The following is a 72,089-nucleotide window of genomic DNA, read 5'->3' on the forward strand; positions in this document are numbered from 1 at the left end:
TTTGAGTTAATCATAACCTTCAAACCAGCTGCAAAGAACAAAAAAGCCGACGCTCTATCTCGAGCCTTTGTGACGTCCTCTGACGTTGAAGAGGTTTCCAACCACTCTATACTAGACCCCAAATGTGTTTCGCTGGCTGCTTCTTCCACTAAGGTGCTACCATTTGGGAAAACCCTCGTGCCTCCTACTCTTAGGAGGAAAATCCTTTCGTGGTTCCACTCTTCTCGTTTTTCTGGACACTCTGGTGAACGCAAGACCTTTGAGATTCTCTCTCGAAGTTACTGGTGGCCTTCTATGAGGAGAGATGTCAAAGAGTTTGTAGCCGCTTGTGAATTGTGTTCCCAGTTCAAGACTCCCCGCAGAACTCCAGCGGGTTTGCTTCAACCACTACCCATTCCGTCCAAGCCATGGACCCATATTAGTATGGACTTTGTTACTGATCTTCCTCCTAGTAAAAACTGCAATACTATTTGGGTAGTGGTGGATAGATTTTCGAAGATGGCGCATTTCGTCCCCTTGTCTGGTTTACCTTCCTCTTCTACCCTGGCTGAGCATTTCATCAAAGAAATCTTTCGTATTCATGGATGTCCGTCTGAGATTCTGTCAGATAGAGGCGTACAATTCGTTTCCAGATTCTGGCGGGCCCTTTGCAAGACCTTGGGTATACGATTAGCACTCTCATCTTCCTACCATCCTCAATCAAACGGACAAACTGAGAGGGTCAATCAAGATCTTGAGACGTTTATAAGAATGTTCTCATCAGCCAATCAAGACAACTGGGTAGAATTGCTTCCTTGGGCTGAATTCGCTCATAACAACATGTACCATGAGTCATCTTCTAAAACTCCATTCTTTGTGGTTTACGGTCACCATCCGTCTTTTCCGGAATTTCCTGCCCTCCCTCCCACCCAAGTTCCTGCTGTAGAGACTGTTTGTCAAACTTTCAAAAATATTTGGTCTCAGGTCAAAACCTGTTTAAAGAAGACATCTGCCAAATATAAGTCTTTTGCAGATAAAAAGAGGCGGGCTATTCCACCACTGAAAATTGGAGATCGTGTTTGGTTATCTACCAAAAATATTCGTTTGAAGGTCCCATCTATGAAATTCGCTCCTCGTTTTATCGGTCAGAATCATTCAAGTGATCAATCCAGTTTGTTTCAAACTTCTACTTCCTAAGAATCTTCGTATTTCCAACGCCTTCCATGTGTCCTTGCTCAAACCTCTCATCATCAACCGTTTCTTGGTCCCTCCTTCAGCACCTCGGCCAGTTCAAATTCATCAGAAGGAAGACTTTGAGATTACTCATAAATTGGATGCAAAAATTTTGCGAGGAGTTCTTCGTTACCTCGTTCATTGGAAGGGCTTTGGTCCTGAGGAGCGTTCATGGATCAAAGCTGAAGATCTCAACGCTCCAACTCTTCTTAAGAAGTTTTATTCTAAATTTCCGGACAAACCCGGTTCCAGGTGTTCTGTGCCCACCTTTAAAAGGGGGGGTACTGTCACTCACCGGACTGTGAGTGCTACTTCTCGTGTGTTTAGGAACCGTGGTCGTCCACCATCCTGAGGGTCTGCGCATGTGCAGCCCTTTCAAACCTTCAGTACATGTTCCTTTTAGTTAATTGGCTGATCAGGCAACACTCCCTATTTAAAGCACCTGAGGTCAATACCTCGTTGCCTGATCTTGGAGTCTCATTCCCCATGAGCCTCTGAAGGTATTCCTGTGTTTCCTCGTGTGTTCAGCTCCTGCTGATTCCTGTTGTTCGTTTGTGGTTTCCAGACCACTTCAACTCTCCTGTGTTTCATCGTGACTGCACCAGCTGATTCCTATCCGCTGCCTCCGTGTGTCTACAGTATCCTGCTCACTTCAACTCTCCCGTGTTTCATCGTGACTGCACCAGCTGATTCCTATCCGCTGCCTCCGTGTATCTACAGTATCCTGCTCACTTCAACTCTCCCGTGTTTCATCGTGACTGCACCAGCTGATTCCTATCCGCTGCCTCCGTGTATCTACAGTATCCTGCTTACTTCAACTCTCCCGTGTTTCATCGTGACTGCACCAACTGATTCCTATCCGCTGCCTCCGTGTATCTACAGTATCCTGCTCACTTCAACTCTCCCGTGTTTCATCGTGACTGCACCAGCTGATTCCTATCCGCTGCCTCCGTGTGTCTACAGTATCCTGCTCACCTCAACTCTCCCGTGTTTCATCGTGACTGCACCAGCTGATTCCTATCCGCTGCCTTCGTGTATCTGCAGTGCCCTGCTCATTGCAACCCTCCAGTACTCCTCATGTCTGCAGCCAGCTGATCCGCTCTTCGTGCTTCTACAGTGTCTCCGCTTGTGTCAACTCGCCTGTCTGCATTGGCTCAACGCTCCGCTGCTTTCATCTCGGCTAGGCCATCTCTACTCTGCAGTGTTCTCCAGGTGTCCAGTTCTATATCCTACTGCTTCCTGAGTATTGTTTCCATCCCTGCTGGTCTACCTACCTGTGCGCTGCACCTACTTGATTACCGCTTCCACCCTCCTGGGACTTCATATCCTGCCGGCCTCCAGACGTTCAGGTATCCCTGCACTTCTGTCTGACAGCCTGCTCTCCTGAACCACGGTATGCATACTTTTCATTGACTGTGCTGGTGTATTGCATATCTTGCTGGACTGAGTTGTTCTCCTCTGGAGTTTCCTATCCGCTGAGACTTTTGCCATCATTTGACTGTGTTACCTTTTAGCCTGGATAGTTCTTGTTACTTTGTAGAATTGTGCAGTGCTGTTCAGGTATTACTATTTTGCGCATATCATCGTGGGATCAAGTTCAGTGTGCCCGTGTATACTCTGCATTGCATTTACCTCCCCATGCTCCTCCTCACATATATATTTCAGTGGTACAACTTGCTAGTGGCAGACCACTGTTCCCTGTTTCCTGAGTCACCAGTTTCCAGTATCCTTTCACATAGCAGTGGTACAACTTGCTAACGCAGACCACTGACTTCCCGGATATCTTCACCTGGATTCCATTCCCTCACCTAGACAGCGGTACCACTTGCTATACGCAGACCGCTGACTCTCATCACCTCCTCGTTGCTTCTGGACATTCCTCCTCACTATAGCAGTGGTACAACTTGCTATCCGCAGACCACTGACTACCCTCACGTTTCTTTGTCCATCCAGTTCCTCGTGTACAATTATCTATATATTACCAGTGCTGCTAGTCATAGACTTTTCACGAGCATTCTCTTACCATCTGCTGTCTCCTGTTCCGTTATCACCCCGCTACCAGAGTACCATATTACCACCTATACTGCTCTGGTAAGTCCATCATCTGGTAATACCTGGGTAAAGACTCCTAGTGCCCGTGACAAGATCCCTAAGAGGAACAACTCTATACATATGGCCTACTTAATCGACAATAAGAATGAGGTTCTACAGATAGGCTAGATAGGTAGGAGGAGAAAAGAGCGAAAATTGAATAAAAGATGGGAAATGTTAAATATGATTTTTTGTTAAGGCCTCATAAGGCCTTAGTTCAGCAATTTATTGTAACTTGCATAGAAATATTATTTGCTAAAAGAGATTATTCATTTTTCTGCCTATTTGCAGTTTTACAAGATGTAAGCCCATGGCCTTGAGGTTAAGCTGACATAGAGAACACCTGAAAAATGTATCAAGATATGAGAACAATAAGTAGCTTCATGTTCAACTCGTAGTGTGGGAGCTGTGCCCTTGTTGTTGGCCATGGCATACAGGAGATGAACCTCCAGCTCCCCTTGAGATAAAAATAATAGGCTCATCTGTCCTTAGAAGCAGGAGAAAGTAAACACCTCAAGAATACGTGAGAAAGTTAATCAGTAGCGCTTCTCATAGACTTAGTATGCTTATGACGTAGGTTTCATTTATTCAGTAGGCTATAAAACCTTGTATCTTTGTATCAATATATCAGAGAATATTCCTTGTATACAGAACTTGGTCTGTGTCAATTCAATTTCTACTCGTTGGTCTTCCTAGTCTTTGTCACCTCATGTATGTCTGAGGCACCTGACACGCGAATTTGTGAGTCTCAAGTATCATCTGATTATTATAATACAGTACTAGCCCAATTTGTTTACTGTAATTGTATTGTTGATTAGATTTTTGAAAGAGGAGTGAATTTTGAGTGCATGGGTTTGTACCTATTGTAGGATGTATAATGGATAAAAGTCACATAAGACCTTGATCAAAGAAGCATGTAATGGAATAGAGGGAATTAGAGAGTTACTGTTTTGAACATTGGGTGAACATTTTAGACACCATCCCCAGAGATATATCGAAGAAGGGAGATTCTGTAATCTGCCCAAAGTGTAGAAGAATTCCAAAAGACCTTCGTCCCAGATACTGTCAAAGAAGCTATTTTGCACGGACATCCAGTTCAAGGAGTCCACAGAACGGGACGTCCACTGCAAGGACGGCCCACAGAAACTATATAAGAATTCCGATTTCTACTCAACAGAATACTGTCAATATGGGAAATATAGATAGTAAACAGATAGATGACAACAGCTCCCTCATAGATATGATGCACAAGGACTTTAGGAAATGGGGGAGTAGAAGTTCTGCAGGGAAGTTTTCAAGAAAGCGGGAATAGCCAAAGAAGGAATTTATATGTGTGGATGGAGAAACAAAGGTGTTGCAAGTGGTAATGTGACAAGAACAAAGGGGTATTGAGATCAAACCCCAGGAGATTGTTTAAGGTGGCACAGAAAAGTTAAGAGATCTGGAAAGTCGCAATATATGTGGATATGCTAAATGCATCAGAAGCTAAATGATATAATGACTAAAATAATGAATCAAGTAGGTTGTGTACTAAAAACGTATGTTTGATGCTGCGCAGCTGACAGAGTGAAATGTGCCCCTCCCTTGTTCTGTGTAAAAGATTTAAATGTGTTGAGATAAGAAGGACTGTATTTCGTTATCTGGCAATGTATGTAACATTGACAAAAAGGTTCTTCAAGTATGCTTATATGTCCGGAGTGCCGTGTGATAATAATGTTGAAGCTAATTTATATTTAGACTAATGCTGGGACTTGTAGTTCCACAGCAGTAGGCTGGAAGTTAACAGTTAATTTTTCTTTTCTCTGTGAGTTTTATCTCCGTCTTACTGCGTCTGAGGGAGATCCATGTTTGTTTGTCTTTACTGTTTTACAAGAGACATGTTTCAAGGTTGAAAAAGTTGTACATTTGTAAATAATGTAGATAATTTTAAGCTTTTGAATAGATGCTAAACAAGTTTTAAAATCTTTGGTCCGTCACTGCACGAATCAGTGGACATACAAGATTGTAAATAATCTAGATCAGGCCTGCCCAACTTGCGGCCCTCCAGGTGTTGTGAAACTACAAGCCCCAGCATTCTTTGCCAGTAGACAACCTGTTGATAGCTGGAAGGGCATGCTGGGACTTGTAGTTTCACAACATCTGGAGGGCCACAGGTTGGACAGGCCTGATCTAGATTGTGTCAGAAGAAAACTGGCTGAGGTACAACATACCGTTTCTGTAGTTGAACAAGATAATTTTGTTTCTGAAGTTGAGAAAAATAGCATTCTCTTTAATGAAGTTGAGAATTGTGGGAGTGAGCATTTACATGCAGATATTACAAGCTGTTTTTATCTGTGTGAAAATGGGGCTGATGAATGTTCTCAGAAATCAGGAGGGTTTGTTATTCAATCCAGATTGAATTTATCCAACTTCCAATTAATAGAAGTTTGAATAAAGGATTTAAATAACGTAGACTCTGCTGAGTAATGATTACCTTGTTTTGGAAAGAGATGTTAGAGTTTATGGGCTATTAGCATAGCAAATGCATGAACTAGGTGGGTTTTCTGTATGTCGTAGAAGGTCAGAAAGTATTTTTTTAAAGAGAAAAGGAGAAATGGACTAACATATTTGAAAAAGAAATAGTGTTTGGTTTGTTTGTTTTTTTTAACCAAATTTTATGTTAGATGGTTTGAAAGAAAGTAATGCAACGTAAGGTCAAATTATGGCAGAAAGCAAAAGGTTTTTATTTGTATCCTCATTATAGTTTTGAGTCAATCAGTGTTGTAAAGACATTCACTGCTCTTATTTACTTATTTGCTCTTATTTACTGTGCTATAATCGTCATATACTGTAAATAATTTTTTGTATCGTAGGTATGGTAATGCATTGATGGGAATTCAATGTTTGTACAGAAATGAAAAAGATTTAAGACTTTAAGAGCTATTATCTGTGATCCTGCATTAGCACTTTTGCATGATAGCAAGTCATTTACACTCTCCTCTGAGCAGAACCAAATCTTTAACCAATTTTAAGCTGAAGTAACTTCAGGACTAGCACTGGCTTTGCCAGATTATGACAAGCTTTTCACATTATTTTGTTATTAAGTCAGTGTACATGTACAAGGGGTACTGACATAAATACATGGTCGCAAGCTAAGGTCACTTGCATACTACTCTGCACAATTAGACCAAGTACTACCAGCAGCACCCACCTGCGTAAAAGCAATAAGCTGCAGCTGCTTTTGTGCTTGAAAAGAGTATAGATATTGTGCTAGGACACCCAGTTACCATAATGGTGCCACATGCAGTAACAGAAATTTTAATCCAAGCACAAACAAAACATTTGTTGCCGGCCAGATTTACTAAATATGAAGATATACAGCACAATGGACATTCCCTTCTGTTGGGAAATAAGTGACATATAACACTTGCCGAGCGCACTGTCTATTTTCTTCCTCCCTTTTCTTTTTTCCTTCCCTAAGAAATCCATAGTTAGAAGACAAAAAGGAAGTACAAGAGGCCCCAGAGCCTCTCATGTTCACGGATATATGTTAAGATCGTCAGACAAGGGGAGTCTGAGTAAAATGTATTTTGAAAGTTTTTTAAAGGTCTAAGGGACACCAGAGAGTGGAGTTCATTGATATTAGCAGGAGGAATATAGATTGCACATTATTTTCCTTTGCTGTAGGCTGTAGATGTTTACTAGTCTAGAAAGGAAAGTTAGGTCTGGAAGAACCAGACTCACGCCAACAGTAATTTAGAGATCATTATACATAATGAGAACATTCTAATATGAAAGTTTAACCCAACCAAATAAAGAAAAGAGCAACCCATGACTGTAGGGGTTTATACCCAATACAAAAATGTATTTGTGAGTATTGTGGCCCAACACATTATTACATTTACACAACACAATAGGTTAATATTGGACTACCTGACAGCTTAGTCTGGAGGGTACTGCCTGACCCTAAATATTTAAATTGAAGCCCAGGGTTGCACCTTTTTAACTAGTGACAGAGAAGATCCAGAGAAAATGTTTGATGAACACTTACAAAAAAATTAAGACATGAAATATAAATTTTTAAAGGAGCACACTGGAGATCCTTATCTAGAGGGATAGCTTATATAAAACTAATAAAACTGATGATGTGGCTTATTAGCAAGTGTATTAATGCTAAGTGTTTCTCTTCCAGAAAAATTAAAGTTACCACATCTGTCTTAACCGCTGTACTGTACACACCTTCTAATGAGTGTGAACCTTGTGGAACTCAGAAACCAAGAACCTTTTCCTTGGATTTCACATACTTCTTAGTGAAGCCTATCCTTATGAAGTAGCACTGCTAACTCCCAGTAACGTTACACTTAAGCAATGCACAATGTTGAATCCTGCTGCCATATTGCAGCAAGTTTCAAAAGATGGGAGAAGTGCCTGTATATATCAGGGTTCCCCTAGGGATTTGGGGGAATTCCATCCCAGCTTGAACAGGAAGAAAAAATGCAAATACAACATTTTTCTGAACATTTTCTGAACATGATTGTATAGAACTAATGAAACAAGAATCTCTGGTTTTATCATTAAAGATAAACCATTATCAGATGCAGCCATTACTCTTTTTGTAGATGGTTCACGCTATTACATAGATGGTGTTGCTTATACAGGGCGTGCTGTAACCACACACACAGAAAAAGTGATTCAACAGACTCTATCGAGTTACATGTCAGCACAAGAAGCTGAACTAAAGGCCCTGACACTTGCATGCATATATACAAAAGGACAAAGAGTAAATATTTACACTGATTCAAGTTATGTATTTGTAATTGCACATGATTATGGCCCTATATAGAAAAGTAGGGACTTTATGGGTTCAGCAAGCAAACCAGTCAATATGCCGAACATAACAGGGCACTGTTCACCGCATTCCAGCTGTCCTCCAAACTCGGTGATGAAGATGAAGACACACAAAGAGACACTGCCCCCAAGCTAAGGGAAATAGACTGGTAGACCAGGCCGCACGAGAAGCCGACATAGCTCCAGTATCCTAAGGGGAGTCTATTTACATGGTGACCCCCTGACCCCAAGTTTGACCGTACCACACTCCAACTTATGCAGAGACAAGCCACAGAGAATGAGGAAAAAAACTTGGGCAAGACATGGAGCATTAGAAGTGCAAGAAGAGTGGTGTAAAGGTAAGTGTTTGTGTCTGCCAAAAGCACTTTATCCCATTATGGTCAATATAGCACACGGTAAAGTGCATCTGGGGAAAGATGCTATGGTTGTACTCACTAGCAGGTTATAGCTAGCACCAGGGTTTGCCTAAGCAGCACAGGCGTTAGTGGCAGGATGCCTTATCTGTGCACAGAATGACCCAGGTAAGTCTGTCCCATGGAAAAGCACACCCCCAGACATAGTATCCCTATAAAAGGATACAGATAGACTTTATACAACCTCCCAAATGCTCGGGCTTTGAGAATGTGCTAGTCTGTGTCAACTTCTTTAATCACTGGCTGGAGGCGTGGCTGTATTGGAAAGCAAATACTAAAAAAGTAGCCAAGAAAATTAAGAGTGAGGTAATCTGCTGATATGGGGTACCAGAGGTCATTGTAAGTGACAGAGGGACACACTTTACAGGGCAAAGATTCCAGGAACTCAGTAAAAGACATGGGAATCATATCCGCCCTTACAGACCACAAAGTTCGGTATGTGGAGTGCCTTGATGGTACTCTGAAATTGAAAATGCAGAAAATAATGGCTGAAACAGGTCTGCCATGGATCTCATGTTTACCTGCACTCAGTAAGAAACACTCTTAGGAAAGACACAGGTTTAACACCAAATAAGATACTGTTTAGCACAGCAAACAGAACAGGCTGTTATTTTCCATAGCAACTACAGCATGTACATGGTGATTTGTTGAACTATGTTGCTTTATTATAGAAACAACTAGCTGAAATACATGGTCAAATGTTCTTTTCCATTCCAGGACCCTAATTTTAATAAAGGGTACCCATAAACTGCAACCTAGGGACTGGGTGGTCTTGAAAAAGCACATCAGGAGAAGTCTTGAACCGTATCAAGTCCTGTTGAAGACTCCCATGGCAGTGAAAGTACAGGAAAGAGACACCTGGATACATGCATCCCACTGCAAAGTCCTCAAATTAGGGGAGTCTTGTTCTGATAAAAAGAAATGACTGTTTTATGGTATTGATATGTCTTGCCACAAAAATTGTGACTGAAGTAGGGATCAAGGCCTCCCTAACCCAGTCTGAAACAGACAGATAAGTGACAAATTGCCTATGCCACTGTGAGAAATATATGGGAAGGAGTGCTCAACAATTTGCACTCACAGTAGAGTAAACTCTGAAAATGCCTTTGTGCAGATGTATAACCTCATTGCAAAAGTTGTCAGAAGAAGAAATTACTGACACTTGACTGTTGTCTCTCCAAAAAGGGAACCACTGAAAATCCTGAACCTCTGATGATCACAGAAATTACAGCTGAAACCAGATCTGACGATGAGCGTCATGAATTATTTGGACAAGCAAAGCCAAAGAACTGCACAGTTTGCAACAAGAAACTGCTAAAGACTGAACGCAGAACATGCAAGGCCTGCAGAACTACTATAGACTCATTAACTACCTACTAAGAAACCATCTTTTCTAGACATGGACATTTGCCAAATTGTATCTCCTCATAAATCAAGTTAGGATAGGGAGGATCACAGGCTTATTATTAGTGGGGGATGAGCTGACAGATCCCTAAGAGGAACAACTCTATACATGTGGCCTACTTAATCGACAATAAGAATGAGGTTCTACAGATAGGCTAGATAGGTAGGAGGAGAAAAGAGCGAAAATTGAATAAAAGATGGGAAATGTTAAATATGATTTTTTGTTAAGGCCTCATAAGGCCTTAGTTCAGCAATTTATTGTAACTTGCATAGAAATATTATTTGCTAAAAGAGATTATTCATTTTTCTGCTGATTTGCAGTTTTACAAGATGTAAGCCCATGGCCTTGAGGTTAAGCTGACATAGAGAACACCTGAAGAATGTATCAAGATATGAGAACAATAAGTAGCTTCATGTTCAACTCGTAGTGTGGGAGCTGTGCCCTTGATGTTGGCCATGGCATATAGGAGATGAAACTCCAGCTCCCCTTGAGATAAAAATAATAGGCTCATCTGTCCTTAGAAGTGGGAGAAAGTAAACACCTCAAGAATACGTGAGAAAGTTAATCAGTAGCGCTTCTCATAGACTTAGTGTGCTTATGACGTAGGATTCATTTATTCAGTAGGCTATAAAAACTTGTATCTTTGTATCAATAAATCAGAGAATATTCCTTGTATACAGAACTTGGTCTGTGTCAATTCTCTCCAGCTGATTGAAGCGCTTCCAGATATACTTGATACCACAGGCAAGCTTGGATCAGAATTTTAGATCCAACACGGGCTTTAGAGAATGTGGAGGCTTCTGAGCGCTTGCCGGCTAATCTACCCATACAAGAACCTGTAAATACCTGTGACTCTGTATAATGTCATCAGGGTACTAGAGGGGGAACAGTCTGTGATGGAACCGACGGGTGCAGATGGCGTTGGGGAGAGCGATGAGGTGTTGGTTGCAGTTCCTGTGATCGGGCCGGAACCTCGTACCCTGTGTCCTTTCCGGCGGAAGCTGGGAGCCCTAATGCTGGTGTACGGAGACCATCGGGAACCGATGCTACCATCCAAGGTTCCACCCCCATGTGTGTTAGGTCACTGTCCGGTCAGCATGCCGGTAAGGTATTGTTTCTTTCAAGTGTCGTTAATTCAGTCACCCAGTCTAGCACAGAGGTTAACTCTGTGAAGCCTAATCAGCCTGTGTCGCCTTCTAATGTGTCACTGTCTGTTTACCCCGACATAAATGTATGTAATACTGCTCCTGTAAACCCAATAATTGTGGATAGTCAGCTTGTGGATGAAGTGTTAACCTCGCTGTGTGCTGGCTCCACAACAGGGTTAAATGTAAGTGAAAGTAGCACTGTTTCTGTGAGTTCAGTGAAAACTGATGGTCAGTGTGCAGGTGCTGTGTTAACCCCTTTGAGTGCTGGCAGCACAGTCCCTTGCTCCACAACAGGGTTAAATGTAAGTGGAAGTAGCACTGTTTCCGTGAGTTCAGTAAAAATTGATGGTCAGTGTGCAGGTGCTGTGTTAACCCCTTTGAGTGCTGGCAGCACAGTCCCTTGCTCCACAACAGGGTTAAATGTAAGTGGAAGTAGCACTGTTTCCGTGAGTTCAGTAAAAATTGATGGTCAGTGTGCAGGTGCTGTGTTAACCCCTTTGAGTGCTGGCAGCACAGTCCCTCGTTCTGCAATAGAAATTAACGCTGTGAAGCCAGGTCAGACTGTAGAGCTGCCTCCCAGGGAGCTATTTTCTGGTAGCAATAATCCATGTGAAGCTGCCTTTATAAGATCAGTGAGCACTAAGGTCCTGAGATCTGGGGTTGTGACAAAAATTCTGGATAAGGTAAATGCTTCCAAGCAGTTGGTTGGCGCAGATAATGGGGCTCAGGGCCACATTGTCGATACTAACTTTGGCCCAATACAGATGTCAGAAAGGTGTAAAAGAGCAGTAGTCCTAATAGAAAAGATGTCCCAAAAGATGGCTAGCATTCTCCCTCAAAGGGCTAGTAGTAGTTCGAGAAACATAAGAGAAACGAGTGTCTTAGCTGGTACGGCCTCTGGTGGGCGGAGGGTTAAGGATAATGTGTCTGGTACGCCTGCAGTTGGTTTAGCCTTGGTGCCACCTCCTTGTACCTCTGTCCCCCCTCCTGCTCTCTTCCCTGTCCCAGTTCAAATTTCTCCCCCCTCTATCCCTTCTCCGGTTCCCAGTCTAGTTCCAGGGGTGTTATCGTATGCTGGGATTGTATCTGGCTCTGGTACACAGAGACCTGTTATGGCCCTCTCAAAAGGTCAACCGCCCAAAAGGCAAAATGTAGTTCAGCTAAAATACATAGGCAAGGACTCCCTTAATAGGGCAGAGTTCCTGAAAATGTTTCTCTCTTCCTTTCATTTTATGCCTTCGGACCTGATTGCCTGCATTCACCCTGTGAATACACCTGAATATGATGTGAGCTTCATCTACCATAGTGGCTTACAGGCCTTTTGGAACAGGTGGGGTGGATGTAGGTAGACGGGTCGGTGGGTGAATTTCAGGGCAGTGGCAGTCACCCCTCAGGAACGGGTCAAGGTGACTGTCCTGGTCAGGAGCGAGTCCATTCCGGTATCAGATTTAGCATACTGGCTTAAGCGTTATGCAAACTTAGTGTCCCTGTTGGTCAAGGTGCCTGACCCGAGCTATGGTATCTGGGGTGGTGGTTGGTCGGCCACGGTAGACCTGCGGTGCACAGAGGCTGGTCTGTAGCATATTCCATTTGTGGCGTTCCTAGGACGTGATAGAATACAATGCTTTATTCCTGAGGATGTGTCACAGCTGTGGGGACATCCGCCACCTCAGTGCCAACTGTCCATCTCTTAAGTGCGGGCACTGCAGGGATTCCAGGCACGAGACCCGTACCTGTGATAGGATTAGATGCAATTTATGCGGGATGATGGGACACCCGTTTAGCCGGTGCCCGCACGCCTCCCATAATGTGGGCTTGTTTGACATTCCAGATGCAGATTTGGTTCAGGCTGTAGAAAACATTGAAATGGTGGTGAGCGTAGAGGCATCTGCTGGTCCTGCCCGGGTGCCGTCTCTGTCTGTCCACCCCCTTCCTCAGGTAGCAGTTCCAATCCAGTCAGATAACTTGGTTATGGCGCCAGTTAATGCAGGTGACGGGTCATGGGCTACGCAGAGAATAAAGAGTAAGAAAGTGCAAGGGAAAGGTGATAGTGCGGATCTTGTACTGTCTAATCAGTTTTTTGCTTTTTCCAGTGAAGAAGAAGGTAAAAGTGATGGTGAGGGTGAGGTAGTGAAAACAAGTGATGGAAATCTGGTACTTAGACCAAATACTGCAAAAAAACAAAACGGAAGAAGTCCTTGAGTGTGCCTCTGAGTGAGGTAGTAGTGTATCACAAACCAAAGGACAAGTCTAAAAACAAGTCTAAGGCCAGGACTACAGACCCTTGTAGGAAGATTGATTTTCTTAAAACACCTGCAATTTCTTTGGTGGCTTCCTCTGTCGAGGATTTAGCCCCTCCTCCTTCCCCTTCTGCCACCTGCTCCCTGGTTCCCTCTGGGCTGGTACCTTCAGTAGATGCATCTGGGGTGTGCGGTTCAATCTCTGTCCCAAGCCCTGATCCTGGTGCTTTACCCCCTGACGTTCCCCCTAATATAGGGAGTGAAGGTATGGGCTCTGTAGATAGTGTAAAGGTTGGTGAGGTTTCCCCTGCTTGGGTGGTGATTGACCCCCTGGTAGGTGAATCCTTATCGGCTGGTGTGAGTTATAAAAGGTGGGGGTCTTCCGATGAGGAATCGGGGAAACAAAAGTGAGTTGATTCCTACTTTATAACTTTGAAGGATGGCTTCCCAGCCCATAAGAATCGCCACCGTTAATGTGGCGTCTATTCTGTCTGAACGCTTTTGTTACATAGCTTTTGATTTTTTTTCAGCACGGTTGAGGCTGACTTTTTATTTTTGCAGGAGACCAGACTAGGTCATCTAGCGGACATACATAAAGCTAAAAGACAGTGGAGGCGTGGGCCCTCCTACTGGTCTCATGCGGCAGAGCCTTACGGTGGGGGCGGTGCTTTTTACCGGCATGATAACTGTCCAACTAGTTATAGAAATAGAAGCAGGTAGATGTATGGTCTTAGATGTCAATCTGAGAGGGCATGACCTGAGATTAATGTCTATGGTCCCCAAACCAAGTGGGAGAGGAAGTGCCTTTTCAGTGCGATAAAGCCATACCTTTTTCAATCTAGCAGATAGTCTTTGGTGGCTACTTTAATACCGTCACTAGGCCCAAAGACAGGGGAGGTTCAAGGGCTTCTCTGGGCTATGACTCCTTTTTTTTACTTTTTTTACTTAGTATGGTTAGACAGGCTGGTCTGGTGGATGTGCATGTTCGCCATTTTCAAAACCTCACAGGGTTCACCTACGTCAGAGGTTTCTGTAGGTCTAGGATAGATAGGTTAAGGCCAGTAAAGTTCTCTGATCACGTTTACCTCTCTGTGTCCTTGAATGCCTCAGAGACTCTTCTGAAAGGTAGGGGCCTCTGGTGCCTGAACTCTAAGCTCCTAGATGAGGAGGTGGTAAGACAGTCCTTTAGGGACTTCTTTGAATCCCAGCAAACACTTTTGGAGGCTGGTTGGAGTAGGTCTGAGTGGTGGGGGGTGCTTAAAAAGAGGACCCAGGGCATTTTCTGTGGTCTGGTATCCAGAAATAACTTGTTAAAAGAAAGTACCTACCTGCACTGAGAAAGAAACTTGGGTTCCTGATCTCTGGCCAGGGAGACAGTGGGAAGATTTTCTGCGTGAATGCTCAGATGAGAGAGATACGATATGACCGGTACACTTCCTTGATTCTGGAGAGGTACTATGGGAAAATACCACTTGCCCAACCCTTTTCAGAACTGTAGGAACTTGGTAGATATTAAGGAGGTGAGGGGCTTGCGCGATGCTGTGGGTGTGGTCAGGGATGATAATGAGGGCATCCTTGGTGTCGTGCAGTCCTCCTACTCTAATCTCTTGTTGGAGAAGTCACTAGATCTAGAAAAGATGGACGAGTTAATGAGGGAGACTCCTATCCTTGAGGATCTAAGCGGCTCGCTTGAGTCCTTGGGTAGTGAGATATCAGTGGACGAGATCAGGATGGCAATAGATGGTTTGTCTATCAAGAAATCCTCGGGCCCAGATGGTTTAACATTTGAGTTTTTTAAGATCTTCGGTGACATCCTGGCCCCGCGTCTCACGGAGGTCTTCATGAGAGCTTCCACCCTTGTTTTGCTGTCTAAGGGGAAGGATCAGTTGCGTATTGAGAATTGGTGCCCCATCGCTCTTCTCAATGCCGACAGAGGTGGAAGGCTTTTGATTTCTTCACCGTTTTCTTAGTTGGCTTAGTGGTTAGGTATTTTACCTGGAACGCGAGGTGTCAGGTCTTCATCAGACATAAAATCCTCCCTTGTGAAGAGGTGGTGGGTGATATTATGTACGAGGTATGGAAATTGAGGGATTTGGTTGATCAATGCCAACTGGCTCAGGCTCTAGAGGGGCCTGAGACCTCCATAGTGAGGTCAAAGACTGGTGTCTTCTCCTTCTAGGGCTTCTTTCTCTCTGTCCATTCACCCCCTAGTTTTTTTTGCAAGAAAATGGTTTTCTAGTATGGCTTACATACATCTACAGCTTGCTTCTTCGAGGCGAGTGTAATGTGTGATGTGTTTCTATTACAATTAGTTATGTATTGTTTAGTGGTGGCACTTTTTCTGTTGTATGCACTTTTATCCTATTTATATTTTTTACTCATGTTGGACTTTTATGGGCATAGCCCTTTGTTTCTTTTTTTGTTTGGACTCTTGATGGAAGTAATGCCTAATTTTAGCTCTCATTTACAGTCTGAGTGTCACCCTTTGTTGTAGCTTGTTTTCGATTTGTTGCCAGTATTTCATAAAAATATTTCCAGCCATCGCATAGTCCGTGGGTGTCATTCATGGTATTTTTACCCAAGAAGGACACGACAATGCAGTTTTGAGTAGACTACCGCTGGTTGAATGAGGTGACCATGTATGATGCATATCCCCTGCTCTGAATCAACGCTCTGTTAAACAAGTTAGCTGGAGCAAACTATATATCCACTTTTAATTTGAGCAAGCGGTATTGGCAGATGCCGCTGACTCCCGAGGCTCAGGAAAGGTCGGCATTCATTACCCCATTTGGCCTGTTCGAGTTTAAGTCCATTCCATTTGGGATGAAGAATGCGCCAGCCACATTCCAGCGTGTGGTTGACTACCTGCTGAAACGGTGTAAAGGCTTTGCTCAGGCATACTTGGATGACATTGCCATTTTCAGTAAATCCTGGGAGGATCATCTGAAACATGTAGGGCAAGTGTTGGAGAAAATTCAGTGGGCAGGTCTGACCATCAGAGCAGACAAGTGTCAAATAGGGATGTTAGAGGTGCAGTACCTGGGTCATCTTGTCGGGGGGAAGTGTGGTTAAGCCAGAATCAGCTAAGGTACATGCAATCCGAGATTGTCCCCGGCCCACAACTCAAAGACAAGTACTGGCCTTCTTAGGGACCTCAGGCTACTACAGACGCTTTGTCCCAGACTTTAGTACTGTAGCAAAACCCCTGACAGACCTCACTAAGAAGAAACTCCCCAAAGTTTTTGACTGGACACCCACTTGTCAACTGCCATTAAAGGAAGCCCTGGTTTATGCTCCAGTACTGTTGGCACCCAATTATGACAAGGACTTTATTGTGCAAACTGAAGCGTCACAGTATGGACTGTGAGCAGTACTTAGCCAGGTTTGCCAGATGGGCAGGAGCACCCTGTGGCCTATTTGAGCATAAAACTGCTAAACCGGGAGGTGGGGTATGCCACAATTGAGAAGGAATGTTTGGCCACTGTTTGGGCAGTGAAAAAACTTCAACCTTATTTGTTTGATGACATTTTACTGTGGTTACTAATCATAATCCTTTAAAGTGGCTACAACACACCTCAGGGGAAAATGGCAGTTTGTTTCGCATGAGCCTGGCCCTTCAAATTCATAATTTTCACATAATTCAAATGCAAAATAAGGCTCACAGCAATGCGGATAGACTGTCTCGGCAGGAAGAGCCGGAAACCCTGGGTCACCCTCTAAGAACTGCGGGGCCAGGAGCCAAAACGTTGAGACATGGCATGCTGGTTGCTCGCATGGACAAGGGGGGAGGAGTCTGACTGGATCACTTATAAATAACTGATTGTATAAATTTATTTAAGGGAAATAGTGCAGGGTGCTTATTTATATAATTGTAAATGCACTTATTTGTTTATATTGTGAATATTTTGTTAAGGGGAATCTTTATTTCTGAGACCAGGGAAGAAACTTATTTGTTTTAACCTTGCTAGAGGAAATGCATTATTTCTGATGTATATATCTGATACAATACAATAAGCCTTTGTTTAGGAAGTATTTTGTGTATCTTGGTGTAAAGAAATGCCTTGTTTGGGGTTTTGCAACTTTTGTTGGGGAATTATTTTTTTTGGAGGAAATGTGTATTCTTCAACTGTTGGAGGAAAGCACCCATGCTAATCTTATGTTAATTAGACCTATGAGTGTCCAATACCCCTTAAGGGTAAAGGAAGGGGTAATTAGACATGCTGTCAGTTGTCTATTGTGTCCAAAATAATAAGCAGGAAATCACAGCAAGGTTTTAGGATATCACAGATTATTATTATTATTATTATTATTTTTTATTTATAGGGCGCCACTAGGTGTCCGTAGCGCCGTACAGGGACAAACAAGTACAATACAAGGTGGGACGGCACGGTACAGTAAACAGTAAGCACAGTAACTCAGTAAGCTCAAAGCACAGCTAGAGAGAGGGGGAGGGAAGACCAGCAAGTGCTGGAGCCCAAGAGGAAGGGCGCGGATGACGGGGAGACCCCCAGGGGGGTGGGGGGAAAGGTAGCTGGAGAGCAGAGTTTGAAGTGTAGGAAACAGGAGGAGAGATGGCCCTGCTCAAGGGAGCATACAATCTAAGGGGAGGGGTAGACAGACAGAGAGACACAGGGATGAGAGGGAGAGAAGGGGGAACAGGGGCAGAGTCAGGGGAGGGGGAAGAGGGGGGAGAGGCAGAAAAAGGTAGGAAGTTAAGTGGTAGACTGGAAGGCTTTGAGAAAGAGGTGGGTTTTTAGAGCCCGTTTGAAACTGGACAGATTAGGGGATGTTCTGATGGAGGGAGGGAGCTTGTTCCAGTGGAGGGGGGCAGCGCGGGAGAAGTCTTGGACACGCGCATGGGAGGAGGTGATCAGAGGGGAGGAGAGGCGACGGTCATTGGCAGATCGGAGAGGGCGGGATGGAGCGTGAATAGAGATGAGGTTGGAGATGTAGGGAGCAGTGGAGTTGGCGAGGGCCTTGTATGTGAGAATAAGGAGCTTGAACAGGATTCTGTAGGGGAAGGGGAGCCAGTGAAGGGCTAGGTAGAGGGGGGAGACAGAAGAGGAGCGGCGAGAAAGGAAGATAAGCCTAGCGCCTGCGTTAAGAACAGAACGAAGGGGAGCGAGATGAGAGTGGGGGAGGCCAGTGAGGAGAAGGTTGCAGTAGTCCAAGCGGGAGATGATCAGAGAGTGGATAAGACATTTGGTGGCATCTTGGGAGAGGAAGGGCCGAATGCGTGCGATGTTACGCAGCTGGAAGTGGCAGGATTTAGCAAGAGAGAGAATGTGAGGGGCAAAGGAGAGAGATGAGTCGAGGATGACACCGAAGTTGGGGGACAGGGGAGATAGAGGAGGAGCAGACAGTGATAGAGAGGTCAGAGGGGGAGGAAATATGAGGGGGAGGAAAGACAATGAGTTCGGTTTTGGCAAGGTTGAGTTTGAGGAATCTAGAGGACATCCAGGAGGAGATGGCAGAGAGGCAGGTGGACACACTAGAGAGGAGGGAGGGAGAGAGATCAGGAGAGGAGAGATAGAGTTGAGTGTCATCAGCATAAAGGTGGTACTTGAGGCCGTAGGAGCTGATGAGTTCACCCAGGGAAGAGGTGTATAGAGAGAAGAGTAAGGGTCCAAGAACAGAGCCCTGTGGGACCCCGACTGAAAGAGTGGAAGGGGGAGAGAGACCCAGAGGTGGTGACAGAGAAAGAACGGTCAGCCAGGTAAGAGGTGAACCAGGACAGGACAGGGCCGGAGAGGCCAAAGGACTGGAGGGTGTGGAGCAGGAGTGGGTGGTCGACGGTGTCGAAAGCTGCAGAAAGATCAAGGAGGATAAGAAGGGAGAAGTGGCCCCTGGCTTTAGCAGAGAGGAGGTCATTGGTAACTTTAGCCAGGGCAGTTTCGGTGGAGTGAAGGGGGCGGAAACCAGACTGGAGAGGATCAAGGAGGGAGTGAACAGAAAGGTAGGAGGTGAGACGGCTGCAGACGAGCCTTTCGAGTAATTTGGAGGCAAAGGGGAGAAGAGATATGGGGCGATAGTTAGAGAGAGAAGTGGGGTCGAGATTAGGTTTCTTAAGAATGGGAGATACGAGAGCATGTTTAAAGGAAGAGGGGAAAATGCCGGTGGAGAGGGAAAGATTAAAGAGGTGAGCGAGGTGGGAGCAGGGGGTGGGAGAAAGGCAGCGAAGAAGGTGGGAGGGGATAGGATCTAGAGGACAGGTAGAAGGGGGTGCTGATAAGCTTAAATATTGTTCTGCATTGCATGTAAATCCATGTTTGGGTAAACAATTTGCATCCTGAGTCTAAAAACAGCCTGTGTGGCTGTGTCTAAAATTGTATAAAAAGAGAACCCTTACACACTGAAATGTATCATTCTGATGTTCCATCTGAACTGACCACTGATACCTTTAATCAGTGGAACTGTCCTTGTCAGGACACTTGAGCAAAATAGACATCACTCTCTGCTTCAAGTCCCTGCTTGACAACTTCTTCAATATTGCTGTAATTCTATGACCTACATATTAGACCCTAAATCTAATCTATCCTCTGGCTGTTCTGAAGTTTGGACCCAGCTCCTACTACCACCGCTCTGCCGCTACCCAGCAGCTCTGGCCAGTGTGATAGTCCAGGGAGGATCCATCTACAGCACCCTGATCCATAGTAAGCGGTCAGGGGTACCAGCCCAAGTGTACCAGTATGGGAGTACACCAGCAGCGGCAGTTAACCAGAAGGAACATGGTTCTGGATTCCATAATGGAGTCCAGTGGTGGCAGCAGGCTTCTCCTACTTCGGCAGGAGGGACATAATTGGAATATCGAAATGGGAAATGGGAAGTGGCAAAGTAAGCCCAGCCGGTTCTCAGCAACAACAGATAGTGTGGCATAAGTGGTCCATCCTTTCACAGACCCCCTCTCCTTCCCACCGCAGTAGCCACCCCCTTAATCTGGCCTTTACCCACCTCTGTACTGTCTCCTTTACAATTCACCTTTCCCTCTCTCTGACCACCATTTCCTCTCTTTTAGCATCTCCGCACCACTCTCACATCCCCTTCCCACTAAATTTATTCTCACCAGGAGTAACCTGGACACCATTGATCCTAAAAGGATCTCCTTCTCCATGGTCTCACTTCTCTACCCCATCACCTAACTTTCGGAAAAACGAAAGGGGACAGTGGCAAGTAAGCCCAGCCGGTTCCCAGAACAACAGACAGGGTAGGATAGGCGGTCCATCCTGTCACACTTGCTAATTTAAAAATTACAGAGCACCTTATAATATAAAACAAAAGCCACTCAGGAACTCACAGTAATGTTCTCCTGTGGTGTGTTTACGTGTTGGTCACTCACATTGAATAGACTTAATTAGCCTTAATGAGTACATCCTCTAGAAACTACACACAGACTTCCTCAAATAAATGCTTATCATAAATCAAACATATTCCTCAGAAATTATGCTTTTCCTCTAGCAAGGTTAAAACAAGCAAGTTTCTTCCCTGGCCTCAGAAATAAAGATTTTCCTTACCAAAATATACACAATATCAAAAATAAGTGCAACTATATAAATAAGCACCCTATACTATTTCCTTTAAATAAATTTATACCATAAGTTACTTATAAGTGATCCAGTCACAGGGTCCATTGGGAGAGACAGAGGGAGAGAAGTTTGGAAGCAGCAGGGTCTGGGGCATTGTCTATAGGGATATTAAAGTCCCCCTCGATGAGGTGGGGAAATTCAATGGGGAGAATGTGAAGGAGCCAGGTGGCAAAGTGAACAATGAATTCAGAGATTAAGGGGGGTGGATGAAGCGGATGTAGTGTACCTTGAAGGAGGAGGAAGAAAGGAAGGGTTCAGGGTGAATAACTCGGAATGAGCATCAGGGAAAAATAAGTATTTCAATGCCACCTCCTTGCCAGCACCCAGGTCTGGGTGTGTGGGTGAAGGACAAGCCCCTAAAAGATAGAGCAGGTGGTGTCCAAAGGGGATAACCAGTTTTCAATGATAACAAGCAGGTAGAAGGAACTAAAGGTACAAAGATCATGGATGGAGACCAAATTGATAGAAACTGATCTCTCGTTCCATAGACCACAGTATAGAGGAAGAGATGAAAGAGGAGAGATGTGGATGAATTTGTTGGGGTAAATGGACTGCAAGGGTGGACAGGATTTTGAATGAGAGGTGTGACAGGTTGAGGGTTGAAATGGGATGAGAAACATAACTAGGATGTGACCTCTCAGTGAGCAAGGGACTGGGCAATGGGAACAGAAGATAAGAGAGGAATGGAGATGGAGCTGATCTGGAGGGCATGGTTGGTAGAGACAGAATAAAATATTGGAAGGAATAGATTTTGTAGGGGCGAAGGAAGAAGATTGCTAGTAACAGAAGGAAGTTGAGAGAAGAGCAGCGAGGGGGACTAAAGTGAGAGGGGGTTAAGGAAGATTGTAAGAGAGAGGGAACGATTAAGAAGGGGACTGTGAGTCACAGCAGGAGCACAGGAGCAAAGAAAAGAGGAGAGGGGTGAATATAGAAAGGTTGGACAAGAGAGTCAGAGGGGGAGGACAGAAAGGAGAGAGGAGCAAAGCATGATAAGCCTTGAGATAAGCATGTGATTGATAATTGGAAGTATGACAGAAAGAAGGCCATAGAGAGATTATAAGTGAGGTGAGGTGAGATGGAGAAAATGGATAAAGCAAGTGGAGGGAGAGAATGGAGAAGAATCAGGAGAGAAAATAATTAATAGGATCAGCAAGGGAATGGAAAGTAGTTAGGGCAGCAGTTGTGGGTGAGTAAAACACAGGCTTAAGATTGACATTTGTCTGGTGTGGGGAGGGCCTATATAAGATTAGACATACTGGAAGGCACAGTGAGGTGGTTGTGCATGATCACTGGGTGGAGAGGAGCTGGAAAGCCAGTTAGAGAGTCAAGGCAGTGGAGCTGCAAGCGTAGTATGAAGGTGGGAAAACAAGCAACAGCAATATGAAACCACAAATAATAGTAAAAAAGCAGTTGTAAAAAGGAAGGTTTGGAAACAGCAGGTAGTTTCCAGGCTTCACAAAACGCACGTGCATGAGATGGAGGATAACAGGACTGACAGGTAATTGTTGGATGCTGTCATCATATAGCTGTTATTCAAGGTAGAATAATCTGCTAACTTTTTGTCTAACTCTTGTGAAACTTATGTCGAAGTCAGATAATTGGGTATGGTCATTTCAATTAATATCCTACACCTTGATTGTCTTTGTCCGAAATCATGCGTATAGCACGCTATGGCGTGGAGAAGGGTAATCAACCGCAACACGTGGCAAACACTTTTACACACATTTGCACAAAAATACACACTTTTATTTAGCTCATATTAATAGTAGTTGCAACACAGAGTTATTTATACTGAAATGTAGCAGAGTTTAAGTTTAAATATTATAATGTTATATACATCTTAGTGAGATCTAAGTTTCAGGTTACAGGAAAACATATCATGTTTGGTATCATTCTAATCCCCTATTTATCCGCAGTTGTCTGGTTCATACGCGTTGGGATTGCACATTGCGTACTCTAGTTATCAATGATAGGGAATAAATAATTAGAATGATATTGTCTGTGTAATGCTAATAGACCAGTTTGAACCAGTTCTTGGTGGGAAAACTAAGTATGCATGTTCTGGAGAAGCCAAGCCCATCCTTTGATGGCATCGTTTGAACTGGCCAATGACCTGCATTACACTGTACCTTCCTAAAGCCTGAACCTATGAAATCAAACCACATCATCTATGTTGTTTTACTGTATTTACTGACTGTATATAAGCAGGAGCTCTGGAATCAGTAGTCAGTCTTCTTGACCACAGCCTTCAGACCTGAATGACAGTACACTGGATCCAGAGCGTCTGCTAAAAGTAACGGCTGTACTTCTTTTATTCTGATTTGTTATTCTGCTACTTTTGGCTATTAAATCACATTGTGCTTTGGAACCACACGATTGCATCGACAATCGTTATTGGATAGCAACTAGATGTGCATAATAATTTGGTGGCTCGCAGCTGGAGGTTACGCTACAGGACCATACGCAACGCCTACGGATTTCGGTTCCTCAACAATGGGAGGAGACGCTTCATATACGGGTATGGACGCAATGTGTTCAAAACCTGCTTATCGTTCTGTGCTATGAAACCTAATGTCTGTTTTTGCATAAACTAAGGAGCGCTAACTTGAATCTAGGGACAAGAAAGAGAATTGTTTCTTTTATTATCGTTTTGCATTTTATGGGGGGGTATTCAATTGTTTCTTTTAACGCGCTAAAACCAAAAAAAACGAGCGCTCTAAAAAAACTTCATATTATACGGTAATTTTGCGCGCGTAAACAGTTAATACGGTACTTACTCGCTGCCAGCGGGCTGAATTTTAGCTCGCTGCTCAGGGAGCTGCGAGATGAAATTTAGCGAGTAATTACCGTATTAACGGTAATATTTTTAGAGCGCTCGTTTTTTTTGGTTAAAAGAAACAATTGAATACCCCCCTAAATATATTGCATTGCATAGCGTATGTACACTTCCTGCATTGCGTATGTGTACTTCTGGTGTTGTTGCCACGTGTTTAAACAGTCATTTTGATAGTCTGTAATATATGTATATCATAATCACTTGTTAAAGTCTCTGAAAAGATATTACTCTTGTTTGGGAATTTGATTTTCTGCGCAGAAAACTAAGGTGTATGTGTTTGTGAATTGTATGATTTTTAAGTGAAAGGTGATTTACTATTGAAAAAGACAGGGGTTTTGGTTGCTGCCTGATGAGGTGGGCTGGACGTACCTTCTTAGGATTGCTATACAGGGCAGGTATACTGCCAGCAAAGGCTCTGTTTGAAAAGAGAACAGTTAAAAAAGTCTTTGAGGCGCACTCCCCAATAGTAATCACAAAGTTTAGCGATAGTTAGTGTATCTAAGCGGTGCGATCGGACTGCATGGTTAATTGTGCAACCGTGATTGTGACTTGGGTAGAGTTGCGAGAGGAATTGCATTGGCAAGGTTGGATAACCCCCAGTACTACCAGTGTAAATACACTCAACATATTTGTTGGAGAGACAGGGTATAGAGGAGCTGATATTTCTGTGGTTCACATTGATTTTTCTGTGTTAGGAGGTGAGTGGACGTAGTCTGTTTTAAATCGTCCATGGGTAAAGTCTCTAGTGGTAGTGTTGTGTTGTGAAGCGTTAAGAAAAAGTCTGTTTTCCCAATGGGTGCTAAGCAAACGCTAGAGATGGTGAATGAGGTACTGCCTAGGGAAGGACTGATTTGTTCAGCATGGTTTCTTATGTTTAAGAAATATGGTGCATGCGCAACGGCGTATTGCGACAATGGGTCAAGATGACCAAGTAATGTTTGAGACCTTACCCAAAGATCGGTAGTTTCGATTCAGAGGTATTGAAAAATGTAAGAGATAAAGTGCGGTTGATTAAATCAACAAAAGTGAGAATTGAACAGGATGACTGTTTAAAATTGTGGCAACTAGAAGGGAACAGGTGGCAAGGCAGCGCGTGCACAGCGGAAGTAGGCATGGCGCAAAGTGCATGCACAGCGGAAGTAGCCGTTGAGAGGCGTGGAGAACTGAGTGCAAGCGCGCCTCCACCGCCGTATGCGGTTGGGTGTATAAGTACAGTCGTTGCCAAAAATGATAAAAAGAAAATGAACAAGTTATATCCTGTTTTAAGTGAATTTAAAGCCAATGTTTCTGAGGAAGAAGATGGACCCACTGTAATTTCATCCATTGCCCATGCTATTAACATCCTGGAGGTACAGCGTAGACAAGGCAAGGGAACGGTCCCACCAGCAGGGGCAGCGGCTGAAATAGGGGAGAGTAGTGGAGTAATTACAAGGAGGGAGAACACTCATGGTACTGAAGAAGCAATTCCTGTGATTAATCCTGAAGGTAGTGATTCAGTTGGTGCTTATCCTGTCCGCACAATAGCGGTTCCTAATGGGAAAGCGGACAAGGATGGTATAGTTCTTATAGAAAATGAAGCAATGCATTGTCCTTGGACTAGATCAGAACTACATTCAATTATGACTGATTTCCCAGATCCTAAAAAAGAGCTGGTCAGATGTCAGAAATTCGTCAAAGACTTAGGAAATGTGCACAAGCTAACTAATAAAGATTGGCGAGTGGTGTTGAGGGCCTGCCTTCCTTCCAATAATGACATAAAAAAGTTCATTAAGGATTGTATGTTGGAGGAAGACAGAACCTTGACAGACGAGGATAACCAAGAATATTACAAGAATTGTCTCACAGTTGGCCATCTATTTTCCAGTAGTAGTGAATTGGAGCAAAGTTTTCACTATCAAACAAAAGGATAGTGAAACTGCAGAAGATTTTTTTGCTAGAGCTCTGTCACCAATGACACGATTCACTGGAATATTTGACATAAAAGAGGATCCACAGCACAGGGAGATGGCTGTAACGGTATTAATGGATGGTCTCAGAGAAAATTTAAAGACAAGGGTACAAACCTCATTACCTAATTGGAGAGGCATCACGGTAGATTCTCTTAGAGAGTCTACCATGGAGCACGACAAAAACATTTTTAGAAAGAAACAAGCACAGAGTGATAGGTTAATGACAGTAAGTATCCAGGCTTTAGAGGGATTGCACACATGACCACAAGCTTACAACACACACAGGAAGAGAAATGGGACATTGAGGTGTTACAACTGCCATAAAGAGGGACACATTAGGAGATTCTGTAAAGAGAAAAGCTTGGAGACACATAGAGTTGAATCACAAAGATACCCACAAAGGAGGAACACACTGTTATGAAGATTCAGAACAGCTTCCCGCACATGTCATAGCAGCAAGTGCTATGTGGGGTAGGGACAGTCAGCGCTAGGGATCAGGTCATACCTGTAATCTACAGCTAGTTAGGTTAACTGAGAGTCAGAGGGAAGAAACTACCATGATAGTTGACATAGCTGGTATGAAACAACCCTTTCTTGTAGATACAGGGGCGGCCAGATCAGTGAAAACTTCCCCTTTACATCTACAGGTCACTAACCAATCCGTTCCAGCTATGGGGGTAATGGGGAGAGTGTTACATTAACCTTTAACTAAACCCGCAGAGGTTACTATCGGGCCTCTGCACACCAAACATTCTTTTCTCTTGGCTGCAGCGGCTAATACTAACTTACTAGGCAGGGATTTGTTGTGTAAAATGGGCTGTTTCATATACTGTACCCCTGATGGTGTTTTCCTAGATATACCAGGGATGGTTGCACATGAGGTACAGGACATATTGAACACCCCACAAAGGTCAATTTTACACTCTGCCGTTATAGAACAAAGTCCATCTCAGGTAAAGGAGATGTTACTGCAAATACCGGGTTCCCTATGAACCAAAGATGGACAGGACACTGGATTGATGGCAAATGTTGTCCCTGTCATGGTTAATCTAAAAAGTGGTAGAATAGCTCCAAAAATCCCACAGTACCCATTAAATCGGGAGGTGGAATTAGGGGTGTATCCTGTTATTGCGAGGCTGTTGCAAAAAGGGATCTTAATTCGGGCATCCAGCACAGCCAATAGTCCCATTTTCCATGTGAAGAAGAGTGGGGGGAGGGGCTATAGATTAGTCCAGGGCCTAAGGGGAATTAATAAAGATGATGAGAGCCGATTCCCCGTAGTGCCCGATCAAGCAGTCATTATGCAGATTCCACCGCCTGCTAGTCACTTTACTGTCATTGACCTTTGTTCTACCTTCTTCTCAGTCCCTCTTCACGCTGACTGAAAATATCTTTTCGCATTCTCCTATAATGGGGTGCAATACACATGGACCAGACTTCCCCAGGGGTTTATTGATACCCCTAGTATTTTCTCCCAAGCCTTACATGACTGTTTACAATCCTTCCAACCAAGAGATGGGTCTGTTCTAATTCAATATGTGGACGATTTGTTGTTGTGCTCTGATTCGTTTATGTCATGTTTACATGATAATAAATTGTTGTTGCTTCATCTCTCACAAACAGGGCACAAGGCTGCAAAGGACAAGTTACAGCCATGTCAGACTAAGGTTAAATACTTGGGACACTGTCTCACCCAGGGGCCAAGACACTTGATAATGGACAGAATCGAGGCAATACAACACATGACTCTGCCACAGAACCAAAAGCAAATCCGTACCTTCTTAGGGATGTGTGGATACTGTAGATACTGGATCCCGGATTTTTCTATTCTGGCGTTACCACTGCAGGAGTAAGTCTCTGACTCAAAACCTGAGGGTGTCATACACACAGAGGTTTCAGAGCAAGGTCCCTTCCAAAAAGGACTTTGAGACGTTGGATACCAGGTTGGCGGAGGTGGTCCATCATGAGGTGGCTACACTTCAAGCAGATCTGGCGCACCTAGGGTACCGGTTGGTGGCTTTGGAGGAAAGCAAAGAGGCAGAGGAGAGCCGATTTACCACCCTTCAATCCACAGTGTAAGCCCAGGGAAAGGCTCTACAGTGGCTGCATTACAAGATGGATGACATGGACAATCGAGGCCGCAGAAATAATCTGAGGATAAGGGTGCCTGCCTGAGGATGTCCCCATACAAGGTCTGGTAGATGCCCTCATGAAAATATTCAAAGTACTAGAGATGCCGCCGGAGAATGTGATTACCTTTGATAGAGCACACAGGGCACTGCGCCCATGAGGGGCTCCTTCAGAAAGACCCAGGGATGTCATCTGACGCTTACATTATTTCACACAAAAAGATGAGATTTTGCGGAAGCTGAGACATCTGGATGGCCTCCAATTTAATGGGCAAGAGATCCAGGTCTTTCAGGATTTATCAGGGTACACACTCCAGCAAAGGTGGATGTTAAAGACCCTAACAGAAGAACTACGGAAAAACAACATTAAGTACTACTGGGGCTTTTCCTTTCAACTACAGGTGGTCCATGAAGGGAAATCAGCTGCTCTGGTGGAACCATCAGGCCTTTTGGATTTCTGCTCATCACTGGGTATCCCAAATGTTACACTTCCAGAATGGCAAGAGTCCTTTTCACGCTTGACGCTGATGGAGGCTTCTCAGGGAGCGGAAAGGTTCCGACAGATGGGCAGGATAAGGAAGGGCCCTCAAAAGCGCCAAAGTCAGCCAAGTCAAGATGGCACTTGACCAACTAATAACAGACTCAAGAGACTAAATGCTACAGGGAGATGACCTAAGAAGGTCTGCATTGCTTGTTGCAGTAAAGATGCCTTGCAGACAATCTATTTGCTCTTTATGTTCCCTTGTCTCTCTCTTCCACCGTACCCCTCCCGTCCTCTTCTCTCTTTTCCTGTATTTGTTTCCACAGGTTGGAAGTGTTCTTTTGTCAGGAGAATGGTCAGAAAGCCACAGAAAAGAATTTACAGCTATATGCGATCTGTTTCCCGAGCTAGCTCGGATAAGTGTTCTTAAACTTTCTGTGTTTTTTATTGTTTTCTTTGAGAGGAGATGGGTGGAGGGGGAGAGGTCGCTCCTTGCAGAACTCCTTTAGTTAGAATATTTGTAAAGTTAGGATTGTTCTGGTCCTTGCCTAGGTTTGACCACTTGTTTTAGTCTTTGATATGTTAGGTTACATATTTTCTCAGTAATAAGTTTAAATAGCAGTACAGAAGAATTTTTATACAAAGTTGTCACTGACATTGAATCCCCCCAAGTACCTCTCAACCCGCAAGAGTTTTTTTCGAGGCTTGAGAGGTTTATGGCCTCTCATGTTTCCCTGGAGCGGGCTGATATTTCTGTTTCATGTATCTAAATGTTATTTTCAAATGTTATTGTCATTTGCAATTTTCTTCACCATGTCCCTCCTTTCCAACCCCCTTTTTTCCTCTTCTCATTATATTCCACTCCGACATTTCTGTGCTACACGGACATGTATCTCACAGAGCAGCTGTCATGTCATTATGTATTCTTTGTTCCACATAGATGACAAGGGATAAATTTTAAATGTATGACTCTTAATGTTAAGTGTCTTAATATACCAGAGAAGAGATCTAGGTTGCTAAGGGATCTCATAGCAACAAAGGTAGATGTGGCCTTCCTACAAGGGACACACTTTAAGCTGGGTGCTGAGCCTCACCTTCGCAGTCAACATTATCCACACATTTTCACGTGTAATAATCCTGATAGCAAGACATTAGGTGTAGCTATTCTTCTTTACAGATGACTGCAGGTCAAAGATATAGCAATTCACAAACTGCAAACGGGTAGCGGTCTAGCAAAATTTTTGCCCAGACCTTTACCCGGGTGACTTTGTATGCAATGCACCTAATCACAACCAACCTGTTTTCCTAGAAGCCATTCTGGATAAAGTGGACCCGCTGAGGGAAGGTATCCTTATTCTAGGAGGTGACTTCAATTGGGTGCTTCATCCTGCCATTGATGCCTCGTCAGGGTTGGCTAGTTTCTCCGGCAAACTTTACCGCAAGGTTAGAGGCACCATGTATGGATACCAGCTGGTCGACACATGGAGGTTTAAACACCCCACAGAGAGAGATTACACTTTCTTCTCCCACCCCAACAATATATATTCACGACTGGACTACTTCTTCCTTTCACACAATCACCTAGCTCTGGTAAGGGAAGAAACAATAGGCCAGAACACTTGGTCGGATCACGCCCCGGTTTATCTGTCTCTTTCATTACCACAACCTGGCCACAGGCCATACACATGGAGGTTGAACGAGCTCCTGATCCAGGAAAATTATAGTAAATCCCAAATCGAGACAGCACTAGATGACTATATACTACTTAACGACACTCCTGACGTATCAAAAATTTCACTATGGGAGGCTCATAAACGTGTTTTTCGGGGAAAGATGATTGAGCTAGGCACATTTATGAAAAAACAAAAGATAGCCTACCGAGACCTACTCCTGGAAAAAATTAAATCCCTTGAAATGAGACACAAAGTTTCTAGAGAATCAGATACCCTGGCTGAATTAGCGGAAGTGAGAAAGACTCTAAATCAGTTGATGTTGGGAAAGATACAGCTGGATTATCGTAAATGCCAAAATAAGTTCTATCAGTGGGGTGACAAACCCGGAAAACTTTTGGCCCGAGCCCTGCGAGCTCAGAGAGCCCAGCTGTATATACCAAACATCAAATCAGAAACCGGGAAACTATGCGTTACCTCTTCGGACATAGCTAGGACGTTCCACGCCTATTAATCAAGTCTTTATAATATTAACAAGAAGGTATCGCTGGCGGAGCGCTCTATTAGGCAGGAGCGCATAGCTAGTTGGAGGCCCCTTTTACATCTGAGGAACTGGAGGAGGCAATCAAAATGACACCCTCAGGGAAAAGCTAAACTGATACCGCTCATGCTTCAGGCCTTCAAATCGATCTCCACCCAATCTCACTTTTCACATCACTCTCTGTCAGCCCACATTACAGTACTGCCTAAAGAGGGAAAAGACCCAGCGCTTTGTCCAATTTATAGGCCGATATCCTTGCTTAATGTGGACATTAAATTATACGCCAAGCTTTAGCAAACAGAATGAATTCACTCCTGTCTAAAATTATTCATTCAGACCAGGTAGGATCTGTCCCAGGGCGCGAAGCTAGTAACAATACCACTAAAATAATTGATTTGATCCAGTATGCCACTGCTACCAGTACTTCCACCGTTCTATTATCTACAGATGCGGAAAAAGCTTTCGACAGAGTGGATTGAGATTTCATACAGGGTACACTTAGCCATTTGGGTTTGGAGCCGATGGGGCTGGCAAGAAATCAAACACTATATACACATCCAATGGCCAGAGTTAGGGTTAATGGGGATTTATCAGAACCTATTAATATAGCTAACGGAACGAGGCAAGGCTGCCCCCTTTCTCCCATGATTTTCATCTTATGTATGGAGGCAATTGCTCGGTCTATTAGAACAAATCCGGATATTTAGGGGGTTCGGATGGGAGAGAGAGAATTTAAACTGCCTCTTTGCGGATGATCTTCTTGCCATTCTCACGAACCCGGCTGTCTCCATTCCGAACCTTGTGTCGGAATTCCGTGTTTTTGGAAAATTATCTCATTTTAAAATAAATTTCTCAAAGTCAGTGGCCCTCAATATTTCCTCTTCATCAAACGTAATTGAAGGTCTGAAGTCGGCTTTCCCCTTTGTCTGGCACCCCACGCATCTTAAGTATTTGGGGGTGATCATAAACAAAGATAATTCAAAGATCTATACGGATAACTTACTACCTATTACTGCGACTATACGCTCCAATTTAAGGGACTGGCTTCAGAAGGACTTTTCCCTGATAGGTAGAGTTAATGTTGTCAAAATTAACTTACTCCCGAGAGTTCTATACCTCCTACACACACTCCCAATCCATGTCCCTACTTCATGGTGCAATGAGTTACATAAAGCCATTAGACATTTTGTTTGGAGGGGTAGGGGACCTCGTTTCAAGCATGATATACTATATAAACGCAAGTGTGATGGTGGTCTACAGTTGCCACATTTTTGAACATATTATGACTGCTGTTATGCTGAATAGGGTTCTTGACTGGACACTAGGAGGAGGGGACAGGCAGTGGGTTTGGATTGAAGATTATGTATTGGATACAGCTATTGATCATGTTTAATGGCAGTATTCCCTTCCCATTGTTAAACACCCGACTATCTCTCCTACCCTGGCCAGATGGTCAAAGCTGCGCTCTATTCCAAACATTTCCACAAAGCACTCAACTTTGACGGCACTTTTTGACAACCCAGACTTCCCCCCGGTCTATTAAGACAGTCTTTTAAACATTGGATCCAAGTAGGGATAACCCGTGTCGGCCAGCTGGTGGACACGTCTGGAGTCATACCCTTTGCTGAGATACAGGCAAAATGGGGTCTACCCAATGTGGAAATTTGGAGACATATCCAACTGAGACACTTTGCTTGTTCCAGGGGAATCCGTGAAGAGGCAGGCAGGACTCGCACACAGTTTGAGGCCCTTTGTACTGCAGCCCAATGCCCTAGGCATACTCTATCATCTATATATAAGATTTTGATTGTACATTCATTCAAAGCACTACCTAAATTCACTAGGGACTGGGAGCGGGAGTTAAATATAGACATACCTGAATCAGAATGGGAGAACATATTTCAGCGCACTCACGCTAGTTCAGTTAGGGTAAGAGTGGTTGAGACACATTATAAAATACTAACTAGGTGGTACCGGTGTCCCAGTCTCCTGGCAACAAATGGTTCCCGGGGTCCCGGATCTCTGCTGGAGATGTCAGGGAACTTCGGGAACTCCATTACATATTTGGTGGGATTGCCCGGCAATCAGACCCTTCTGGGATGCGGTCATTCTCATCTCCAAAACAATTGTGGAAATCGAATTACCAAACTGCCCAAGATTTTGGCTACTCAATGACACTAATATGCCAGTCTCCCAATATAAAAAGTCCTCGGTAAAATATCTCAATTGCGCTGCAAAGGCTGTGATACCGGTCCACTGGAGATCACCGTTAGTCCCCACTATAAAAGAATGGTTTGCACGAATAGACTTCTATATGGCTATGGATGAAGTAATTTATTCGGCAGAGGATAAAAATAGAGCATTCTACATACTGTGTATCTTTAAACTCGATCCATTTTGACCAGTGTTGTTCGCTCAGTGGAATGTATGAATCCAAACACACCCCCCTTCCCTTTCCCATGCTTACCCTCCCACCTCTCCCCTTCTGTCTCTCTATCCCCTATCCACATTATTTTATTTTATTTTATTTTTGTCCTTTGAGAAGGGTTAAGCAGACTCACATCACCGTGGGTGAACCTGCAATTGTTGTAGTGCAATGGAAAGTCTAAAGTACTATAATTTTGAGCTAATGTTGCTGCATACATTTGTATACGCTGTTTCATTTCAATAAAACAGATTATATAAAAAAAATAGATTTAATTCTGTGAAGAGTTCAAATAAATTTGGATTAGCTAGCGGCAAAGCTTAAACCTTTTGAAAGTAGACTTAATTGACCTTTGCTTAGTATTTGTTTAGATAGATTAAAATGCCTCTAGGTTCAATTACAGACTCTGATGTTTTCTTACCTCTTTTTCCCCATCTCATCCCTCGTATTCTCATGATCTCTTTGGTGTTCTTTGTGCTAATGGTTCAAATCTGTTTCAATGGAATTGCCACCCTTGGGTATCCTCCTTGTCTAAAAAAATCTTGTTATTAGATCTAAGTATGGGCCTCGCACCTGTAACCCTATATTCTCTCTATTTCTATCTCCAGAAGTCTTCTTTGGGGGAGATAGAGACCTAAAATTCTTATTTTTATTTATGAGTTCTGATTGCTGATTCTCATTAGTAAATTCAAACCTCCTTCTTTGACCCGTATAAACATTAGTTTGAGGATCTCTTCTAATAGGAAAACTATTCTGAGCTGTATCCTATATCTACCAATAAAGTGGCCTTGCCAGTACCTTTTATTATATGATTTAACTCTATCATTCTTATAATCATTAATGTCTCTAGATAGCTTTTGTTTCTTATTTGTTACAATATCTCTTTCATATATCTCTACTCTAGAGTTAATTTTGTTATCACGCTGAATGAATTCTAGATTATCTTTATGATTACTTTTTTAATTCTTCTATTTCTTCAGATGTTTTTTTTTTTTTAATTTTCTCTCTGTATCTAATTAGAATTTTCATTAGACTTTTTAGACTTATTATTCAAGGCCTTTTCCCATTCCTCCATTAAGTCTGGGTCATCTTGTATAGAGGGTTTTTTGTTTTATAATTCTTAAACCTCTCAGATTTAGCCTAAATCAATATATTTTTGTAAAAAAAACGCTGTCCCTCATTTTTAAGAAGAGTTTCTAATCTATAAAATTTTTGCTTTATATGAGACTCCACTTCCAGAGTCTCAATGGGAGAAATCAGATCTAAAGAGGACATACTGGCAGAAGCGCCAGGTTAAGAGTCAATCCCAAAGGACTGTACAATCAAGGGGACACCCCTCTTCTACTCGCCCCCAAAAGCAAGCACCTTACCTTTCTTGTACCATTCATCAGCCACCGCCCCATCCTGTCCCTGGGAGTTATCAGAGACCACCAGAGCCCAGGCTGGAGAGGAAGTGCTACAACTGCGGGAAAATCGGTCATTTAAGGAGTGACTGTCCCACAGCCCCAGCAACCCAAACTCGTGCCCTTAATCGGATACCTGGGGCCCGGCTGACTTGCCAGGTGAGCTAGTAGAGATTGTTTCCACCCCTGCCAGTGTGGCGTGTCTGAAGTTGACTCAGAAGAAAGAGTCACTTTGTTTGTCCAAAAGACCCCGCCAAAACATGTGGAGGAACCTGCAGTCGGTCCAAGTGGTCCTGGGGAGATGGCCAGGCGTTGCGAGATGTTGCCGCTATGGATGGCCTCCCTACTGAAGTGATCTTAGGCAATGATGTTGGGGTTGGAATTGTGACTGCATTTATCAACTCTATTACCCAGAGCCAAGCTGCTAAACTTCAGTCTTCACGATCTACACCTGCACAACCCAGCCCAGAGGAAAAGACCACAGATGCTAGACAACAGTCACCACCAGCAACCACAGCTTCAGCCAGCCCAGAGGAAAAGACCACAGCTTAAGGAAACAGCCAGCCTTTTGCCTTTGGAAAGATGACGTTTCCTAGCAACACAGTGGATGTTGTCTTTTGCCAACCTGAGCTTGTGAGGGTACTCAGTGATGCTCCTGTCCCTAGCAGTATGGCAGCCCTGGCAATGAGTATAGCAGACCACAGTGACCGCCCTTTGACTAACCCCACTTTGGCTGACCCTAGTCACCAACATAGACCCCCCTGCAGTGTATCCTGACTTAGACGATAGTGAGGTCCGCAGGGAAGAGTTCAGGGCAGCGCAGCTCTCTGTTCCCTCACTGAAAGGCATGAGGCACCAGGCTGGCGGCAACCTTCCAGCGATGGAGGGGAGGAGTGTGACCTGGCATAAAGGGTTGTTGTACTATGTAGCTAGGAAGGTAGATGGGGATAGACCAATCCGGGAACAAGTTCAATTGGTGGTACCACAAGGCTTTCTCGAGCAACTAATGTCAGTTGTCCATGAAATCCCTATGGTAGGACACCAGGGAACAGACTGAACACTGAAGCGCATGACACAGAACTTTTTCTGGCCTGGAATGTCGGATTTAACTCCTTGTGCTCCCCTAAGGTCTTTGCCAATAATTGGGGAACATTTTCAGCAAGTGGGTGTGGACAAAGTAGGTCCCCTGACGGTGCCCAGTAGATCTGGAAGAGGTACATTCTGAACGTGGTGGACTACGCTACCTGGTATCCAAAGGCTGTAGCTCAGTCCTCAATAACAAGGTAAAGGTTAGCGGACGCGCTGCTAGGAGAATTTAGCAAAGTAGGGTTCCCTAGTGAGATCCTAACTGATCAAGGAACACAGTTCATGAGTGAACTGCAGAGTGGGCAACTCCATACTGCTCCTTACCATCCCCAGACTAATGGATTGTGCGAGTGGTTCAATGGCACTCTGAAGCACATGCTTCCTGACGCATCTCCTGTTTGCTTATCGGCAGGTGCTGCAGGAGTCTACTGGTTTCTCCCCCTTTAAACTACTATATGGCCGCAGAGTCCGTGGACCTTTTGACCTGTTCTGGTAGTCTTGGTAAGGGGAGCTACCCACCCAGGGTGTCTCTGTGGTGGAGTATGTGTTGAAGCACAGAGATTGGTTAGAGAATGTCATGGGGTTCGCGCAGGCAAACTTAACGGAAGCACAGGCAATAGAAAAGACTTGGTATGATCAGGGAGCGCGTGCCAGAATGTTTGAGGTAGGACAGAAGGTCCTTGTTCTGATGCCCACGTGCCACAACAAGCTCCAGGCTGCCTGGGCTGGACCGTACACGGTCTCAAAACACCTCAGAGTCACATCACTTACTTGGTGTCATTTGATAGCGACGGTAGGCGGCAGCGGACCTGCCACATAAATATGTTGAAGGCATACCACGAGCGTGTGGAGTTGGTAGCAGCGGTCTGCTGCTTACTGACTGAAGAACCAGAAAGTGACTCACTACCTGACCTCCTCGCGGATGCCAGAGAGGAAGTTGGTGTAGAAGTACTGGCTGAGATGAGCAGTTGTGTGCCCACAAGTGGGAGCAGTTTGAGGCAGTGCTGTGGTCCTTTGCGACTCAGTTCAGTAGAAATGATGCAGCATGTGGACACTGGTGAGCATAGGCCAGTTAGGCAACCCGCATATCGGGTCTTACCAGAGGTTAAGGAAAGAATATACAAGGCGGTAGCTTGAGCTAGGGGTGATCTAGCCATCGTATAGTCCGTGGGCGTCCTCTATTGTATTGATTCCCAAGAAGGACAAGATGACGCGGTTTTGCGTAGACTACCGCCGGTTGAACGAGATGAAAGTGTTGGATGCCTATCCCCTGCCCCGAATTGATGCTCTGTTAGACAAGTTAGCTGGAGCAAAGTATATTTCCACCTTTGACTTGAGCAAGGTGTATTGGCAGATACCGCTGACCCCCGAGGAACGGTCGGCATTCATCACCCCATTTGGCCTGTTCGAGTTTAAGTCCATGCCATTTGGGATGAAGAATGGGCCAGCGACTTTCCAGCGTGTGGTTGTTTACTTGCTGGAAGGGTGTAAAGGCTTTGCTGAGCCATACTTGGATGACATTGCCATTTTCAGTAAATCCTAGGAGAATCATCTGAAACATGTAGGGCAAGTGTTGGAGAAAATTCAATGGGCAGGCCTGACCATCGAAGCAGACAAGTGTCAAATGGGTCATCGTGTGGGGGGAGATAGGTTTAAGCCAGAACCAGCTAAGGTAGAGGCAATCCAAGACTGGTCTCGCCAATAACCTAAAGACAAATACTGGCCTTCTTAGGGACCTCAGGCTACTACAGGTGTTTTGTCCCAGGACTGTAGCAAAGCCCCTGACAGATCTCACTAAGAAGGAACTCCCCAAAGTTTTTGACTGGACACTCGCTTGTCAGCTGGCAATTCAGTCGTTAAAGGAAGCCCTGGTTCATGCTCCAGTACTGTTGGCGCCCAATTATGACAAGGACTTTATTGTGCAACTGACGCATCACAGAATGGACTGGAAGCAGTACTTAGCCAGGTGGGGCCAGATGGGCAGGAGCACCCTGTGGCTTATTTGAGCATAAAACTGCTAAACCTGGAGGTGGGATATGCCACAATTGAGATGGAATGTTTGGCCATTGTTTGGCAAATGAAAAAACTTAAACTGTATTTGTATGGACGACATGTTACTGTGGTGAGTGCTCATAATCCTTTAAAGTGGCTACAACACACCTCAGGGGAAAATGTCAGTTTGTTGCACTTGATCTTTGCCCTTCTAATTTATGACTTTCACATAATTCACAAGCAAGGAAAGGCTTACAGCAATGCGGATGTACTGTTTCGGCAGGAAGAGCCGGATCCCCGAGTCACCCCTGGTAACCCTAAGAACTGCGGGACCAGGAGCCAAATCGTTGGGAAATGGCATGCTGGTTACCCACATGGACATGGGGGGGGGGGAATGTTTCTGGATCACTTACAATTAACTTATGGTATGAATTTATTTAAAGGAAAGAGTGCAGGGCGCTTATTTATATAATTTATAACAAATGCACTTATTTTTGATATAGTGTATATTTTGATATAGGAAATCTTTATTTCTGAGACAAGGGAAGAAAATTCGTTTTTTTTTGTTTTAACCTTGCTAAAGGAAATGCATTATTTCTGATGTATATATCTGTTGCAATAACCCTTTGTTTAGGAAGTCTTTTGTGTATCTTGGTGTAAGGAAATGCCTTATTTGGGGTTTTGCAACTTTTCTTGGAAAATGCTTTTCTTTGGAGGAAGTGTGTATTCTGCAACTGTTGGAAGAAAGGACCCATGTTAATTAGACCTTTTGATGTGTGAGGGTCTAGCATCTGAAGGCATGGGAAGATTTAACTAGACCGCTGTTAGATTTTCTCTGTGTCTGAAACAAAATTCAGGAAATCACAACAAGTGTTAGAATATCACAGAGTAGTATAAATATTGTTTGCTTTGCATTGCATATAAATCCATGTTTGGGTAAACAAATTGCATCCTGCTTCTAAAAATAGCCTTTGAGGCTGTGTCCAGATTTGTGCAAAAAGCCCTCTGTACTGAAAATTGTTCTTCTGATTCCATCTGACCTGAGCACTGATACCTTCAATCAATGTGACTGCAAATAAACATCACTTGTTTCAATGACCTGCTTGAAAACATCTTCCATGCTGAAAATCCTGTGACCTACTGATTAGACCCAAAATCGAATCTGTTCCCAGCTGTTTCTGAGGATTGGACCCAGCATCCAGTACCAACACTCTGCCCACTACCTGTCACTCACCGGACTGTGAGTGCTACTTCTCGTGTGTTTAGGAACCGTGGCCGTCCACCATCCTGAGGGTCTGCGCATGTGCAGCCCTTTCAAACCTTCAGTACATGTTCCTTTTAGTTAATTGGCTGATCAGGCAACACTCCCTATTTAAAGCACCTGAGGTCAATACCTCGTTGCCTGATCTTGGAGTCTCATTCCCCATGAGCCTCTGAAGGTGTCCCTGTGTTTCCTCGTGTGTTCAGCTCCTGCTGATTCCTGTTGTTCGTTTGTGGTTTCCAGACCACTTCAACTCTCCTGTGTTTCATCGTTACTGCACCAGCTGATTCCTATCCGCTGCCTCCGTGCTTCTACAGTTTCCAGACCACTTCAACTCTCCTGTGTTTCATCGTGACTGCACCAGCTGATTCCTATCCGTTGCCTCCGTGTATCTACAGTATCCTGCTCACTTCAACTCTCCCGTGTTTCATCGTGACTGCACCAGCTGATTCCTATCCGCTGCCTCCGTGTATCTACAGTATCCTGCTCACTTCAACTCTCCCGTGTTTCATCGTGACTGCACCAGCTGATTCCTATCCGCTGCCTCCGTGTATCTACAGTATCCTGCTCACCTCAACTCTCCCGTGTTTCATCGTGACTGGACCAGCTGATTCCTATCCGCTGCCTCCGTGTATCTGCAGTGCCCTGCTCATCGCAACCCTCCAGTACTCCTCGTGTCTGCAGCCAGCTGATCCGCTCTCTGTGCTTCTACAGTGTCTCCGCTTGTGTCAACTCGACTGTCTGCATTGGATCAACGCTCCGCTGCTTTCATCTCGGCTAGACCATCTCTACTCTTCAGTGTTCTCCAGGTGTCCTCCTCGTTACTTCTGGACATTCCTCCTCACTATAGCAGTGGTACAACTTGCTATCCGCAGACCACTGACTACCCTCACGTTTCCTTGTCCATCCAGTTCCTCGTGTACAGTTATCTATATATTACCAGTGCTGCTAGTCATAGACTTTCCACGAGCATTCTCTTACCATCTGCTGTCTCCTGTTCCATTATCATCCCGCTACCAGAGTACCATATTACCACCTATACTGCTCTGGTAAGTCCATCATCTGGTGATACCTGGGTAAAGACTCCTAGTGCCCGTGACAGTAAGATCAGGCCATGACAGACCCAGATTCGGAACCTACAGCTAAAGAGATGCTGCAGGATCTGGTCACCCGTATGGAGCAACAGGATGCTCGCCAACAGCTGTTGTTACAATGTTACCAGGCGTTAGCCTCCCAAGGAACATCTGGACAGAATATCACAGCTAATGCTGATGCTCCTGTGCTTTCCTCCGTTTCCCCAGTGCCATCCCAGGTGTCTACGGCTTCCATGCTTCACCTGCCTACTCCATCAAAGTATGATGAGACCCCAAAACTTGTAGGGGTTTTCTCAATCAATGTTCTGTTCATTTTGAGCTCCAACCTCAAAATTTCTCTACTCATCGTTCCAGAGTGGCCTATCTTATTTCATTGTTTTCTGGACAAGCTCTCGCATGGGCTTCCCCTCTGTGGGAAAGAAACGATCCATTATTACAGGATAGTGCCAAATTTATTTCCACGTTCCGAAGTGTATTCGATGAACCATGTCGTGTCATCTCCGCTGCATCCAGCATTCTCCGTTTACGTCAAGGTTCTCGTACAGTAGGCCAGTAACGTCATTCAATTTAGGATATTAGCCTATAAACTTCAGTGGAACACTGAAGCGTTAATTGCCGCCTTCTGGCAGGGGCTCTCCGATAAAATTAAAGCTGCACTGACTACTCAAGAACTACCTACTTCTTTAGAAGATTTGATTTCTCTTTGCCATCGCGTAGACATGAGATTTCGTGAAAGGGAGTCTGAAAAAACAACTTCAGTTAAAGCACCTCTTCGCTCAACCTCTCAACTTCGTCCAGCTTCATCTCCTGTAATACCCATGGAGATAGGACGCTCCAAATTAACTACTGAAGAGAGGAACCGAAGAGTAAAGAATAGACTTTGTATCTATTGTGCTGATTCCACACATATGCTCAATTCATGCCCTAAAAAAAAAAATCGGGAAATGCCAGGCCCTAACTAGTTCTGGAGAGGTGAAGTTAGGATCCCTGGAGTCCTCTCCATGCTCTACGAAATTAAAAGTCTGCGCTTTTGATGTTACAATTTCCTTCGCTACCAAATCCTTTGAGTCCCAAGCACTTATTGATTCTGGAGCTGCGGGAAATTTTATTTCTAAATCCCTAGTGAATCAATGGTCCCTACCAGTGATTACCCTGAAGACACCTATTACTGTGACTGCTATTGATGGATCACGTCTTATCAATGGTCTCATCACCCAGAGTACGTCTCCAGTAACGCTTCAGATTGGTGTGCTACACCAAGAAGAAATTTCCATTTTAATTCTTCCTGTTACTACAAGTCCGATTGTTTTAGGCCTTCCATGGCTTCAATGTCATTCTCCACAGATTGACTGGCGCACTCCTCAAGTTACGTCTTGGGGAGCTGAATGTCATCATTGTTGTCTCTCCCAAGTCGTTCCTCTTAAAATACAGCAATCCTCCATTTCACCTTCCTCACCGGGACTCCCTCCTCAGTATGCTTCATTTGCCGATGTATTTGATAAAACTCAGTCTGAACGTCTTCCTCTTCATCATTCATGGGATTGTCCGATTGATCTTCTACCTGGCAAGACTCCTCTTAGGGGTCGTGTGTATCCACTTTTGTTACCTGAAACTCAAGCTACATCTGAATACATCCAAGAGAATCTCCAGCGAGGATTTATTCGACCTTCTACTTCTCCCGCTGGAGCCGGGTTCTTCTTTGTAAAAAAGAAGGATGGATCACTACGCCCGTGCATAGATTTTCGTGGACTTAACGCCATTATTATTAAAAATCGGTATCCCATTCCTCTGATTACTGAGCTATTTGATCGGATTAAGGGAGCTCGGATCTTTACCAAGTTTGACCTTCGTGGTGCCTATAATTTAATTAGAATCAGGTCCGGTGACGAATGGAAGACAGCTTTCAACACCAGAGATGGGCATTATGAATATTTAGTAATGCCTTTCGGGTTATGTAATGCCCCCGCTGTTTTCCAGGGCTTCATTAATGAGATCTTCCGGGACTTGTTATATGTATGTGTTGTCGTTTATCTGGACGACATATTGATCTTTTCACAGGACCTGCCTTCTCATCACCAACATGTGGCAGAAGTTCTGTCCAGACTCCGGAGAAATTCATTATTCTGCAAATTAGAAAAATGTTCATTCGAGTTGCCCCATATTCCATTTTTGGGTTATATTGTCTCCGGAGTTGGTCTACAAATGGATCCAGAAAAGGTGAATGCTGTGTTACATTGGCCTCAGCCAACTACTCTTCGTGCCATTCAGCGTTTTTTAGGTTTTGCCAATTACTATAGACGCTTCATTCAAGATTTCTCTTCGATTGCATCTCCTATTGTGGCCCTGACTCGTAAAGGGGCCAATACTAAACAATGGTCAACTGAGGCTCTTCAAGCCTTTCAGTTTCTTAAAGAGTCCTTCTCATCTGCTCCCATTCTTCGACAGCCTGATGTGCCGCTTCCCTTCTTCCTAGAAGTAGATGCCTCTAATGTTGGTTTAGGAGCCATTCTCTCCCAAAGATCGGAGCAACAGAAATTCCATCCTTGTGCCTTTTACTCTCGGGGTCTTCTGCCTGCGGAGAAGAATTACACCATCGGGGACAAGGAGTTGCTGGCTATTAAAGTAGCATTAGAGGAGTGGAGATACTTGTTGGAGGGAGCTCGTCATCCTGTGACAATTTTCACGGATCATAAGAACTTGTCATATCTACATTCTGCTCAATGTTTGAATCCTCGTCAAGCAGGATGGTCTCTTTTCTTTTCTCGTTTTGAGTTAATCATAACCTTCAAACCAGCTGCAAAGAACAAAAAAGCCGACGCTCTATCTCGAGCCTTTGTGACGTCCTCTGACGTTGAAGAGGTTTCCAACCACTCTATACTAGACCCCAAATGTGTTTTGCTGGCTGCTTCTTCCACTAAGGTGCTACCATTTGGGAAAACCCTCGTGCCTCCTACTCTTAGGAGGAAAATCCTTTCGTGGTTCCACTCTTCTCGTTTTTCTGAACACTCGGGTGAACGCAAGACCTTTGAGATTCTCTCTCGAAGTTACTGGTGGCCTTCTACGAGGAGAGATGTCAAAGAGTTTCTAGCCGCTTGTGAATTGTGTTCCCAGTTCAAGACTCCCCGCAGAATTCCAGCGGGTTTGCTTCAACCACTACCCATTCCGTCCAAGCCATGGACCCATATTAGTATGGACTTTGTTACTGATCTTCCTCCTAGTAAAAACTGCAATACTATTTGGGTAGTGGTGGATAGATTTTCGAAGATGGCGCATTTCGTCCCCTTGTCTGGTTTATCTTCCTTCCTCTTCTACCCTGGCTGAGCATTTCATCAAAGAAATCTTTCGTATTCATGGATGTCCGTCTGAGATTGTGTCAGATAGAGGCGTACAATTCGTTTCCAGATTCTGGCAGGCCCTTTGCAAGACCTTGGGCATACGATTAGCACTCTCATCTTCCTACCATCCTCAATCAAACGGACAAACTGAGAGGGTTAATCAAGATCTTGAGACGTTTATAAGAATGTTCTCATCAGCCAATCAAGACAACTGGGTAGAATTGCTTCCTTGGGCTGAATTCGCTCATAACAACATGTACCATGAGTCATCTTCTAAAACTCCATTCTTTGTGGTTTACGGTCACCATCTGTCTTTTCCGGAATTTCCTGCCCTCCCTCCCACCCAAGTTCCTGCTGTAGAGACTGTTTGTCAAACTTTCAAAAATATTTGCTCTCAGGTCAAAACCTGTTTAAAGAAGACATCTGCCAAATATAAGTCTTTTGCAGATAAAAAGAGGCGGGCTATTCCACCACTGAAAATTGGAGATCGTGTTTGGTTATCTACCAAAAATATTCGTTTGAAGGTCCCATCTATGAAATTCGCTCCTCGTTTTATTGGTCCGTATAGGATCATTCAAGTGATCAATCCAGTTTGTTTCAAACTTCTACTTCCTAAGAATCTTCGTATTTCCAACGCCTTCCATGTGTCCTTGCTCAAACCTCTCATCATCAACCGTTTCTCGGTCCCTCCTTCAGCACCTCGGCCAGTTCAAATTCATCAGAAGGAAGACTTTGAGATTACTCATATATTGGATGCAAAAATTTCGCGAGGAGTTCTTCGTTACCTCGTTCATTGGAAGGGCTTTGGTCCTGAGGAGTGTTCATGGATCAAAGCTGAAGATCTCAACGCTCCAACTCTTCTTAAGAAGTTTTATTCCAAATTTCCGGACAAACCCGGTTCCAGGTGTTCTGTGCCCACCTTTAAAAGGGGGGGTACTGTCACTCACCGGGCTGTGAGTGCTACTTCTCGTGTGTTTAGGAACCGTGGCCATCCACCACCCTGAGGGTCTGCGCATGTGCAGCCCTTTCAAACCTTCAGTACATGTTCCTTTTAGTTAATTGGCTGATCAGGCAACACTCCCTATTTAAAGCACCTGAGGTCAATACCTCGTTGCCTGATCTTGGAGTCTCATTCCCCATGAGCCTCTGAAGGTGTCCCTGTGTTTCCTCGTGTGTTCAGCTCCTGCTGATTCCTGTTGTTCGTTTGTGGTTTCCAGACCATTTCAACTCTCCTGTGTTTCATCGTTACTGCACCAGCTGATTCCTATCCGCTGCCTCCATGTATCTGCAGTGCCCTGCTCATCGCAACCCTCCAGTACTCCTCGTGTCTGCAGCCAGCTGATCCGCTCTCTGTGCTTCTACAGTGTCTCCGCTTGTGTCAACTCGCCTGTCTGCATTGGATCAACGCTCCGCTGCTTTCATCTCGGCTAGACCATCTCTACTCTTCAGTGTTCTCCAGGTGTCCAGTTCTATATACTACTGCTTCCTGAGTATTGTTTCCATCCCTGCTGGATTACCTACCTGTGCGCTGCACCTACTTGATTACCGCTTCCACCCTCCTGGGACTTCGTATCCTGCCGGCCTCCAGCCGTTCAGGTATCCCTGCACTTCTGTCTGACAGCCTGCTCTCCTGAACCACGGTATGCATACTTCTCATTGACTGTGCTGGTGTATTGCATATCTTGCTGGACTGAGTTGTTCTCCTCTGGAGTTTCCTATCCGCTGAGACTATTGCCATCATTTGACTGTGTTACCTTTTAGCCTGGATAGTTCTTGTGACTTTGTATAATTGTGCAGTGCTGTTCAGGTATTACTATTTTGTGCATATCATCGTGGGATCAAGTTCAGTGTGCCCGTGTATACTCTGCATTGCATTTATCTCCCCGTGCTCCTCCTCACATATATATTTCAGTGGTACAACTTGCTAGTGGCAGACCACTGTTCCCTGTTTCCTGAGTCACCAGTTGCCAGTATCCTTTCACATAGCAGTGGTACAACTTGCTAACGCAGACCACTGACTTCCCAGGTACCTTCACCTGGATTCCATTCCCTCACCTAGACAGCGGTACCACTTGCTATACGCAGACCGCTGACTCTCATCACCTCCTCGTTACTTCTGGACATTCCTCCTCACTATAGCAGTGGTACAACTTGCTATCCGCAGACCACTGACTACCCTCACGTTTCCTTGTCCAGTTCCTCGTGTACAATTATCTATATATTACCAGTGCTGCTAGTCATAGACTTTCCACGAGCATTCTCTTACCATCTGCTGTCTCCTGTTCCGTTATCACCCCGCTACCAGAGTACCATATTACCACCTATACTGCTCTGGTAAGTCCATCATCTGGTGATACCTGGGTAAAGACTCCTAGTGCCCGTGACACTACCTAGTAGATCTTGCCAGTGTGATAGGCTAGGGGGGATCCATCCAAAGCAACCCTGATCTATAGGATGAAGTCAGGAATACCAAATTGATGTGCCCCAGCCCCACCTCACACCCCCCCTTCCATCGGGTCTCCTCCAGCTCCTGGCTTTATTATACACCCCACACTTCTCTCCTTCCAGTCCCCTCCATCCCCACCACGAACACTTGTTCTTTATCAGTCCCCCAAAGGCTTTATACTGTTGAGGCAGCTCTTATGGCAAATACTACCGTCAGAGTCAACACGGTGCAGGCTACTGGTCCGTCTGTCCCTGCTCTTACATCATCAAATTCACAACAAGCTGCCACGGAGGGTTCAATAGCAGCGTCTGGTGAGTATGAGAAGTTAGATTCTGCACTTTCACACGCACACAGCACACCTTTAGGCAGCACCAGCAATGGCTCATCAGACAAAGAATAGGAGCCTCACAAGTTAATGAAGATATTACATGCACATTTTTGCAGTTCAAAGGCCTGCAGAAATTTACTACCTTACCAAATTTGCCGGTAGGCAATGCTCAGAACGTGGTCAGATGGTCCAATACAGCCCTCCTTAGTGGTTTCTGTGTATGCATGAAACAGAATTCGGAAAGGGGTATATGTTGACATGTTTGTGCTGACAGATGTGGCCAAAAAAGAATTAACTGCAGCCAAGGAAGAATACGCTTTTAAATCATTGCCCAGATGGGTATCAGGCTACTGCTCACTTGCGGTAGTCTACCTAGAGACTAGGCCCAAAGCAGCCATTGATATATCGCGATACTTTCACCTGATCACGGACATCTTCATGACAGAGGGTGCAACATACTGGCCCACATGCGATGAGTGATTAGAAAAAAGTGTCCGGGCAACGAGGTGTGCCCAAGCAGAAACCAACCACAACAGGACCAAGCTACGAGGTTTCCAGCACAGGGGAGACACAGTGCTCCCCAAATGCAGAGAAACAGAAATTTTGCCTTTAACAGCGGTTCATGCCCCTGCGGAAGTAGTTGTAGATATAAACATGCATGCTCCCATTGCCGAGGCCTAAATCCCACGAAGGATTGCCCAAGAAACACTAATGAACCCTGTAGAGGAAGCAAAGACTCACCAGCCACTTCATAATGCTCCCTCCTGATTAATCTGTCAGTGCTAACGCGATGGCTTCACCTTTTCCAAATTCAGAGATGGCTTCCTTCTTGCAACATGGTTTCTAGTTTGGTTTTAAACTCATGGTTGGCAGAGAAGTGAAAGCAGTTAAAACTTGGAACTTACACTTTGCATACGTATTCCCCCATGCATTTGCTGAGAAAGTGCTTAAAGAAGTACGTCTCGGGCGAATGGTTGGCTCTTTTGTTCTCCCCCCTTGGACTCCTCTTGAAAAGGAGTCCAGTAGCAGTGAGGAAGATAGGCCACAAGAAGATAATAAAGAATAGTCAACAATAGTCGGGTTTGGTACACAGTAAGGCAATAAGTAAAGCGTTCAGGAAGAGTTGTAGCCAAGTACAAGCAGAGGACGGTACAAAAGTAGTCGACAAGGAAGACAGGAACAGGACAGCATTTTATAGGAAATCAAGGGGAGGAGCCATAACATGCTGGAACATCAGGAGATAAATTAAAATGAGCTAGAACACAGAGTGAAGGAAAGGGGCTGTCCAGCATCTATAATAACTCGGTCAGCTGAGAAGCAGTCCACAGAAGCAGAAGCCCTGTGTTCGAATCCTGACACCACTTTAGCGAGCCTGGTTATATCCCCCGGTTAGAGTCATGCCTCAAAAAGCAGCTGGCAAGTTTCGGCTAATTCAGCACCTGTCGCATTCCCTGGGTAGTTCAAATAATAACACCATAGATGCTAGTTTTAGCTCAATTACCTATCAGTCATGGACATAGGGTCCACCTTTCGACTTCTTCCCCTACACCCGGAGTCTTTTTTGTTCATGGGATTACGCCTGCCAGATGGTTATTACATAGACAAGTGTTTTCCCTTGGGTTGTTCAGTCTCTTGTTCTTTTTTCAAGAAGTCCTGTTCTTGTATGTAGGGCCGGCCAACTCAGGAACCTCAGGAAAAAAAACAAAAGGGTTCTGCCTCTGCTTGGTTTCTTAGGCATTGAAATAGACATGGTAACAAGTTGCTGTTGTCTTCCCGATGATAAAGTAGCCAAATTACAATGCCTGGTAATGCATGGTAAATCCTGATGAAAGCTGCCCCTACGCAAGATTCAGACATTACTTGGGTCATTTAACTTTGCAGTTAGAGCAATTCACATGGGTAGAGTTTTTTGCAGAAAGCTGCAGCTAGTAACAGCTTACTTCACACGCCCATTGTCAAGTCATAGTCACGTTCCTTTGTCGACGGAGATCAGAGGGGAAATGCTAGTGTAATCCATCTTTCTGGCATCCATTAATGGTATACATAAATAACCTTCAGCACGTCTACAGTAAAACTTTTCTGTGCCCCCTCCATTTCTCTCCCTTTGCCAACTCCATATCACAGTATGTGCTACCTCTATATCTTTGCCTGTGCCGCCTCCATATCTCTCCTTGTGTACCCTCATAGCTCTCCCTGTGCCCCCTCCATATCTCTTTCTGTGCCCTCTCCATATCTCTATATGTGAACCCTTCATATCTCTCCCTGTGCCCCCTTCATATCTCTCTGTGCCACCTACAATTCACTCTCTGTGCCAACTCCATATCACTCTCTGTGCCACCTCCATATCAAATTCTCTTACCTTCAATATATCTCCCTGTGCCCCCTCCATATCTTTTCCTGTGCACAATCCATATCTATCCCTTTGCCACCTCCATATCTCTCCTTGTGCCCCCTCCATATCGCTACTGTGCCACCTAAATATCCCTCTCTGTGTTCCCTCTATATCTCTCTGTGTGTCCCTTCCATATCTCTTCCTTTGCCCCCTCCATAACTCTTCCTATGTACTCTCCATGTCACACTCTGTGCCCCCTACATATCGCTCCCTGTACCTCCTCCATATCGCTCCTTATGCACCCTCCATATCTCTTCCTGTGTCCCCTAGATATCTCTCTCTGTGCCGCTTCCATATCTCCACCTGTGCCTCCACCATATCTCTCCCTGTGCCACCTCCATATCACACTCTGTGCCCATCTATATCTATCTCATTGCCCCATCCATATCTATCTCTGTGTCCTCTCCATATCTCTGTCTGTGCCCCCTCCATATCTGTCCTTGTGCCCACTCCATATCTCTCCCTGTGTCACCTCCATAACTCTTCCTATGTACTCTCCATGTCTCTGTGCCACTTCCATATCCAGGGTCGGACTGGCCCGCCGGGGGACTGTTCTATCCACAGGTAGGCCCCGTCCCTGATCGCTTCCCTCTTCATTGGTGGGGGGAGCGAGTAACTGAAGGGAGGAAAAAAAAAAAACCTTGCGTGACTGCGGCGCCGGCTCCGTACTGACTGAATGCCGGGCGTGACATAATCACGCCCGACATTCAGTGAGGAGCACCGCAGTCAGAAGACAGAAGAGAGAAGAGAGAAGACAGAAGAGAAGAAAGTAGCAGATAGAAAAGGTAAGTGAGGGAATGGAAGAAAGAAGGGGGACATGATGGCAGAGTGAAGGGGGAGCATGAAGGCAGAGTGAAGGGGGAGCATGATGGCAGAGTGAAGGGGGAGCATGATGGCAGAGTGAAGGGGGAGCATGATGGCAGAGTGAAGGGCTAAGCATGAAGGGGCTGGAGCATGTTGGGGCTGGAGGAAGGCCTAAGTATTAATTGTTGGTCCTATTGATTTAATAACAGGGCTGGTTGGAATCTTCTAAATGTACTCATTATTTTTTCCAAATAGGGCCCTCAACATTCCAGGATCCAGACAAGCCGCAACTAAAGAAACATGCAGCTACAGGTGGTAAAAGTGACAACAGGTAGGACAGTCTGTCAAATATTCTGAGTCTAGTGCAGGCTTAGCTAACCTGTGGCACTCCAGGTGTTGTGAAACTACAAGTCTCAGCACACCCTTCCAGCAATTATCTGCTATATATTGGTAAACCATGCTGGGGCTTGTAGTTTCACAACACCTGGAGTGCCACAGGTTAGCCATGCCTGGTCTAGTGGGACAATCCCGATTTATGGTGACTGTTCTGCCCAATCTAAGGGGCAGGTCAGACTGTGTACTCTTTATACACACACTGCATTCTTTATATACTACACTATGATGCTAGCTGTCCTTCGTGGGCTGACCACTCCCCCTCTAGCATCTAGTCTCGTCTCTATGATGGCTTGCCACGCTCCCTCTGGTGGGCCCCTAGCGTTGCAGTTCCCCGGTGGGCCCTTCATGCCCCAGTCCGACACTGTCCATATCTCTCCCTGTTTCCCCCTCCATATCTCTCTCTGTGCCCTCCATAACTCTGTGTCACCTCCATATCTCTCCATTTGCCACCTCCATATCTCTCCCTATGCCACCTCCATATCTCTCTCTGTGCCCCCTTCTTATATCTCCCTGTGCCACCTCCATATCTCTCCTTGTGCCTGCTCCATATCTCTCCCTTTGCCACCTCCATATCACTCTCTGTGTCCACTCCATATTTCTCTTTGTGTCCCTTCCATAACTCTTCCTGTGCACCCTGTATATCTCTCTCTGTGCCCCTGTGAAGATACGTGGTTCCCAAATCACTCGGACACAGTATTAAAAATAGAAGGATGGTATATTCTGCAGAACAGGATTAAATACAGCGTGGCCTCATAATGATAGCAGGTCCAATGAGGAAATCAGTTAAAATATATCCAGTGAGATATGTTCCACAGCGCATCTCTGGCAGAGCATCACCTTTTGTCCAAAAGTTAGTCACATATGTTAAGCTCCCAGGGAAGCCTCTTTTATCACCTCCTAATCCAACCTTGGGATCTGCCTATCCAGGGGAGTTGCAAAAGGTCTCGATTGGTGGACTGCTTACACTATCCAGCCCCTCCCCTACCTCCCCAGGTGTCTTTCCTCAGGTGACCCCTGCTAGGTCAGGCTCCTGGCTGGCTGTATAGCTCACTAGTGGACAATAGAGAGCAAACAGAAATAACAATGATAGCTTAATGCACTTAACTTCTTTGTGTTCCCTGTGGAGGTGGAATTTAACACCTGAAGTACTTTTCCAAGGAGATGTTATAATTACATCACTGATAATAACATGGCTAAAAAGTGCAGTTCAGGTATGGATTAGATTAAGGGGTTGTAACACCATACACCATGCCCGTTGGTTTACAGCCCCCTTCATATCATTCCATGTACCACCTGCATATCTCTCAATGTGCCACCTCTATATCACTCCCTGTTCCTCCTCCATATCTCTTCCTGTGCCCCCTCCATTTTACTCTCTATGTCCCCTTCATATTTCACTGTGTGTCCGTTCCATATCTCTCCCTATGCCACTTCCATATCTCTCTATGTGCCCCCTTCATATCTCTTCCTGTGCCCCCTCCATATCTCTCAATGTGCCACCCTCATATCTTTCCCTTTGCTACTTCCATATCTGTCTTTGTGCTCCCTCCATATCTCTCCCTGTGACCCCTACATATAACTCCCTTTGCTCCTCCATATCTCTCCCTTTGACACCTCCATATCTCTCTCTGTACCACCTCCATATCATACTCTGTGCCCCCCCCAAATTTTTCACTGTGCCTCCTTCATTTCTTTCCTTTTGCTTCCTACATATCTCTCCCTGTACCACCTCCATATCTCTCTCTGTGGCCCTTCCATAACTCTTCCTGTGCCACCTCCATATCATTTTGTTCCCCCTCCATATCTTTCCCAGTGCCTTCTCCATATCTCTCCCTGTGCCCCCTCCATATATCTTCCTGTGTCACTGTTAGGAACCCCTCCAGCCAGCACAACACAACCCAGAGTCTACTCTGCCAGTCAGGTGTTCACTGGAGCCCCTGATGGTGGGGACAGACTGGGCTGCAGACTGACAGAGGGTCGTGAAGTGTGTACCGGCTGGGGACAACCCAGGCAAGAAGAGTCAGGTCCACGCAGAGGTCAAAGGCCGGCAGCAAGTAGCAGTATCGATGAACAAGCTGAGGTCAGAGGTCACAGGCAAAGTTGCGGAACGGGTAAACTAGCCAAGGATCAGGGTCACAGGAAACACGAGCGAAGTCCAATACAAAGCCAAGGGTCATACACGGGAAGTCAAATATAGATATCAGGATACAGGAACTGGAACAAGCAGGTCAGCAGACTGGAACACAGGAGCTATAACCGGCAATGAGGCAGCAGACCTCATTGCCTTAAATACCCAGCTGAACCAATCACTGGTTGAACACACTCCTGCAGGTTAATAAAGCAGTCACTAACAGAGCCAATCAGGGCTTGCCCCTGGCCTGCACAGTTGCAGGCTAATGCCTGTAATTGCCTCCTATAATCTGCCCATATTAATTAGCCCACAGGCTGTAGAACGCTGCGCCCGGCCTCCTCCTATTGCCGGGACGCAGGTCTGAAGCGTCTACTGGTTGCCCCGGCAACGGCCGGGTTATGGGCGGAAATGATGTCCCGGTCGTCATGGCGACGGCCGGGACGCGGGTGAGTGGGTCGCGGCGGCTGGGCACCGCCGCGGCTCGTAACAGTCACCTCCATTTCACTCTCTATTTCCCCTTCATATTTCACTGTGTGTCCGTTCCATATCTCTCCCTGTGCTCCTCCATATCTCTCCCTTTGACACCACCAAATCTCTTTCTGCCACCTCCATATCATATTCTGTGCCCCATCCAAATCACTCCCTGAGCCCCCTCCATGTCTTTTTCTGTGCTGCCTCCAAATCTCTATCTGTGCCACCTCCATATGTCTCCCTGTGCCACCTCCATATCACTCTATGCCCCCTCCATATCTCTCCGTGCCACCTCCATATCTCTCTCTGTGCTCCCTCCATATCTTTCCCTGTGCCTCCTCCATATCTCTCCCTGTGCCGCCTCCATATCACACTCTGTGCCCATCCATATCTTTCTCGGTGCCCCCTACAAATCACTATGTGTGTCCCTTCCATGTCTCTCTATTTGCCACCTCCATATCTCTCCATGTGCCAATTCAGTATCACTCTCTGTGCCACCTCCATATCTCTATTAGTGCCCCCTCCATATCTCTCCCTGTAACCCCTCCATATCTCCCTCTGCCCCCTCCATATCTCTCCCTGTGCCACCTGCATATCACTCTATGGCCCCCTCCATATCTTTCCCTCTGCTTCCTCCATATCTCTCCCTATGCCCCCTTCATATCTCTCCGTGTCATCTCCATATCTCTCCCTGTGCCACCTCCATTTCACTTTGTGCCACCTCCATATGTTTACCTGTGCCTCCTCCATAGGTCTCCCTGATGCCCCTCCATATCTCTCTCTGTGCCACCCCCTAAGCACTCTCTATGTCCCCTCCATATTTCTCTGTGTGTCCGTTCCATATCTCTTCCTGTGCCCCCTCCATATCTCTCTCTGTGACACCTCCATATCTCTGTGTGCCTACTCCATATCTCTCCCTATGCCAAGTCCATATCTCTTTATGTGCCCTCTACATATCTCTCCCTGTGTCCCCTACATATCACTCCCTGTGCCCCCTCCATATAATACTCTGTGCCCCCCCCCCCAATTTTTCACTGTGCCTCCTTCATTTCTTTCCATTTGCTCCCTACATATCTCTCCCTGTGCCACCTCCATATCATTTTGTTCCCCCTCCATATCTCTCCCTATGCCACTTCCATATCTCTCTATGTGCCCCCTCCATATCTCTCTCTGTGACACCTCCATATCTCTCAGTGTGCCTCCCCCATATCTCTCCTTATGCCAAGTCCATATCTTTTTATGTGCCCTCTACATATCTCTCCCTGTGTCCCCTACATATCATACTCTGTGCCACCTCCATATCATACTCTTTGCCCCCTTCATGTCTTTCCATTTGCTGCCTCCATATCTCTCCCTGTTCCCCCTCCATATCTCTCCCTGTGCCACCTGCATATCACTCTATGGCCCCCCTCCATATCTCCTCCTCTGCGTCCTCCATATCTCTCCTTGTGCCATCTCCTTATCTCTCCCTGTGCCCCCTCCATTTCACTTTGTGCCACCTTCATATCTTTCCCTGTGCCCCCTCCAAATCACTCCCTATGCCCAATTCATGTCTTTCCATTTGCTTCCTCCATATCTCTCCCTGTGCCTCCTCCATATGTCTCCCTGTGTCCCCTCCATATCTCTCCCTGTGTCCCCTCCATATTTCTCTGTGTGTCCATTCCATATCTCTCTCTGTGCCATCTCCATATCTCTCCCTATGCCACCTCCATATCACTTTGTGCCCCCTCCATCTTTCCCTGTTGCCCCTCCATATCTCTCCCTGTGCCACCTCCATATCACTCTCTGTGTCCTCTCCAAATTTCTCTGTTTGTCCATAACATATCTCTTCCTGTGCCCCCTCCATATCTCTCTCTGTGCCACCTCCATATATCTCCCTGTGCCACCTCCAAATCGCTCTGTGTGCTACCTCCATATCTCTTACTGTGTCCCCACCATATCATTCCCAGTGACACCTCCATATCACTCTCTGTGTCCCCTCCATTTTTTTGTGTGTTTGTTCCATATCTCTTACTGTGCCCTCTTCATATTACTCCATGTGCTCCTCCATATCTCTTCTTTTGCTGCCTCCATATCTCTTCCTGTGCCCATCCATATCTCTTTCTGTGCCCCTCCATATTTCTACCTTTGCCCCCTCCATATCTTTCTCTGTGCCCCCTCCACGTCTCTCCTTGAGCCACCTCCATATCTCTCCCCGTGCCAGCTCCATATCTCTCTCTGATCCCCTTCATTATCTCTTTTGCACCACCACCATATCTCTCCCTGTGCTGCCTCCATATCTCTCCCTCGACCCCCTCCATATCTCTCCCTGAGTCACTTCCATACCTCTCCATTTGCCCCCTCCATATCTCTCCCTGTGCCACCTCCATATCACTCTCTGTGTCCCCTCCATATTTCCCTGCGTGTCCCTTCCATATCTTCTCCTGTGCTCCCTCTATATCTCTCTCTGTTTCTGTGACAGTATGGACCATCTATGCCACCTTGTCTGTTGTTGCTGGGACCCGGCTGGGCTTACTTTGACACCACCCCATTTTGTTATTCTGAATACACCCCTTCTGCCATAGTGGGAGGAGCCTGCTGCCACCACTGGACTCCTTTATGGCATACAGAACCACGTTCCTTCTAGTTAACTCTTAGTGTACTTCCGTGCTTTTACACTTGTGCTGGTACCCCTGACCGCTTACTATGGTTCAAGGTGCTGTGGATGGATCCCCCCTGACCGATCCCACTGGCCAGTTTTACTGGGTAGTGGCAGAGCGGTGGTACTGGAGACCTGGGTCCAAACCTCAGTAACAGCCAGAGGACGGATTAGATTTAGGGTCTAATTTGTAGGTGACAGGATTACAGCCATATTGAAGAAGTTGTCAAGCAGGGTCTTAAAGCAGAGAGTGATGTTTATTTTGCTCAAGTGTCCTGACAAGGACAGTTCCACTAATAAAGGTATCAGTGTTCAGGTCAGATGGAATATCAGAATGATACGTTTTAGTGTGCAAGGGTTCTCTTTTTATAAAGTTTTAGACACAGCTTCACAGGCTATTTTTAGATGAAGCCTGTTTACCCAAACATGGATTTACATGCAATGCAAAGCTAGCAATTTTTACGCCTATCTGTGATATCCTAAAACCTTGCTGTGACTTCCTGCCTCTTATCTTGGACACGGTGGATATCTGATAGCAAGTCTAATTACCCCTGCCTTTCCCTTAAGGGTATTGGACACTCACATCAAAAGATGAGATTAGCATCGGTGCTTTCTTACAACAGTTGCAGAATACACATTTCCTCCAAAGAAATGAAATTTCTAAACAAAGGCTTATTGTATCAGATATATATATCAGAAATAATGCATTTCCTTTAACAAGAATAAAACAGAAAAAACTATTTTTCCTCCCCGGGTCTCAGAAATAAATAGTTAATATATCAAAATATACACAATATCAGAAATAAGTGCATTGGCTATTATATAAATAAGAACCCTGCGCTATTTCCTTTAAATAAATTTATACCATAAGTTACTTGTAAGTGATCCAGTCACTGTGTCCCTTCCATATCTCTTTCTGTGCTCCCTCCATATATTTACCTGTGTCCTCTCCATATCTCTGTATGTGCCCCCTCCATATCTTTCCCTGTGCCACCTCCATATCTCTCCTGTGCCACTTCCATATCATACTCTGTGCCCCCTCCATATCTCTCCTTGTGCCACCTCCATATCTCTCCCTGTGCCACCTCCATATCTCTCCCTGTGCCACCTCCATATACACACTCTGTGCCCGCTCCATATGTCTTCCTGTGCCCCTCCATATCTCTCTGTGTGCCCCCTCCTTATCTCTCTCTGTGCCACCTCTATATCACTCTCTGTTCCAGCTCCATATCACTCTCTTTTCCCCCTCCATATCACTCTCAGTACCCAGACTGTCAGAATGGAGCAGAGAGCATAGAGTAGCCAGAGAGCAGCAGGATGCAGTACAAGCAGGGAAAGCAAGCGGAGAGGATCACCTTTAAGGCATGGCGCTCCCCCCTCTTTGCCTCTCCCGCTTACCACTGGCAAGGCTGAAGAAGTGGGGCGGTATGTGATACCGGCACATACCGCCCCACTTCGAGCACTGATCATACCTCAATACTCTTATAAAACCTAACATTTGAAATGCCTTATCTCACTTATAGTGGGACTGTCACACTAATCCTTTCTGTCTTTCAATGCAGCCTTTACTTTAATGTGCTCATGTGCTCTCAGATTTTGACTTTCATATCACATTCTAAACTTTACTTAGAGTACAGTTAAATGCAGTATCAAAGTATCTATATTTCCTCTTTGAGCGAGCACCGACACTCTCAACTCATAGACTAGTAAAGCTACCAGCATTCTGCTCAGACTGCACACTCCATCTTATTGCTCTCTGGATCTTTGCAACTACATTGGTTTCTATCTATCTTAGAACATTTCTCATCGGTTAATGCATACTGCTTCCAACCTCAACTGCATTTTTATTGGTACAACAGAACATTTCAGGGCATGAACTGACACTGGAATTGGAGAACATGCGAGTCATAAAGATCAATTACCTCCTGAACTGAACTGATCAATTCGAACAAGAGACGGGCGGGTCCGGTTCTTCGAGAACCGAACCCACCCGAACTTTGGGTATCCGAGTACCGAGCTGAGTAGCTCGGTACTCTCCCGCCCGCTCCGAATCCAAATCGAGGCCGAACGTCATTGTGACGTCGTCGGATCTCGTGGCTCGTTCTCGCGATACTTCAAGATTATAAATACCTGCCTCCACAGCAATCCATCGCCATTTGACAGAGGGAGAGAGCAGGGTGTTGTCACAGGCTGATTAGAGCAGGGACAGAGAATACAATATTCTTATTCCAATTGCTGTAACAAAAATCGCTAGAGAAGAGGAGGAGGAGAGAGGTTTATTTTATTTTTGTAATATTTGGCACTCCCCAGTGCTTTTGGGATGTCCCCCATAATTGTGCATAAATATTTCTGGCTGTCAAAAGTCATATCTGTCAGTAGTATCTACCAAATAATTTTGAATGGATTCAAAGCAGTCCACATTTGATCAGAATGAGCATCCAGGTTCTGTCACCAGTCCTGATGTTAGTGTTCCCAGTACGTCATCTGGGCAAGGCGATGTCAAACTGCAGAGTGTTTAGAAATCAGTCCAAAAAACTAAATAATTTTTTTTTTTTTACTATGTTGAAGCGAAAAAGAAGTGTTACTGAGCAAAAGTTAAGTGCCGATAACAAAAAAATTGCCAACATGCCATTCTACACACGCAGTGGCAAAGAGAGAATGAGGCCTTCACCTTTGGCTATTAGTGGCAGATCCCAAAAAGTTACCGAGCCTACAGTCGGTGCACAACTACTGTTACGCGTCAAAGCCGAGCTGCAAGATAACAGTAAGGCATTAGAGGATAATGTTTGCTCTGATTCACAAATGACAACAATCCCTGTGGAGAGTCCAATCAACAGTGGGATGTCTAATCGTGAGCATTCTGCTGATGTGTGCCTTAATAGCCTGAGTGTAGCCGGTGATACCCAAATTGAGGATGCCACTTTGGAATAAGAAGAGGATGAGAGGGAGATTTGTGTAGGCGACGAGGGCGCTAATGAGGATGTTGATGAGGATGAGGTTGTTTGTGTAAGTCCTGCACCAGTGGCAGCAGTTCTGGCACGTGACAAGAAAAAGGCCATTGTCATGCCTGGACATAAAACAAAAAAATCCACTTCTTATGTGTGGAATTATTTCTACCCAAATCCAGACAACATTTGTATAGCCATTTATAGTGTATGTCAAGCCACAGTCAGTCGAGGGAGGGACCTTAACCATCTTGGAACCTCGTCTATGTTACGCCATTTAACAAGAGTTCATGGCAAAGTGTTGGGAAAAGCTGAAAGTTCTTCCCAAAAAAATAAAAGTACTCCATCATCAGCTAAGACCCTCCGCTCACCGACATCCCGACGGCTACAAAATACACCCACCACACCATCCTCATCAATATCCTCAGTAGCGCTCGGAGTTAGCCCGGCATCCCACTTAAGGCTGGATGACTCCTGCACTATTATTGATTCCTCTCAAGAAAGTGTTAGTCCCACTGCTGCTGCTGCTGTTGCTGCTGCTGGGGGTGAATCGTCATCCCATAGGCAGGTCAAGAAAATAAGCAGTCCGACATTTCAGCAATTAACTGTGAAACAATCATTTGCGAGGGGAAGCAAATATGACAGCAGTCCCCCAGTCGCCAAGCGAATCACAGACGCCATGTCTGCAATGTTAGTGTTACATCTGCGTCCAATCTCCACAATAAACGCAGCTGGTTTTTCACAGTTAATTGAGGTTTTCTGTCCGCGTTACAGAATTCCATCGCGACACCATTTCTCCCGTAAAGCAATTCCACAACTATACCAAAAAGTGTGTAAAAATGTAGAGATAGTGCTGAAAAATGCCATTCTGCCCACTTGTCCACTTAACTACAGATATGTGGACAAGTGGAAGTGGCCAAACCAAAGACTATATGACTGTGACAGCCCACTGGGTTGGTCATTCACCTTCACCAGCAGGAACAGCAGCAGCATGTACACCACTACATAACATTTGTCACAGGCAGGCCACTCTTTGTATCACCGGCTTCACTAACAGGCATACAGCTGACAATTTGTTATGCAAACTGAGAGATGTGATTGATGCATGGCTTATACCACTTGAACTCTCCCCAGGGTATGTAATTTCTGATAACGCCAACAATATAGTGTGAGCATTACAGCTGGGTGATTTCCAACATATTCCCTGTTTTGCTCACACCATCAACTTGGTGGTGCAGAGCTTCCTACAAAATAACCATGAGGTGCAGGAGATGCTTTCGGTGGCCCGTAAAACTTCAGGCCATTTCAGGCATTCAGCCACAGCATGTAGGAGATTACAGCAGCTCCAAGGGCAGTTTAACTTGCCCTGCCACCAACTTAAGCAAGAGGTGGTAACTAGGTGGAATTCCACCCTGTACATGCTTCAGTGGATGGAGGAACAGCGCAAAGCCATCCAAGCATATTGCACAAGCAATGACATTGGGAAAGGAGGGGGGATGTATTTCACTCTTGCACAGTGGGGAATCCTTTCAGTCCTGTGCAAGGTGCTGAAACCATTTGAAGTTGTGACGTGTGAGGTGAGTGCAGACTCTGCTAGTTTGAGCCAAGTCATTCCTTTAATTAGACTATTGGAAAAGCAGCTTGAGAAAATGAAGGAGCAGCTGAAAGCAAGCAATTCAGCTAAGTATGTTGGCCTTGTCGATCAAGTACTTAATTCGCTTCACAATGATCCTCGAGTTATTAAGATCTTGAACTCGGATCAGTACGTTTTGGCCACTGTGCTTGATCCAAGGTTTAAAACCTACATTGAGTCTTTACTTGTAAATGAGCGAGATGTGAACTTTTGCAAGGAGCTATTGCTCAGCAAGTTGGCCGCTGAACTGGGCCTCGGCTTGACAACGTGTCCTCCTTCACTTTCTTAAGCTGCTGCTGCTCGTAAAAAATTAAATTTCCCAAAAAGAAGCAGGGAAGACGCAGGGGGCAGACCAGAACAATTTAACATCTGGGCTGGTTTGAAGGATTTTTCAAAAAAATGTGTCACTTTGCCCATAACTCCATCCAATACGAGTATAAACATGCAAATGATGGTGGAGGATTACTTTCAAGAGGTAGTTGATATGGATATGTCAGACAGTCCCTTTCCTTACTGGGAAGAAAAGCAGGCCATTTGGAAACCAATGTACAAACTTGATTTGCAATACCTAAGTTGCCCACCCTCCAGTGTGTACTCTGAACGAGTGTTCAGCACAGCAGGCAACTTAGTCAGTGATCGCCGTAGAGGGGTACTTCACAAAAATGTGGAGAAAATTATGTTTATAAAAATGAACTACATCTTCCACGAGGAAGGCCTTCACCATCCAAGACATCCAAGCACTGACTGTTCTCTAATGGCGGATTCAAGCAGCGATGAATTGATAGTCTGTGATGATGACGTACACACTGATGAGGGCGAGGATGAAGCTGAAGATGATGACGATAAAATCTTTTTAAAACTTTCTATGTAAGTGTAGGGTGCAATCTACCCCCAAAGAGGAAAGGGACTTGTGGCATTTCCATATCACGTACCATCTTGAAAGGCTGCTGTTTGGGCAATTTCTCCTTAAGGGTAGGGTGTCATAGACAGAGTGACGCCAAACTGCCTTTGTCCATTTCTCTTAATATTGTACAGTCTATAACGGCTGAATTTTTTGGTATTTTATACAAGTGGAGTGGGGCCTAGAGAGACAGAAACCAAACTGGCTTTCTCCATGTCAATTAATATTGTACAGTCTATAACGGCTGAATTTTTTTGTATTTTATACAAGTGGAGGGGAGCCTAGAGAGACAGAAACCAAACTGGCTTTCTCCATTTAAATTATTATTGTATAGTCTATAACGGCTGAATTTTTTGGTTTTTTAAACAAGTGGAGGGGGGCCTATAGAGACAGAAAGCAAACTGCATTTTCCCATTTCTTTACATATTTAACTATAAGTGTAGGGTATAATATACATCCAAAGACGATGGCTGCATTGCCAATATGCATAGATGGAGAGCAAGACAATCTGTTTTGTGTGTAGAATAAATGAAGGCCTACCAATGAAGAATTAAACTGTTTTTTGGATGATTTATTACCTCTACAATTAGATTACTTTTCTCTAAAACAGTTGGAGCACTAAATTGGGTTATTTTAGGCCCAAAAACGTTGATTTTCCAACAAAATAGCAAAACAAAACCAAACAAAACCAAAACCAAAACACGCAATGGCGGTTTTGCAAAACCAAAACCAAATCCAAAACACGACGGTAATCCAGATCCAAAACCGAATCCATAACCAAAACACAGGGGTCAGTGACCATCTCTAATTCGAACACACATTTAAACTGGGGGTATTCTGATTCTGTTAGCTGCAAGAAATCACTCTCTTGCTTTGATTAAACTGAGTTAGGAAAAATTTCCCAAACTGCATTTGCCTTTATGTGATTAGGTGCGCAATTTCTGGTTTAGGTGCAGCTCTGTTAATTGCCATTTTCCTTTTTTTTACTGACCTAATATTTCTACTTATGAACTCTCTGCTGGAGGTCAGGAAGCATATCTATAAATCTACCTTTTGACTAGGTTTATAAAATTAAAAATCTACTAAAATTAGTGCATTTTCCAGTCCTGTTTATGCTGCATACAGGGGCAGATTGGGAACCTAAAGTGGCCCTTGTAAATATTATTGAAGTGGCCTCACGTGGCAGGACCAATAACACTAATAATACTATAGGTGGGGTAAACACAAAAGTAGGTGGGATTTAGAACTACTGAAATTTGGTTGTAGTAACATTTAGTAAAAACTAGATGTGATAATACACAGTTCGCCATCTCTAAAGCAATGCAGGCAAAAAGCTGACAGTCCTGTTTTAAAAAATGACATTAATTCTTTTGCATGATCTGCGACTGGTTTATGCCTCTGTGCTTAAACTTGTTTAGTTGCCTACTAACACATCCTTCCAAAATTCCTTTCATAGAAACATATCTGACTTTGTTTAATAAGTTTGACTATTACGAAACTTGTTGGCACAATAGTATTTGATCAATCGTGCCAGAGCAGCATATGAGCACTTCATCGCACTGTTACATCTTTCCCTGACATCATGAGATGCAAACTAACAGTCAAATACCTCTCTCTATATAATATATAAATATGTGTACTGTATGTTTCAAAAAATGCATTAAAAATTCTTCTTATAATAAATAGCTATCCAGTGCGATCACCACAAAGGTGAAATGCTTCAAGCATCTGCAAGAAAACACTTCTTTTGTAACAATTGTGTATTAGCCCTAAATGTGCCCAGTGATTGGGGGTGCTTTCAATTAATTACAGTACTAGGAGGGTTGCCAAACAATGGCATAAATGAAAGGGTGAGTTGTTCCAATGGTTTGCTGGTGATATAGCAAGTGAAAAGGAGGCAGGAATAATAATGGTGTGAGTGTAATGGGGGGTGGCCATATGTTCAACAACGTGATCTGTGAATGGGTCCAGTGCAAGGTAGAAGGCAGGCAATGGAATCAATGCAACAACCACTAAAGTATCACCAGAGCTGGAATAAGGATTTAGGGGCACTGGGGCACTTAAGACAGGAGAATTATAATTTTAGACAAATACACAGGCAATACTATGTGCACTACTGTTAGGTGCACTCAGCTCTGCCTTCACAAGCAGTAGACTGTGAAGCAGGACATACCTCCCAAATCTACTTGTGGTCAGACCATATCCTGACTAAGCGAGACAGTCACCCAAATTCGGCATTGCCCCCACCAGATTCAGGGCAGTTGGCAGACTGCCCTGCTCTCTCCTACCTGTTCTTATAACTTTCACCACCTGTGGCTGCTGGATTCTTTAGCTAAGTTGCTGTTTGTCTGGATCCTGAAATGCTGGAGGCCCTATTTGGAAAAAATAATAAGTACAAGAAATATAGAAAACGCCAACCAGCCCCGGCATTAATTCAATAGCACCCACATTTAATAATTAGGCCTTCCTCCAACCCCAACATTAAAATAAAAGTACTCACATTTGATAAATAGACGTATTTCCCTCAAACATGCCCTTACATAAAATTAATAGCATACACATTTAATAAAAAGACCTATTTCCCTTCAACCAACCCCAGAATAAAAATGAATAGCATTAAGTCAAAGGTCCCGTCACCCAATCCTAATTTAATAGGCCCCACTATTAAATTAAATTGCCCCACCATAACCCCATAAATAAAATAGCAACCATTAAAAAATTAGCACTCGCCTAAACCTCATCATTAAATTAATAGCCTACATCCTACCATTGCACTATTAAGACAGTCCCTCCTCCCTTCCCTCATATCACACATTATATTAAGAAACCCCCATTCCCTCACACATTATAGCAACATACCCCTTTCTTCCCTCGCACATTATAGCAACATATCCCCCTCCTTCCTTCACACATTATAGCAGCATACCCACCTCCTTTACTTCACACATTGTAGCAGCTCCCCCACTTTCCGTCACACAGTATAGCAGCCCCCCTTTCAGTCACTCACAGTATAGCAGACTCCCCCTTTCAGTCACTCACAGTATAGCAGACTCCCCCTTTCAGTCGCACACACATTATAGCATAATTTCCGGGAGACGCACATATTTCTGGGAGCCCTCCCAGACTCCCAGGAAAGCAGAGCTACCTCCTGGTTCCCAGCAATTTCAATTGTAAATTGGCGGTGTGGGGCTTAGTGATGCATTTCACTCATAATCGTTGGCCCCTGCTTTAATAGGCCAGGAAATGTGTTGGTAGTTTGAGGAAAGGGGACCAAATGACGAAATTTTCTGAGCCCCCCCTCCATTCGCCCACCTACCCCTGATCTCCCAAAGCAAAAATTGCTAAAGTAGGCAAGTATGTAGAATAGCAGGCTCCCAATTTCAGTCACACACACAATATAGCAGGTCCCCCTTTCTCTCTCTCACACACACTCACACAGTATACCAGGTCCCCCCTCTTTCTCTCTCACACATACACATTATAGCAGGTACCCCCCCTTCTCTCAATCACACATGCAGAGTAAAGCAGGCCCCCCTTCTCTCTGACACACACACACACACACACACACAGTATAGCAGCCCCCCTTCTCTCTGACACACACACACACACACACACAGTATAGCAGCCCCCCTTCTCTCTCTCTCTCACACACAGTATAGCAGCACCTCCCCTTTTCTCACACCTGGTTACTGCAACTGCTGGAGACGGCACCTGTCACCTCCCATGTGACATCTAGCACTATGAGGATTGGAGGAGGGAGGGAGAAACGAATCTATAGATCTGCGGCTGCAATAGGGAGGTGGCAGTTCCCGGAGGAGGGGACAGCCACCAAGCTCCACAATGATACCCCTCCCCCTACCGGCACCCGATCCAAGGGAAGGCCTGCACTCGGCAACCACTCCTGCCCCCTAATAGGGCTCTGCATACATTTTTTTTTCTAAACCACCACCTCAAAAAACACCCCCCTTTCTTTGTCAGTCATCAATCATATTCCAACTACAGTCTAACAAAAATGGATCTATATATTTAGTACACTCAAACCAAAGAGAACACTATAGACTAAGGACCTGATTCATTAAGAAAAGTAAGGCACAAGAAAGGAGTAAATGTTTTAACAGTATATTACACACAGAAATAGGGAACAGCAGATCTGTTACTAGGTCATCCAGTAGTAATTTGCTGGATTACTACACAGTGCCTTATTTACTGCGCACAGGAGAAAGCAAACCACACTAGATAAAATGCACTCTCTCTCTGTTCTATGCACCTATAATATGATCTTTACTAACAAAAGATTTATTAACAACAACTGCTGCCATGTGTGCTATTTAGCTCACTATCATCATGTTGCTAACGTTGGTTTGTTAAATTTGTTAATCTCCCTCCTTTCACAGCTCCTGTAGCATACTTAGGGCCTGATTCATTAATAAAAGTAAAGGTAAAAAAAAGAAGTATCTTTGCACCTTGGCAAACCATGTTGCATTGGAGGGAGAGGTATATTTAAAATGTGGGGAAAGATTTATAGTTTGGGCAGGGCATGTCCTAGATAAAATTTCAGTTTAAATAAATAAAAAGTTATCAAGTATTTGTGTGCTACATTAATAAACAACTTGGAATACTACCCTTTTATTTACCTCTTACTATACAAGTTTATCACCTTTTATATATATATATTCCAGCAGCTTTAAAAGGGCACTAACATGTGGTTCAGAGTGCCATCATCATTATTTTTCAAAACAATATACTACCTAGACAAAAATAATATCTAAATACTGTTAAAAACATATAATAGTTTGTAGCATTGCCTCTAATGGGGGGGCAGTTTGGGGGGTCAGAGCAGGAGCAGAGTTGTTGGAAGGAGAGAGTAAAGGAGGTAAGTTGAGTATTATGAAAGAGTATTTGTTGACTTTGTGATGAGCCAAACTGAGAGTGCATGCCAAAAAAAAAGGATAACCCATTCCAATGCAGAGACATTGCATACTGTTACGTATATTTACCCCTCCGCGTTACCCCACCGCTCCGTCGGACCCAGAAGCTGCACTTCCGGGTTCGACGGTCACATGACCGCTAAACCTAGGCGGGAAATTCAAACAGGGCTCACTATAAAGATATCGCTCTGACACGTGGTGAGTGTCAGAGCAACTTACCTGCTCCCTGTTCCTTCCAGTGCATTTGACCTTCTGTGTACCGACTCGGCTTGCAGACCTTTCTGGATCTCCTTTATCTGTGTATTGACCCAGCTTGCTGACTATTTTGATTGCATGTGCCCCTGACCCGGATTGTCTGACGCCTCTTCTACCTCCTCGCTGTATCCTCCCTCTGCACCTGCCGCTATACTACTTCTTGAGGCAAGCCTGAGGACCGCGATCTGCTTCTCCGGGCAGCTAAGCCCATCCCGCCTTGCGGCGGTTCTTGGTGAACACCAGGGAGTTCGTTAGACTCCGCACCTCAGGTAAGCCAGCGCTAATCAAGAATAGTCCAGGATCCACTTAATCCGTTACAGTTTGCTCTGACCATGGATCCAGCGGCTAAAGATCTACTGGAGCATTTAGTGGGAAGAATGGACAAACAAGAGGCTAATCAAAAGCAACTTCTGAAATTCCTTCAGAGTTTATCTACCCGGTTGGACATTTTTCAGAACACCTTGGTGGCTACCGGACCTCCTACATCAGTGGCTGCGGCTCCGAACCTCCCTTCTGCAGCAGCAGCTTCTTCCTCTCAATTGCGGATACCTAATCCGCCTAAATTCAATGGAGACCCCTGAACCAATGGTCCTTTCATTTTGAGCTGCTACCCGGGAATTTTCCTTCTGAGAAGGCTAAGGTAGCCTATATGATATCACTGCTGTCTAGTCACGCTTTAGCATGGGCGTCCCCGTTATGGGAGAGAAATGATCCCATCCTGCATAATACCTCCACCTTTTTGTCCAGCTTCAAGAAGATTTTTGATGAACCAGGAAGGGTCTCCAACGCAGCTACCGGTTTATTGCATCTTCGTCAAGGCAACCAGTCTGTGGGTCAGTATGCGGTTCACTTCAGAACTATGGCCTCTGAACTTTGCTGGAATGACAAGGCTCTTGTGGCCACATTCTGGCAGGGTCTTTCAGATCGGATTAAAGACGAGCTGGTATCACAGTAACTCCCTAAATCTCTGGACGATCTCATCTCTCTCTGCGTTAAGATTGATTTGCGTTTCAATGATCGTAATTCCAACAGGGAACAATCTCGACATAGTATGATCCGTTTAACCCCTAACTTCCAGACACCTGTTCTTCCTCCCGAGGAACCGATGCAATTGGGGAGGACCCGCCTGTCGGCCGAAGAGAGGGAGAGGAGATTCCGAAACAAGTTATGTTTATATTGTGGAGAGGGTGGCCATCTTCTGAATTCTTGTCCCAAACGTCCGGGAAATGACAGGGCCTAACGTGTTCGGGAACTGTGTCGTTGGGCCTCCCTACTCAGTCTCCCTCAGTTCCTTATAGTAATGATTGTGTCACCATTTCCATTTCTTTACAGATGATATAACTTTTCTCAGTCCGCACTCCTTGACTCCGGAGCTGCTGGGAATTTCATTTCTGCTGCCTTGGTAAAACAATTTTCCATTCCCACACAAGCTTTAGAACAACCTATCTCCCTTTTAGCCATCAATGGGGGAAGATTTTCTGAAGGATCCATCTTTGTACATACAACCCCTCTTCTTCTTAAGATTTGGAGCACTCCATCAGGAAAGTATCTCCTTCTTCTTAATCCACAAATCTACGAATCCAGTTATCCTTGGACTTCCACTGCTTCATCTCCATTCCCCTAACCTGGACTGGCAGTCCGGCCATATCTTATCTTGGGGACAACATTGTTTTACTCATTTCTTTTTAAAGGTGGTTCCCAAGGAGGATCCCAAATACCACAAGAGGTTACCCTTGGCACTACTTCCTGAACCCTACTAAATCTTTGCCAATGTCTTTTGTGAACAGGAGGCCACAAGATTCCCTCCACATAGAATTTGGGACTGTAGCATGTCACACTTTTACACAGAGAATATCACTGACTGGTATTAGCGCTACTAACCTGAGAGGCGCGGAGTCAAACACACCACCAGTGTTCACCAGGGACCCCCGCAAGGAGGTTTGGGCTTTGCAGCGTGTGATGTGCAGGTCGCGGTTCTCCCAGGAAGTCACCAGTGCAGCGAATAGAGGGTAGTCAGACAGGCCGAGTCGAAACCAAGGAAGCGAGGTACCACGGAGAGTAGGCAAGAGTAGTCAGGGACAGTCCAAAAGGTCAATACCAGTGCGGGCAGCGAAGTACAAAGTAAATCCAGGAAGAGAGGTCAAACAAGCCAAGGAGTCTATACACAGGAGGTCAGGAACAGGAATGCAACTAAATGCTGGAGCAGGGTAGAACCAATACTCTGGCACTAGACCTGTGTCAGAGTCTGCCTTATATACCCTAATGTGCCTCCTGATTGGGTTAGGGAGATTTAGGCGGTTTAGACATGCTGGCTGCAGACAGGTGAGTAGAGATAGAGTTCTGCTGCTAGGCAACAGGACGTGGATTACGGAGAGAAGGTGTCCGTCTACGGCTCCTGTGGAGAGCGCAGAGACGGCACCTGACAGTATCCTCTCCTTCTTTCTTTCGGGTGGTGCAGGAATCCCGCAGAAATCTTGCCAACAGACGTGGATTGTGAATATCCTCTTCATAGACCCAAGATCTCTCCTCTGGGCCGTAGCCCTTCCAATTGATGAGAAATTGGCGTCTTTCTCTAGAGATACGAGATTCCAGAATGCGTTCTACCAGAAATTCTTCACCACGAATGGTCTTGACAGGAGGAGGTGGAGAGGTTTTGCTGGAGAATTCATTGAGAATGAGTGGTTTAAGCAGAGATATATGGAAGGTATTATAAATCCGAAGAGAAGCTGGTATATGAAGTCTGTAGGTGACAGGGTTGATCACATGAGAGATAGAAAAGGGTCCAATATAGCGTGGAGCTAATTTCATAGTGGGGACCTTGAGTCTAAGGTTGCGGGTAGCTAACCAGACTTTGTCTCCTACCCGAAGTACGGGAAGATTCCTTCTATCACGATCTGAAAAGTGTTTGTAACGGTCAGAAGCTTGTAATAATCTGGAACGTACTTGGGACCAAATTTGAGAAAAATTGTGTACCATATTCTGCGCAGCAGGTACAGAGGAATCAGAAAGGTCAGAGAAGGTGGGGAGAATAGGATGTCTCCCGTAGATGGTAAAGAAGGGAGAGTTACCCGTGGACTCGTGTTGGTGGTTATTATGGGTAAACTCTGCCCAGGGTAAAAGTTCACTCCAGGACGACTGTTGATCCAAACAGTAGCACCTCAGAAATGCCTCCAGGTCCTGATTGGTCCGTTCAGTCTGCCCATTAGTTTGCGGGTGGTACCCGGAGGAGAATTTTAGGCTGATCCCAAGCTGTTTGCAAAAGGATCTCCAGAATTGGGAGACAAATTGGACTCCACGATCAGAAATGATGTCCCTCGGGCAGTCGTGAAGGCGAAAAATCTCTCGGATGAACAGGAGAGCCAGCTGGGAGGCAGAAGGTAATCCCTTGAGGGGAATGAAGTGGGCTAATTTCGAAAAGCGGTCCACCACCACCCAGATGGTGTTAAAGCCATGACTGGCAGGAATGTCTGTAATGAAATCCATGCGGATACTGAGCCATGGAAGGTCAGGAATGGGAAGAGGATGGAGGAGACCGGCAGGGGGTCTCCTAGAAATCTTAAGTCGGGCGCAGACCTCACAAGAACGGATGTATTTCTGGACGCCCGAGGACAAAGAGGGCCACCAGTATAAACGAGATAGAAGGGCAACAGTCTTCTTAACCCCGGGATGACCAGCGAACTTGGCGTTATGAGCCTATCTCAGGAGTTTGGTGGGCAGATGTTCCTGTACAAACGAGCGACCAGAAGGAGGAGTCTTGAAAGACGAATTGGTCAAGGCTAAAATCGTGGAGGAGTTGAGGATAGGTTTGGCTACCATGGGTAACGAGGCATCAGAGGAGTCAAATGCTCTGGACAGTGCGTCAGCACGCAGATTCTCGGTGCCAGGCGAGGATTCAAGCATTGAGCAGACTGCAAGTAGGTAAGATTCTTATGATCAGTAAACACTATGATGGGAAATCGTGCCCCTTTCAACAGTTAGCGCCATTCCTCTAATGCGGTCTTGATGGCGAGGAGCTCTTTATCGCCAATCCCGCAGTTAGCCTCACTGGCCGAAAACTTTTTGTAGCGGAAACCACAAGGAACGGGAAGACCTCCAGCATTCTTCTGAGACAAAACCGCTCCAATCCCAACAGAGGATGCGTCGACCTCCAAGAAGAATGGTTTACTTTGGTCGGGTTGAGATAGGACCGGAGCAAGCATAAAGGCCTCCTTAATAGCCAGGAATGCTTGAACTGCCTCTGGAGGCCAGGATTTAGATTGGCCACCCTTCCGAGTAAGCAGAGTAATGGGAGAGATTAGTGTGGAAAATCCCTTGATGAATCGGAGATAGTAATTTGTAAAGCCAAAAAAACGCTGGGTAGCTTTGAGGCCAATTACGAATAGCATCTAATTTGCTGGGATCCGTCTGAAGGCCAGAACCCGAAACAATATACCCCAGCAAGGGTACTTAAGAGCAATTGAAGAGGCATTTCTCTAATTTGCAGTATAGCTGGTTGGAACGTAAACGAGAAAGTACTTCTTTGACATGCAGAATATGAGTAGACAAATCTTGTGAAAAAATTAGGATGTCATCCAAATAGATCACCACCGACTGATAGAATGATCCCTGAATATTTTGTTAATAAAGTCCTGAAAGACAGCTGGGGCGTTACAGAGCCCAAAAGGCATCACCAGGTATTCATATTGGCCGTCTCTGGTATTGAACGCGGTTTTCCATTCGTCTCCTTTACGAATTCTAATCAGATTGTAGGCACATCTGAGGTCCAATTTGGTAAAAATTTGTGCCCCTCGGATACGATCGAAGAGTTCCGAAATTAGGGGAAGAGGGTAGCGATTTTTAATCGTGATGGTGTTAAGTCTCCTGTAATCAATGCACGGTCTGAGAGCGCCATCCTTCTTCTTAACAAAAAAGAAGCCTGCCCCTGCTGGAGAAGATGACTTCCTAATGAATCCCCTCTCGAGGTTCTTGGAAACATACTCGGACATGGCTTGAGTCTCGGGTAAGGACAGAGGATATACTCTGCCTCTAGGAATGTCTTTTCCAGGGATGAGGTCGATAGGGCAATCCCAAGGCCGATGCGGAGGAAGGATTTCAGAAGCGGTTTTAGAGAAGACGTCAGAAAAACCAGAATAAGCTTCAGGAAGACCCACCAGGGAAGATGTACAGAGGCAGGCCAACTTGGATTTCGAGGGAGAAACAGATCTCAGGCATCTCTTGTTACAGGAGGAACTCCAGCGGATGACTTGTGCTCGTTGCCAATCAAATTGTGGAGAATGAAGTTTAAGCCAGGGTAACCCCAGGATGATAGGGTTAATGGATTGCGGTAGAACAAAAAAAACTTATGAGCTCGGAATGAAGCGCTCCTACTTCCATCTGGAGCGGAGGAGTAGAGAGAGAGATTGAGCCATTGGAGACTCTATTCCCATCAACTGCCGTGAGCATCAAATGTTTGGTCAACGGTATTGTATCGAGACAGAGTTCAGTCACTAACTTGGATGAAAAAAAGTTCCCTGCGGACTCCGAGTCCACAAAGGCCCAGGTGGGAAATGGGCCATTGGGGGAAACCAAGGTGACAGGCATCAAAAACTCTGATTCCTTCCGAGAGTAGGTAGAAAGGGACTGAGGTCCTAGGTTGACCTCCCTATTATCACCTAGGAGGTGGCATTTTCCCGGCCTCTTGGGACAAACGGAGAGGAGATGACCTGGTTCACCACAATATAAACAGAGGCGGTTCCTCATTCGTCTTTCACGTTCCTCTGGAGAGAGACGGGAACGACCGATCTGCATGGACTCCTCCAAGGGTCGGAGAGTACGATACCGTTCGAGAGCCCGATCCCTGTGGCTAATGTCCACTTTGATACAGAGGGATATGAGGTCGTCCAGGTTGGGAGGGAGGTCACGAGAGGCTAAATTGTCCTTTATGCGATCATTAAGGCCTTGCCAGAAGGTAGCGATGAGAGCCTCATTGTTCCATCGGAGTTCGGCTGCTAGAGTCCTAAATTGTACCGCATAATGTCCAGCCGTAAGGGAGCCTTGGCGTAACCCTAGGAGACCAGAGGCAGCGGAAGAAACTCTTCCGAGTTCGTCAAATACTTTTCGGAACCTGTCGATGAAGACCACCAAATTTCGTAGCACAGGATTATCCCGTTCCCAAAGAGGAGAAGCCCAGGCTAATGCCTGCCCGGAGAGGATGGAGATCAAATAAGCCACTTTAGCTCTTTCCATGGAGAAATTTTCGGGAGTCAATTCAAATTGAATAGAGCGCTGGATAAGGAAACCACAACACTTCAGTGGATCGCCATCATATTTCTCAGGAGGAGGGATGTGGAGGCCTGTGGCAGCTGAGGTGCTAGAAGAGATGATAGGAGCTGAGGCAGTGGAGGATGAAGTGGTCGTGGAAAGAGTAGGTAGCGAGCCTTGAAGAGAGTCCAGACGGGAGACCACTCCCTGAATATATCGCAGCGATTGTGCCTGATTGGTTTCTTTCTGTTCCACTCTTTGACCCAGGTGCAGTAATAAATCGCGGGCCGAAGGTTCGTCCGGTCCACTCATGGCCAGAGTATTCTGTCACACTTTTACACAGAGAATATCACTGACTGGTATTAGCGCTACTAACCTGAGAGACGCGGAGTCTAACACACCACCGGTGTTCACCAGGGACCCCCGCAAGGAGGTTTGGGCAGTGCTGCGTGCGATGTGC

Source organism: Mixophyes fleayi, chromosome 6 (assembly GCF_038048845.1).
Source record: "Mixophyes fleayi isolate aMixFle1 chromosome 6, aMixFle1.hap1, whole genome shotgun sequence".
In the NCBI taxonomy this organism is placed as follows: domain Eukaryota; kingdom Metazoa; phylum Chordata; class Amphibia; order Anura; family Limnodynastidae; genus Mixophyes; species Mixophyes fleayi.